This window comes from Salmo salar, unplaced genomic scaffold, assembly GCF_905237065.1.
Source record: "Salmo salar unplaced genomic scaffold, Ssal_v3.1, whole genome shotgun sequence".
Classification (NCBI taxonomy): Eukaryota; Metazoa; Chordata; class Actinopteri; order Salmoniformes; family Salmonidae; genus Salmo; species Salmo salar.
In genome coordinates, this window is record NW_025549352.1 from 913 (window position 1) to 72,525 (window position 71,613).

The 71,613-nt window shown below is 44.4% G+C and overlaps 4 protein-coding genes and 1 pseudogene across 5 annotated transcripts in view; 3 read left to right on the plus strand and 2 right to left on the minus strand.

Moving 5' to 3' along the window:
* The first annotated feature begins 4,241 nt into the window (after positions 1-4,241).
* Positions 4,242-4,861, plus strand: LOC123736403 (spectrin beta chain, non-erythrocytic 2-like). The gene is made up of 3 exons (XM_045713185.1): positions 4,242-4,316; positions 4,448-4,490; positions 4,581-4,861. The coding sequence occupies exons 1-3, from the start codon at positions 4,273-4,275 to the stop codon at positions 4,794-4,796; spliced, it is 303 nt and encodes a 100-aa protein (XP_045569141.1). The 5' UTR covers positions 4,242-4,272; the 3' UTR covers positions 4,797-4,861.
* An 8,829-nt stretch (positions 4,862-13,690) lies between these two features.
* LOC106563449 (cdc42 effector protein 2) lies at positions 13,691-32,349 on the plus strand. 2 transcript variants are annotated; one of them, XM_014129040.2, is made up of 2 exons: positions 13,691-13,844; positions 27,976-32,349. In XM_014129040.2, exon 2 carries the CDS (start codon positions 28,329-28,331, stop codon positions 29,073-29,075), a length of 747 nt encoding a protein of 248 aa, XP_013984515.1. In that variant the 5' UTR covers positions 13,691-13,844; positions 27,976-28,328; the 3' UTR covers positions 29,076-32,349. The 2 variants fall into 2 exon arrangements, with proteins under 2 accessions (XP_013984515.1, XP_013984514.1); XM_014129039.2 differs by lacking the exon at positions 13,691-13,844 and adding an exon at positions 19,450-20,014.
* A 7,397-nt stretch (positions 32,350-39,746) lies between these two features.
* On the plus strand, positions 39,747-51,382 carry LOC123736404 (zinc finger protein ubi-d4-like). Its single transcript, XM_045713187.1, has 12 exons — positions 39,747-39,825; positions 41,646-41,806; positions 42,699-42,806; positions 42,947-43,128; positions 43,244-43,336; positions 43,558-43,642; positions 46,305-46,346; positions 47,614-47,754; positions 47,832-47,963; positions 48,199-48,311; positions 48,434-48,515; positions 48,946-51,382. The coding sequence occupies exons 1-12, from the start codon at positions 39,794-39,796 to the stop codon at positions 49,026-49,028; spliced, it is 1,254 nt and encodes a 417-aa protein (XP_045569143.1). The 5' UTR covers positions 39,747-39,793; the 3' UTR covers positions 49,029-51,382.
* Positions 51,383-54,351: 2,969 nt separating this feature from the next.
* On the minus strand, positions 54,352-54,911 carry LOC123736405 (muscarinic acetylcholine receptor M3-like; annotated as a pseudogene).
* A 12,251-nt stretch (positions 54,912-67,162) lies between these two features.
* LOC106563450 (sodium/potassium/calcium exchanger 3) overlaps positions 67,163-71,613 on the minus strand; it is a 23,310-nt gene continuing 18,859 nt past the window's right edge. Inside the window, exons 15-17 of the mRNA XM_014129043.2 lie at positions 69,579-69,691; positions 69,432-69,497; positions 67,163-68,405 (exon numbers count right to left, since the gene is read on the minus strand). Of these exons, the coding sequence (XP_013984518.2) occupies positions 68,295-68,405; positions 69,432-69,497; positions 69,579-69,691 (290 nt within the window). The 3' untranslated portion in view covers positions 67,163-68,294. The remainder of the gene's footprint in view (positions 68,406-69,431; positions 69,498-69,578; positions 69,692-71,613) is intronic.

Consider the following 71,613-nt stretch of genomic DNA (forward strand, 5'->3'; position numbering starts at 1 on the left):
TTTTGCGAAGGAAAGATATGAATGGAAAGATGAACAGAGCAAAGTACAGAGAGATCCTTGATGGAAACCTGCTCCAGAGCGCACAGGCATCCGACTGGGGAGAAGGTTCATACCTTCCAACAGGACCCAATGACCGTAAAGCACTCCAGCCAAGACAGCTGCAGGAGTGGCTTCAGGACAAGGATTTCTGAATGTCCTTGAGTGACCCAGCCAGAACCTAGACTTGAGCCTGATCAAACATGTCTGGAGAGACCTGAAAATAGCTATGCAGCGGCGCTCCCCCATCCAACCTCACAGACGGGGATCTGCAGAAAAGAATGGAGAAATTCTCCAAATACAGTGTGCCAAGCTTGTGCGTCATACCCAAGAAGACTCGAGGCTGTAATCGCTGCCAAAGGTGCTTCAACAAAGTATTAAGAAAGGGTCTGAATACTTATGTATATGGGGTATTTCTGTTTTTTATTTTAATACATTTGCAAACATTTACAAAAACAGGTTTTGCTTTGTCATTATGGGGTATTTGTGTGTAGGTTGATGTGGGGGGGAAAACTATTTAATCCATTTTAGAATAAGGCTTTAGCATAATAAAATGTGGAAAGATTCAAGGGTTCTGAATACTTTCCGAATGCACTGTAAGTCCATAAAGTGTTGTTTTATGTCTTGTTCCTCTTCATATTGTCTGGTCCATATGTTTTGAAAAAAAAATTGAATGAAAGATTTTTTATGGTCTGTGTGTGAGAGAATGTATTTAGTATAACTCATGTGGATAACTGGATCCAAACCTTTAAGTATACAGTACCAGTCAAAAGTTTGCCCACACCTACTCAGTCAAGGTTTTTTAAAATTTTTATTACTATTTTCTACATTGTAGAATAATAGTGAAGACATCAAAACTATGAAATAACACATATGGAATCATGTGGCAACCAAAAAATATATTATATTTGAGATTTCTCAAAGTACCCGCCCTTTGCCTTGATGACAGCATTGCACACACTTGGCATTCTCTCAACCAGCTTCATGAGGTAGTCACTTGGAATGCATTTCAATTAACAGGTGTGCCTCTTTAAAAGTTAATTTGTGCAATTTCTTTCCTTACCTGTGAGGTGTCCGCATTTCTTAATGCGTTTGAGCCAATCAGTTGTGTTGTGACAAGGTAGGGGTGGTATACAGAAGATAGTCCTATTTGGTAAAAGACCAAGTCCATATTATGGCAAGAACAGCTCAAATAAGCAAAGAGAAACATGAAGGTCAGTCAATCTGGAAAATGTCAAGAACATTGAAAGTTTCTTCAAGTGCAGTTACAAAAACCATTGTTGGGGTTCGTTCCTTGTTCCTTGTCAATCATTTGCTTATTGGGGAAATTAGCATTCAGACAATATCTTTAAGTAAATGAATTATTCACTTATTAATGGAATTGCAGATAGAAGTTGACAACGGCAACATAGCACACATGTTTCCTAGTAAGTTCTGCAAAATAGTAAAGGGTCCAAGTTATTTTATTAAGCGGAAGTCCAGCCTTAGTGATATCACTGCCTACGTCATTACCTGGCTCTTTTGAGGACCGCCACATAAAAGGAAGACCCAGAGTTACCTCTGCTGCAGAGGATAAGTTCATTAGAGTTACCAGCCTCAGAAATTGCAGCCCAAATAAATGCGTCACAGAGTTCAAGTAACAGACACATCTCAACATCAACTGTTCAAAGGAGAATGCGTGAATCAGGCCTTCGTGGTTGAATTTCTGCAAAGAAACCACTACTTAAGGACACCAATAATTATGGACACCAATAAGAAGAAGAGAAATTGCTTGGGCCAAGAAACACGAGCAATGAACATTAGACCCCTGGAAATCTGTCTTTGGTCTGATGAGTCCAAATTAGATTTTTGGTTCGAACCGCAGTGTCTTTGTGAGACGCAGAGTAGGTGAACGGATGATCTCCGCAGGTGTGGTTCCCACCGTGAAGCATGGAGGAGGAGGTGTGATGTGTGGGGGTGCTTTGCTGGTGACACTGCTGCCAATTTTATTTACAATTCAAGGCACAACTTAACCAGCATGGCTACCACAGCATTCTGCAGCGATACACCATCCCATGTGGTTTGCGCTTAGTGGGACTATCATTTGTTTTTCAACAGGACAATGACCTAACGCACCTTCAGGCTGTGTGGGAACTCCTTCAAGGCTGTTGGAAAAGCATTCCAGGTGAAGCTGGTTTAGAGAATGCCAAGAGGGAGCAAAGCTGTCATCAAGGGAAAGGGTGGCTACTTTGAAGAATCGCAAATATAAAATATATTTTGATTTGTTTAACACGTTTTTGGGTTACTACATGACTCCATATGTGTTATTTCATAGTTTTGATGTTATTCTACAATGTAGAAAATTGTAAAAATCAAGCAAAACCTTTGAATGAGTAGACGTGAGTCACTGTTTGTCTATTTATCATATAAGTGTGCGTCACATTGTAATATCTATTTGTGTGTGTATGTGTGTGTGTCAGGGTCTCTTTCAAACACGTTAGCATAGTGTAGCATGCTATTTTCAAGCACAAGGACTTCTTAACAATGTCTTGTTGCATCTTTACCTGCAGTCTTTATCAGTATCATCAGTGTCAGTGGGAAAGAAAGAGAAATGTGAACCTGTCTCTAAACCGTGTCTAAGCCAAAGCATCCGCCGCGTGTGAGTACCTATCCTAGCCCTAGCCAAGCTTCCTCATCCCCCCCATCACTGCCTTCACTCAGCTCCTGGTCTACTGCAGTACCTCAGCATGGCCGAATAGAGGGCGCCATCAGTCTGTCACTGCTGTACCATTTTGCTTTATTTGATTGTGAACAAGCACACAGTCCCATTGCTGTTCAGGCCTCCATGCCTTACACAGATTATAATAATGATGTCATTATGTCTCAATGAAGGGAATCTTAGGCTCTCAAGCCTTTCTGGGTGCTGTTCCGTTTGTGCCCCATCTTCAAAGGACCAGGACATGAGTGTTTGTAAGAGCAGTTAGTTGCTGTAGTAGTTTCAGCACCAAGCTATTGTTAGTACGATGTGATGCGTGTTGTCCTAAATTGGAAACCATAGCTGTTTCCTACATAACAGGTCCTTGGGTGGTGTGGGCCTAGCTTGGTTGGGTGTTTTTGAAAGCGGTGTTAGTAGGAAAAGGTTTTTTGACGAGAGGAAATGTTGATTTCCTTTCAAAATGAATTTGATGTTGTGTGCCAGGAAATGAAGATAACAATGCCACACCCCTTTAAACATTTGAGCATATCATAGCAACACTATTGGAACACGTTGTGCTGCCTTTGTCATGTTCCAAGTCTGGATTGTAAAAATGTAAACATATATTTCAACATTTTTCTCAGTTGCCCTGTAAGGCAGGATATGACGTCCAGATGAAGGTTGACCTCCATCTGTGGGCTTGTAGCTGTTCTGTTCTCCATGTGTCTGTTGGTGTGTTTCTGTCAGTCTTTGTGTAGTCCTGTATGTTTTCTACACCATGTTCAAAGCTACCATATGAATATGGCCATTTTGCTGGTGTCCCTAAAGCATTGATAATTTTGTCAACTACAGACCGACAGTTAATGACTGGAATTACAGGCTTATAGTTTGGAATGGTTTTGTTCTGACTGCCATGTGTCTTCCATCTTGGACAACAGGGTTCTGACTCTGACTCTGTGAATGGTCGGGGAGAGACAGCGGGCTGGCGTCTTCACGCCTCCGACCCGTCTGCCACACTACCCAGCAGAGAGCTGACCCTGGCACAGATGCCATGGAGGGCATGCTCTACCCGCAAGCAGGAGATGGAGTCCCACGCCAAGAAGGCAGCTAGCAGGTAAGACATCAGGAGGGGAGTGGGGCCGGGGGCATAGAGGGCCGTCTTGGAGGGAGAGTGGGAGTTCCCTGAAGGGTAAATGGAGAGCCCTAGTTCATATAGACTTCTGTTGAAGGATGGGATTAATTTAAGCAAATGCAATATCAGTTTAAGATTAAGTTAAATGGAAATAGAATTTATGAAATGTACATGCTTTTGTTTCAGAAAATTACATTTTGTATGTGGTGTGTCGCCATGAACTCTTTGGTGATGTCCCTAACCTTTTCAGGCGCATGCCTGCATGCCTTCCGCCAACAGCTTCTCTCTCTCTTCCCATAGGTCCTGGCAGAATGTGTACTGTGTTCTGCGTAAGGGCAGCCTTGGCTTCTACAAGGACCAGAAGAGGGCGCCTCCAGCGGGATCCCCTACCACGGAGAAGTCCCCATCAGCCTGGGAGAGGCTGTGTGTGATGGCACACGACTACAAGAAGAGGAAACACGTCTTCAAGTTACGGTGAGAGGAGAGGGAGGGGGAACTGGACGGTTTGAATAGAGAATAGTCTTGTAAACTTAACTAAAAAGCAAGGGAGTGTGATGTGCATCTATACTGACCCAGGTTGTCTGTTCTACATTGTGTGTCTGCAGGCTAGGTGACGGTAAGGAGTTCCTGTTCCAAGCTAAAGATGAGGTGAGTGTCACATTTCAAACCAAACAAGATTCTGATGCTCCTCTGATGCATGTGGTCTACTGAGGACTAACCCTGCGTTGTCTGTCCCAGACGGAGATGGCCTCGTGGATCCACTCCATTCATAGCTCCATCCCAGCAGGGGGTCAGGAGACCTCTCCCCGGAGGCCCCAGGGCCCTGAGCCGAGCCATGACTATGCCCCCCATCTCCCCAGCTCAGCAGACGCTGCCGGAGTCACCATGCGCAACAAGGAGGGCAAGGAGAGGGACCGTGAGAAGAGGTTCAGCTTCTTTGGAAAGAAGAAATAAAACATTTGTAAAACAACAACATCAAGGAAAATTATATTCCTCAAAATTCCAACAAACTGAAACAGGCAGAAATGAAAGCACTCTTGTCGCATAACGCATCGCTGTTGGCCGGGGTCCTGAGTGGTTTGTCTAATTTCTGGCTCACACAGAGCTTGCTCTTTCTCGCTCTCTCCTCTCTTTTTTAATTTGTCATCTCTTTCTCTTTCGTATCTCTCTTGCCTTCTCCATCTCTCACGTTTGGCTTCATCCTACCAATGTAAGCCCTTGTCCATAGCTTTAGTTGCATTTTCAGCCGATACGCAGGGTTTGTTGATCAGAGTCACTAATAAGAACTCTCTTTGACCTCATCATCGGGGGAAACCAAGGGGTTTGTTGGGAGAGGAGAGGGCAGGGGTGGTTAGCATTAGCAGAACTGAGAGGCTAAGAGGACCCTCAAAGTCAATTCTCTTTCATTCACCCACACTGGATAATTTGTTGGTTTAAATTAGTCCTGGCTCAACCAATCTTTAGACAAGCAAAATATTTGAATGCTGTTTTACCAATAACAGAGAAACTGTTATAAAGAGTGCTGTCCCCAGGTCCCCTCTTCCAGTCTCTCCTTTTCTCTATCGTGCTCCTTGGGAAGCCCCATATCTTTTCCTTTTTTTTGGTATTGGTGTTATTATTATTTATCTTTTTGCTGTTGCAGGTTTTGAGGGGGGGGGATTAAAATAAATGATTTAAAGAGTATGTCAGTAGATTTCTTGAGTCATGTTGCAGAGCAAAACAAGAGTTTGATCTACGGGACCATGTTGCTGTTTCTTTTGTTGAGGAAAGACCATTATTGAGGTGTTTAAAAAAAGAAAGCTCAGTAAATTTGAGCAGTGTGCAGTAAGTGATTTTCACCAGTGGGAAATTATATATATTTAAAGTGGTTTTATTTTAACTTGGATCTTGCCTGTATTTGATTTCGTTCTTCTGAGGGATTATTTCTGATTTAGAATTTTGTTGTTTCTTTTCAAACCAGAGAGAGTTTGCTTTCTAGTAAGGGTGAGAGTGGGAGTTATGGTGATGTGGGTTTTGCATGTGTTTTTTTTTTTTATTCTAAATCCAGGCGTCCAGTTGGATGCTGCATTTCTGACTTAACTTACACGCACACACTCACCATATATACATACATACACACACACACACACACACACACACACACACACACACACACACACACACACACACACGCTCAAAGAAGTTGTTGGGATGGCTTTCTTTAAGGATTATTTTTTTTTTGTTTTTTGTTTTGAATATGTAGATGACAATGCTAATTAATGAATTAAACATTCCTCCTAGATGATCTTCAGACTTCACATACTTCCTCCTGGTCCTCTGTTGTTTTGTAATGGGAAGGCTGGGGCAGGTTAACACTGTTGGTTACCACTGCCATTGCCAAACACTAGTGAGGATTGTAAGCAGAAGCACATCCATGTGGCATGGGGTTGCAGAGGTTGGCTAGTAGGAAAGAGGAGGGTGGAGGGTTAATTTCAGATGGGGGGATGGTTGGACGCTGAGGGCTGGGATTCTATCTATTTGAATAGTGCTTAATCACAAAGGAGGCTTTATCACTCACAAAACAAATCTCAGAAGAATGTTTAATATGTGCCCCTTGGCAGTGACTCAGTGTATGTATATGGATTCTGTACCCAGGTTCCATTGAGCACATACGGACAGGCTCACCCGCATCAGCAGTTGAAGGAAGTGAAATGCTAGCATAGCTGTGTTGGATTGGAAGAGGCGTAACCATGGAGAGCTTTCCTCACTTGATAGTGACCGAGAGAATAGTCTTAAATTGTTTTTCTGGAGGGCTTTGAGCTCCTCCATATGTGGCATGACTTCATGTAGGATTGTACTTGTATGTGTCTCGTTGTTGTTGCCAATTCTCTTCTACTTTGATGTTCTTGGTACATGAGATTCACCCGTACGCGATGTACAGCATGGCATGATACCATGAAGCCCATGATACCATGAACCCATGATACCATGAAGCCCATGATACCATGAGGCCCATGCTGTGGAAGGTGGTGTATTACACCAGAATGCCCAGGTGTATCATTAGTACCCCTTTAGCAGTTTGGAAAGAATTCACATTGGGCAAAAAGAAAATGATAAAATTATATCAAATAATAGTAAAGTAAAGATGACATTGATACCGACGTTGGGTCCTGGCACAGTGAGTGATTTATTTTAGTGTCCGAGATGAGTGGAAGGTTTCTGTACAAGAAACTGCTCAAAACACAGAAAAATCCTAATTTCTTGTAGCCAATGGTATCTGTTACTCGGTGGTAGGCTTATCTGGGGCAAGGGTGTGGCATATCAAAGCCCAGTTAGGTTATTGTTTGACTGAGATGGCTCACCCTAAACCAGAGAGGGAAAGAACCACAGTGAATAAATGTCAGAAATGTGCAGCTTTTCAACAGGCAAGACTATTGGACTATTGCCCTTTCAGTTCAGTTCATATGATTTGGGGTAAATAAGCAGCAGTAAAGCCATACAAGAGGCTGTAGACTACTTTGTCTGCCGTGGTTTGTATCCCAGCTGTGAGCCTGATCTCAGCCTAATGTACTGAGCTGACCCTCGGCTCCCAAGTCACAGTTCGAACCCCACTGACCTGTTAAATGAGGCAACAAAGTCTGCGATGCTCAAGAGTAGAGCTGAGCGAGCCTCGCTCTGTGGTATTCACTGTGAAAAACTACTATCAGGGGCAGTTGGTGCCAGATCGGCCATAGCACTTCTAAAAGTAGCTTGTGTTGTCCTCTACTGGCTGAACTGCTCCCACAGTGACCCAGTTCAAGTCCTGGGCAGGTTATACACAGACATGAGCAGGATCCTCAGGCCCACTCCACTATGAATTCTTATTCATGTTAACGGCTCTTAAGATGGGTTGGACAAATTGGTCATGTGATGGACATACGTGTTACTTGGAGACAGTATTTCACATATTTCACCTGCACACTACCTCTCTCTTGCTTTCTCCTCTCTCTCTTTCACTCTCTCTCACTCTCACACACTCACACATATCCACACACAGATATACCAAGGTGGAATGACCCTGGCCTTCCAGTCAAGCAGAAAGATTTGGTGCCAGATTTGGGTTGATGTTGTTCAGTCTGTGTGCTACTGGTGAGCGTTGACCGTAAAAGGGTAGACTGTATTATTGATGGTGAGAGAGAGCCAAAGAGGGTTTTGAGCATTTTGGTTTAAAAAGTTAAAGTTGAACACCTAAAAAGGTTTCTTGGTCTCTTATGTGAAGAGGAAAAAGAAACACAGTATACATTATCCAGAGGACTGATGGCAAATTTGAGCTTCCATTTTCTAGAGTTAGACAGGAGATGTGCTGTCTCACGGGGGTTCTTGTATTTTCTCATCCAGTGGTCTGATCTGTTTTGCAGCATTTGATAAACCTTTCCACCGACTGCCATTTCCTTTTTTTTAATAATGTCACTTCCATCTTCTGTGACTTAACTAATTGCGAGTTGTGAATACCACTACTATGATTAATTATTATTATTGCTACTGTTACTACTACTACTGTTACTACTGCAACATACTTGTTACTACAACTATAACTGCTGTCCATTTTCAGGTATGTGTCTGTAATACCAGACCCTTCCACAAGATGTCAGTGTGCTGTGGAGCATTTTCATTACAGATCGAAAATGTTTGTTGACTTGTGTATCTACATCTAATATTAGGAATAATAAAACATGGTTTAAAGGAAAACAAGAACTGTGTTATCACTAAAGCATTTATCAGGGTGTGTATGTTCCTGGAGGTTAAGTCCTGACATCAGTGGCGAGCATGTCTAACAAGGATGAACTTGTCCAGGCGAGGATGAACTTTCATCACTGAAACACTAGTACTTTTTGATGTGTGCATTCTGTGCTTTATACTTTACTGTTGATGTCCGAAGGAGATTTTGTTTAACAAGTATTAATTATATTTGTCAGAAAGGTAGCGGTCAAAATGATTAACAACCCACTTTTCAATACCTTTCAATACCTCAACTTGCGAGGATACTGAGCCTTTTTCTAAAATGATTTATGAGTTGGAGAACACACTGCGAGGGATCTTAGACCATTCCTGCATACAGAATCCTTCCTGATTGAGCACTGGTAAAAGCAAAGTTGTCCATGTACTTTCAAGGTGCAGACTTGGGAAAATACAGTCATATCCTCAAGTTCACAGCATGCTGACGCAGAGAGCTGATGGAGGAAAGGGATTTTCGATATATCCTGTCTCACGTTGGCTGGCCTGGAACAAACACACTTCTTGTTCTTAATTTTTTTATTTTTTTACTTGGCTGTACTTGCCCTGCTCTCTGTACTCTTAAAGTGGTGTCTTAGGCACTCAGATCAATTTTAATGCATGTCAGAGGCCCAGGTTACCTTACAGGACTTTCATTATTAATCAAATCAAATTTGTCACATGCACCAAATACAACTGGTGTAGAGTTTATCTTGAAACGCTTGCTTTAAATTAAAATACAATAGTAACACGAGGAATAAAATGAACAAGAATGGAGCTATATACAGGGAGTACCAGTACCAGATCAATGTGGAGCTATATACAGGGAGTACCAGTACCAGATCAATGTGGAGCTATATACAGGGAGTACCAGTACCAGGTCAATGTGGAGCTATATACAGGGAGTACCAGTACCAGATCAATGTGGAGCTATATACAGGGAGTACCAGTACCAGATCAATGTGGAGCTATATACAGGGAGTACCAGTACCAGGTCAATGTGGAGCTATATACAGGGAGTACCAGTACCAGATTAATGTGGAGCTATATACAGGGAGTACCAGTACCAGATCAATGTGGAGCTATATACAGGAAGTACCAGCACCAGATCAATGTGGAGCTATATACAGGGAGTACCAGCACCAGATCAATGTGGAGCTATATACAGGGAGTACCAGTACCAGATTAATGTGGAGCTATATACAGGGAGTACCAGTACCAGATCAATGTGGAGCTATATACAGGGAGTACCAGTACCAGATCAATGTGGAGCTATATACAGGGAGTACCAGTACCAGATCAATGTGGAGCTATATACAGGGAGTACCAGTACCAGATCAATGTGGAGCTAAATACAGGGAGAACCAGTACCAGATCAATGTGGAGCTATATACAGGGAGTACCAGCACCAGATCAATGTGGAGCTATATACAGGGAGTACCAGTACCAGATCAATGTGGAGCTATATACAAGGAGTACCAGTACCAGATCAATGTGGAGCTATATACAGGGAGTACCAGTACCAGATCAATGTGGAGCTATATACAGGGAGTACCAGTACCAGATCAATGTGGAGCTATATACAGGGAGTACCAGTACCAGATCAATGTGGAGCTAAATACAGGGAGAACCAGTACCAGATCAATGTGGAGCTATATACAGGGAGTACCAGCACCAGATCAATGTGGAGCTATATACAGGGAGTACCAGTACCAGATCAATGTGGAGCTATATACAAGGAGTACCAGTACCAGATCAATGTGGAGCTATATACAGGGAGTACCAGTACCAGATCAATGTGGAGCTATATACAGGGAGAACCAGTACCAGATCAATGTGGAGTTATATACAGGGAGTACCAGTACCAGATCAATGTGGAGCTATATACAGGGAGTAACAGTACCAGGTCAATGTGCAGAGGAGGCTGGTGGCAGGACCTATAGGAGGACATGCTCATTGTAGTGGCTGGAATGGAATATATGGAACAATATCAAACACATCAAACATACAGTGCATTCAGAAAGTATTCAGACCCCTTCCCTTTTTCCACATTTTGTAACGTTATAGCATTATTCTAAAATTGATTAAATTAAACATTTTCCTCATCAATCTACAGATAGTACCCCATAATGACAAAGCGAGAACAGGTTTTTATAAATTCTTACACATTTATTCAAAATAAAAACACCTTATTTGCATAAGTATTCAGACCCTTTGCTATGACACTCAATTGAGCTCAGGTGCATCCTGTTTCCATTGATCATCCTTGTTGTTTCTACAATTTGATTGGAGTCCACCTGTGGTATATTACATTTATTGGACATGATTTGGAAAGCCACACACCTGTCTATATAAAGGTCCCACAGTTGACAGTGCATGTCAGAGCAAAAACCAAGCCATGAGGTCAAAGGAATTGCCGTGGAACTCCGAGAGAGGATTGTGTTGAGGCACAGATCTGGGGAAGGGTACCAAAAAAATTCTGCAGCATTGAAGGTCCCCAAGAACACAGTGACCTCCATCATTCTTAAATGGAAGAGGTTTGGAACCACCAAGACTCTTCCTAGAGCTGGCCGCCCGGCCAAACTGAGCAATCAGGGGAGAAGGGCATTGGTCAGGGAGGTAACCAAGAATCCGATGGTCACTCTGACAGAGCTCCAGAGTTCCTCTGTGGAGATGGGGGAACCTTCCAGAAAGACAACCATCTCTGCAGCACTCCACCAATCAGGCATTTATGGTAGAGTAGCCAGACAGAAGCAACACCTCAGTAAAAGCCACATGACAGCCCGCTTGGAGTTTGCCAAAAGGCACCTAAAGGACTCTCCGACCATGAGAAACAAGATTCCAAGCGTCACGTCTGGAGGAAACCTGGCACCATCCCTGGTGGTGTCAGCATCATGCTGTGTGAATGTTTTTCAGCGGCAGAGACTGGGAGACTAGTCAGGATTGAGGGAAAAATTAACGGAGCACAGTACAGAGGTATCCTTGATGAAAACCTGCTCCAGAGCACTCAGGACCTCAGACTCAGTGCAGCAACGCTCCCCATCCAACCTGACAGAGCTTGAAAGGATCTGCAGAGAAGAATGGGAGAAACTCCCCAAATACAGGTGTGCCAAGCTTGAAGCGTCATGCCCAAGAAGACTTGAGGCTGTAAATGCTGCCAAAGGTGTTTCAACAAAGTACTTAGTAAAGGGTCTGAAAACTTACATAAATGTAATATTTCCGTTTTTTATATATTAACTCCTGTTTTTGCTTTGTCATTATGTGGTATTGTTTGTGGATTGATGAGATTAAAAAAATCTATATATATTTAGAATAAGGCTGTAACGTAACAAAATGTGGAAAGGTCAAAGGGTCTGAATACTTTCCAAATGCACGGTATGGAAACCACGTTTGACTCTGTTCCATTGATTCCATTCCAGCCATTACAAATCAAATTTTATTTGTCACATGCACCGAATACAACAGGTGTAGACCTTACCGTGAAATGCTTACTTACAAGCCCTTAACCAACAATGCAGTTCATGAAAAAGTGAAGAAAATATTTACCAAATAAACTAAAGTAAATAATTATATAAAGTAACACAATAACAATGACGAGGCTATATACAGGGGTTACTGGTACAGAGTCAATGTGCAGGGGTACAGGTTAGGTGAGGTAATTTGTACATGTAGGTATGGGTAAAGTGACTATGTATAGATAATAGACAGCGGGTAGCAGCAGTGTAAAAACAAACGGGGAGTGTAAATGCAAATAGTCCGGGTGGCCATTTGATTAATTGTTCAGCAGTCTCATGGCTTGGGGGTAAAAGCTGTTATGGAGACTTTTAGTACTAGACTTGGCATTCCGGCACCTCTTGCCGTGTGGTAGCAGAGAGAACAGTCTATGACTTTGGTGACTGGAGTCTTTGACAATTTTTTGGGCCTTCCTCTGACAATGAGTGTGTCCTCCTACAATGAGCCCGTCCTCCTATAGCTCCTCCCACCAGCCTCCTCTGATGTGCAGGTATTTGTGGAGAAGACCGAGGGGTCTATATAAATAATATTTGCGTGTTCTCAATTGATAGCTTATTTAACTGTACCAGTAACTGGAGGACTGATTTTAAGTGTGGTGGTCATACATTGGATGATTTCTATTTTGAGTAAGCAAATGAAAACTCTTCATTCTCTTCTTCATAATTCTGATGCAAAGAGGAGGGTCAATGACATTTACATGGTGTTCTAAGAGCTTGTAGGCATGATATAAACTCTAATCTAAACTGTCACTTTTCAATCTTCATTCTTTCTGTTAATAAAGATATGTCAATGGCCATAACAAACTCAATCAAGTGTCTTGGATACCTTGGCAACTAGCTACAATATATTGAGGCAATTTTAAAAAGCGCCTGAGCCCCCCTTCTTTTAGGTCCCCACTTTCTGAACCTAACAATGGCCTGTTATCCTGCGACCGTTAAAGCTCCTAGAGAAAAGACAAGGAGTTCACGCTGCAGTGGAAGGATTCAGCTCTCCCAAGCAAATTGTACTGATCAACCGAATATCAACATTTAAAAACGTTGACATGATTAGAAAAGAAAACGAGATACATTTTGTATAATGGAGTTAAAAAAGGAGATGGTTCAGTAAGTTGTCTAACTCTTGTTTTTCATGCCTTCATGAAAGGATGAGGATGATGATATGAATGTGTCTTTGACTGGGTTTTGAACACTCAGGATCCTATTCAATCAAACTTCAATCAAACGAGTTCAGAGTATGATCAACATAATGTTATTTGTGTGCTTTGAGAAGCTTGTGTGAGTTATGCAATTAGCTTTTTTATCATCTCACACTGAAAAACATTGTTTTCTTGAGTGTAAATTGATTTATAAAATGTGTTTTAATTTTCCAGAAACCTAGTTAACTGTTTTGATTGAAATGGTTTCATAATCACTCATACTTTCTCTAGTAAGCAAAAATCTGTGGGTTTGTGTTTGCATGACTTTCAAATTAAATTGTATTTGTCACATGCGCCGAATACAACAGAAGTAGACTTTATCGTGAAATGCTTACTTACGAGCCCTTTCCCAACAATTGAAAGTACTTTTTTCTTGCTTAAGCTCTTATGCATTATGCATGACAGCAAGGCAAGCACTGGGAGGGGTGATGAACAGTCTGAACACTGGAGAGCTGAAAGTACACATGTCTTTTTTCGGTTTACCAATCCAAGGACCTGGTGGGAAAGAAACTAAAAGAACAGATCCTGAAAGGACTAAAGCTCAGGCTACAGCATGAACACAGGTTGGTGAAACAAACATTCCCTAACATCTGGGCTGTATTTTGGGCTGTATGGAAAGGAGGAAGGGGAAATACAATAGTTAGTCTGCCCTTATCCGGACCAGAACTGTTCCCTCTACAGCCTTGTTAGTAGCTCTCTACTCAAAATCGGCTTCAACCCAACCATGTGTAGGCTACACTCAGATTGTATGAACAGCTTTGTTTTTACAGGTTATGAAATCCTTTAAAAAATTGCCTGCACATGCTTTGGTTGGAGTTCAGATGTCATTAAAAACAGACGTTATGACATGTTCGTTGAATCAATGCCCAAATAGCTATCAGAGGAGGGTTGTTGCATTTTTTAAATGCTGCCATCATTGTACTATGCCTCTCTTATGTTCACCACGTGTTTGCTGCCGTTGCTAAAAGAGCACATAGTGGTAATCACTTATCGTAAATCATGGCTAATGTTTTGAGCTCTATCGAAACTATCATATCAACGGGACCTGAAGAACTGTAATATTCTGTTTCACAGAGTCGTGGCTGAACAAGGACATTGATCATATACGTCTCGCTGGGTTTTTCAATGTATTGTCAAGACCGGTCAGCAGCCTTGAGTAAGATGAGGGGGGAGGGGTGTGTCTTTGTTAAAACCGCTTAAGGATTAGCCCCTTTTTTTCCATTTTTGCCTAAATCTAACTGCCTGTATCTCAGGCCCTGGAGCAAGGATATGCATATTCTTGGTACAATTTCAAAGGAAACACTTTGAAATTTATGGAAATGTGAAAGGAATGTAGTAGAATAATACACAATAGATCTGGTAAAAGATAATACAAAGAAAAAACAACCGTTCTTTTGTTTGTTTTTGTACCATCATCTTTGAAATGCAAGAGAAAGGCCATAATGTATTATTCCAGCCCAGGTGCAATTTAGATTTTGCCCACTAGATGGCATCAGTGTATGTGGAAAGTTTTAGACTGATCCAATGAACCATTGCATTTCTGTTCAAAATTTAGTATCAAGACTCCCAAAATGTGCCTGATTTGTTTATTTATAACTTTTCATGTTCAAAATTGTGCACTCTCCTCAAACAATAGCTTGGTATTCTTTCACTGTAATAGCTACTGTAAATTGGACAGTGCAGTTAGATTAACAAGAATTTTAGCTTTATGCCAATATCAGATATGTCTATGTCCTGGGAAATGTTCTTGTTACATACAACCTCATGCTAATCGCATTAGCCTATGTTAGCTCAACCATCCCGTGAAAGGGACACAGATCCGGAAGAAGTTTTTTAACAACTGGTGCACGATCTCAAACGCTAAGAAAGTCTCTAGTTTTTGCTTGTCTGAGATAGAATACCTCATGATAAGCTGCAGACCATACTATTTACAAAGAGAGTTTTCATCTATATTTTTCATAGCTGTCTATACTGGCACTAAGACCGCACTCAATGAGCTGTATAGGGCCATAAGCAAACAAGAAAATGCACACCCCGAGGCGGCACTTGTCGTGGCCGGTGATTTTAATGCAGGGAAACTGAAATCCATTTTACCAGCATGTCACCTGTGCAACTAGAGGGAACAAAATTCTAGATCACCTAGATCACACACAGAAATGCATACTCCCTTGCCCTCCCTTTGGCAAATCTGATCATAACTCTATCCTCCTGATTCCTTCTTACAAGCAAAAACTCAAACAGGAAGTACCTGTGACACACTCAATACAGAAGTGGTTTGATGAAGCGAATGCTAAACTACAGGACTGTTTCACTAGCGCAGACTGGAATATGTTCCGGGATTCATCTGATAACATTGAGGAGTTTACCACATCAGTCACCGGCTTCAATAATAAGTGCATCGAAGACATTGTCCCTACAGTGACCACGTACATATTCCAACCAGAAGCTCTTACAAGCAACATCCTCCCTGAGCTAAAGGCTAAAGCTGCCTCTCCGTAGCTGATGTGAGTAAGACCTTTAAACAGGTTAACATGCACAAGAAAGATCCACAGATGACGCAACCTCTATTGCACTCCACACTTCCCTTTCCCACCTGGACAAGAGGAACATCTATGTGAGAATGCTGTTCATTGACTACAGCTCAGCGTTCAACACCATAGTACCCTCCAAGCTCATCACTAAGCTCAGGACCCTGGCACTGAACAACTCCCTGGCACTGAACAACTCCCTCTGCAACTGGATCCTGGACTCCCTGATGGGCTGCCCCCTGGTGACGAGGGTAGGGAACAACAAATCCTCCACACTGACCCTTAACACGGGGGCCCCTCAATGTTGTGTGCATAGTCCCCTTCTGTACTCTCTGTTCACCCATGACTGCTTGGCCACGCACGACTTAAACACAATCATTAAGTTTTCTGACGAGACAATGGTGGTAGGGCTGGTCAATGCTGACGATGAGACAGCCTATAGGGAGGAGGTCAGTGACCTGGTAGTGTGGTGCCAAGACAACAACCTCTCCCTCAACGTCACCAAGACAAAGGAGCTGATCGTGAACTACAGGAAATGGAGGGCCGAGAACGCCCCCATCCACATCGATGGGGCTGTAGTGGTCGAGAGATTCAAGTTCCTCTGCGTCCATATCACTAAGGAAATAACATGGCCCAAACACCCCAACAGAGTCGTGAAGAAGGTACGACAATGCCTCTTCCCCCTCAGGAGGCTGAAAAGATTTGGCACGGGCCCTTGGATCATCAAAAAGTCTACAGCTGCACCACTGAGAGCAGCTTGACTGGCTGCATCACAGCTTGGTATGGCAACTGCTAGGCATCTGACCACAAGGCGCTACAGAGGGTAGTACGTATGGCCCAGTATATCACTGGGGCAGAGCTCCCTGCCATCCAGGACCTCTAAACAAGGCACAGCGGAAGGCTCTAAAAATTGTCAGACTCTAACCACTCAAGTTATAGACTGTTCTCTCTGCTACCACATGCCAAGCAGTACCGATCCACCCACAGGCTGGAACCAACAGGACCCTGAACAGCTTCTACCCCCAAGCCATAAGACTGGTAATAGTTAACCAAACAGCTACCTGGGCTATTTGCATTGACCCTTTTTGCACTAACTCTTTTGACTCATCACATATGCTGTTTATTATCTATCCTGTTGCCTAGTTACTTTACCCCTACCTATACTGTATGTACAGAGCATTCAGAAAGTATTAAGACCCTTTGACTTTTTTCACATTTTGTTATGTTACAGCCTAATTCTAAAATATATGAAATAATTAATTTTCCTCATCAATCTACATACAATACCCCATAATGACAAAGCGAAAACAGGTTTTTAGAAATTGTTGCAAATTAAAATATATAAAAATAAACTGAAATACATTATTTACAGAAGTATTCAGACCCTTTGCTATGAGACTCGAAATTGAGCTCAGGTGCATCCTGTTTCCATTGATCATCCTTGAGATGTTTCTACAACTTGATTGGAGTCCACCTGTGGTAAATTCAATTGATTGGACATGATTTGGAAAGGCACACACCTGTCGATATAAATAAGGACCCACAGTTGACAGTGCATGTTATAGCAAAAACCAAGCCATGAGGTCGTAGGAATTGTCCTTTGAGCTCCGAGACAGGATTATGTCGAGGCACAGACCTGGGGAAGGGTACCAAAACATTTCTGCAGCATTGAAGGTCCCCAAGAACACAGTGGTCTCCATCATTCTTAAATGGAAGAAGTTTGGAACCACCAAGACTCTTCCTAGAACTGGCCACCCGGCCAAACTGAGCAATCAGGGTAGAAGGGCTTTGGTCAGGGAGGTGACCAAGAACCCAATGGTCACTCTGACAGAGCTCCAGAGTTCCTCTGTGGAGACCATCTATGGTAGAGTAGCCAGACGGAAGCCACTCCTCAGTAAAAGGCACATCACAGCCAGCTTGGAGTTTTCCAAAAGGCACCAAAAGACTATCAGACCATGAGAAACAAGATTCTCTGGTCTGATGAAACCAAGATTGAACTCTTTGGCCTGAATGCCAAGCGTCACGTCTGGAGGAAACCTGGCACCATCCCTACGGTGAAGCACGGTGGTGGCAGCATCATGCTGTGGGGATGTTTTTCAGCGGCAGGGACTTGGAGACTAGTCAGGATCGAGGGAAAGATGAACGGAGCAAAGTACACAGAGATCCTTGATGAAAACCTGCTCCAGAGCGTTCAGGACCTCAGACTGGGGGTGAAGGTTCTTCCAACAGGACAATGACCCTAAGCACACAACCAAGACAACACAGGAGTGGCTTTGGGACAAGTCTCTGAATGTCCTTGAGTGGGCCAGCCAGAGCCTGATCGAACATTGAACCCGATCGAACATCTCTGGAGAGACCTGAAAATAGCTGTGCAGCGATGCTCTCCATCCAACCTGACAGAGCTTGAGAGGATCTGCAGAAAAGAATGGATAAATTCCCCAAATACAGGTGTGCCAATCACTGCCAAAGGTGCTTCAGCAAAGTACTGAGTAAAGGGTCTGAACACTTATTTAATGTGATATTTAAGTTTTTTATTTATTATTATTATTATTATTATTATTATTATTATTATTATTATTTAAAACCTGTTCTTGCTTTGTAGTTATGGGGTATTGTGTATAGATTGATTAAAGAAAAAATATTGTTTTTTAAATCCATGTTGGAATAAGGCTGTAACATCACAAAATGTGAAAAAAGTTGAAGTGTCTGAATACTATCCGAATGCACTGTATATTTCTACCTCAATTTCCTCGTACCTCGCACATCGATTCGGTACTGCCGTGTGTATAGCCAAGTTACTATTACTCATTGTGTATTTATTCCTCGTGTTATAATTGCTCTATTTTTCTATCTGGATTGTCGGGAAGGGCAGTAAGTAAGCATTTCACTGTTATTCTACACCCCTTGTTTACAAAGCATGTGTCAAATACAATTATTTGGTTTGGTTTAACTGTCTCATGTAGGTGATAGCACATAGGCCTATCCCTGAGTGACAAGTGTAAAATGTGCTCTATTGATTGTAGACTAGCTCAAACTTTGGGTTGCATAGGTCTACATTGGATTCAGAGGAAGCAGGTTGCTTTCTTACACATACCTATGTTAACATAATTAGCTTCAAAATCAAATACATGTGAATATTATAGACCTGTGGGACTTAATATTACCTTTATAAGGTACGTTTAAGGAAATAGCAACTGACCACAGAAGATTTCAAAATGACACAGCATGGACTGATGCCCGTTGTGGAGGTTGCATTGTAGTCTTTCGTTGGTTTCAGGTTATCAGAATGGAACAGCTATAACGGTTTCCTTCCCGCCAAATGTGCCATGCACGTTTGGCACAGATTTGGGCACCAGGCACACAGTAGCATTAGTTAGCCCTTTTTGCTCTCCTTCCTTACAGGTCTATTCGTATGGTTCGACTCACTCCTCTCGATCTTATCTTCTATAATAGGCACATTAAAGAGTCCAAAATAAACATTTCACGTGAGATTATGACTGCACTATTTCAATTGTTCCAAATGATTGAATGGAGATTCCAAATAAACAAATATGTGCTAATGAATAGCTCTCCACAGCCAACTCCCCTGTGTCAAAAAGAGGTGTGTGATTCCACTGACAAACACCGGGTGTAACTGTGAGTCAGTGTGCGCGCACATCTGAACAGCGACGGAAGCGCATGATGTGTTGGAATTTGTAGGAACGAGGAAGACATATTGTCCACCGGAGCAGAAGCCCGCCCTGGATTACAGCTCTTTCATGGAATGTTCACTGAGGAGAACTGTCGTTTTATTTGTTTTACCATCGGGAGTTTGTTAAGGTGATATGCGCACTGTGGGACCCTGAGGAATAGGCCATCAAAAGGGTTCTGCGCGAAATCCAGTGACAGAGTTTCCAGCTATTCAGCATTATTTAAGCGCGCACTCAAAGCAAAGTGAGAAAGCGATAATTAGGGATAAGAGGTATAGCGCATCTCTGATTCTACGATATCAGCACATCGTTGCTTTAGCAGCCTATGGACCATGACATCATATGAAGAAGCGGTTATTTGTCCGGTGAAAGCACCTACGCTCGCCAAGCACAGGGACTTCTGACATTATTTACGCACACTCAAATATCCGACCCCCGCTCTATGCAGGGCGCAGAGGAGACCGGTCTTATTGGTAAAAGTCAGGGCTGTCATTTCGGACAACTGGCATCGGTGAGGTAAGCAGATCTAATCTATTCTACCTTCTTGAATGCTGCGTACAGCAGCTAAGATGCGTGTAACGAGTAGACATTATATAAAATATAACCTAGGTATCCTAGAAATAGATGAATAGGAGAGGTACTGAGGAAAACCGTCCTCCGACATTATCTGCCTCATCAAACGTCAGAGTTTTACAGACAATGTTTAATGTGACCAAATTGGACTCATCTTATTTTGAGGATTCCATATTTATGTTAGCCCATTAGTCAACCCTTTTGCAGCACACCTCTTAAATGATATTCTAGATACTAGGGAACATTTCTAACAATATAAAAAAATATTCATCATCATTGGGAATGACCTGTTCCCTTCTGCTCATCTGAATTTACTCTTCATTTGTCCTGTATTTGTTGACGAAGTATGTGTTGATAGAAACGTGTCCTCTTCTTGGGACAGAGGTGGATTTGGGGTAGTGCGCTACAATCCTCAAATTCATTAGTTGATATGTTTATGCAAATTATACTGTTCTATTATTGTTGACCAAACATCCCACATTCACAACCCTTTCCTACCCTAGCTGAGCATTCCCAAATGATCCTTAATAGGTAAGGATTTTTGAAAGAATTGTCTGTCTGGTTCTGTTTGTATCATGAGAAAGGAATCTAAAATACCATCCAAAAAACGTTCAGCTCCAGATCTCCTAATCACTTTCAGGTGTGGCTTGTGAGGGATGTTTTTTTTCTACCACCTGACTTCTTTCAAACAGACCATAATTCTCCAGCCCTGCAGCAGTGAAATTCTTTCAAACTCTGAATGACATGATCATCCCTTCAGCCGTTGAGGCCTGTTGTCTCTCACTGGCCTCCTGTGACAGAGTCATTTGAATGGTGACACTGCGAGCATTGTTCAAAAAAGCACTCGGTTGCAGTCAACAGTATGTTCTGGGTGAACAATGTCCTCCTTAGACCTCTGAGAGTTCTCTTTGTGTGATTTCTGTCAATGGCAGCCTGGGACAAACATGTTGTGACAGTATGTCCCATACAATATCTAACAAATGAACAAGCTTTTCAAGGGCTTCACCAAGCATTGTTCTATCTCAGCTGTGGCAGTTAAGAGCTGGCTTACAAAGCCTGGTCATTTCATGGATTCAGCTCTCGTCTTGCTTGTTGGAAACGTTGACACACAAGAAGCTGTACATTTTTGGAAGCTGTACAAATATAAAAAGGGCATGTCAAAACAGACCCTTCAGAATCCTATCTTTATTTTTCCAGTGTATTATATATTTTTTTTTACCTCCTTGAAATTGTGTTGAAAGTGCTTCAGTGAGGTTCTCAGTTCAATCTTATTCTGCCTGTGTTTTCCCCACTTTTTGTGAAAACTGGAACTGAATGACTAAAAATAGGAAAATACCATGCATGATAAAATGTCTGGAAACAAAGAGCTATGTGGCGGCTGGTGAGGAAGAGTTATAGGAGGACGCACTCATTGTAATGTCTGGAATGGAAACCCCGCGTTTGTCTGCATTGTATTTATTCCACTATGGCTCTTTGCTGTGGCTCTTTGCTGTGGCTTCTTGCTGTGGCTTCTTGCTGTGGTTCCTTGATGGTCAAGTTCTGGTTGCTTTTCGGAGAAAAGCAGGGCATGTCACAAGACTGTCTCCACAACATTGGCTCCTTCATCACCTTGGATAAGGGGAGCAGTGGTGTCACACACAACTCAGATGGCCAATGTGTCTGAAGTAACGGCTCAGGTAAGATGTCCCTCAGCTTTGGCTCTTGGCTGGGCTGTGCCAGTGGCTGTATCTGCGGCTGGGGTTTATAATTTCAACCCTGGTGGTCACCTTGGCCTCCGAGACGGTTGCACTTGAGTAGTCGTCTGTCTTTGTTCCTGAACCGGTGCAAAAAAAAAGCCATTATTAATATCATGTGACCACAACCAGTCTTTAATCCCACAGGTCTGCCAAGATCTTGGCTGCTTTATGTTGACAAAGCACTGAAGCATTCTTTCAAATGTGCCTGACAGGCCTTGGAAACTGCTTACTACAGTATGTGCAAGAGAAGTGCTCACTCTGAGTGTTTGAGTGAGTAGGCCTATGTGAAAGGGAGTGTGTTTTATTGTGTTAAACATACATGATATTTAAACACAGTATGTGTATAAGTCTTTTCAAACCCATTGTTACCAGGTTTGAATACTATTGACCTTTGATTAGAGTGATCATTAACTCTGACAAATACATTTTATGGAGGCAAAGGAATTTCATTAGTCTGGTCAGCAGATGTATAGCTTTTCCATACGAACAAGACAAGGGATCTGCGACAAGGCTAGAATCTCATTACAATGTTGTTTTGTCCAAACCTTTTCAGTGAAGTATCCTAATGTATTATTCAATTCTAATCATCCTGATGGGTCTTCTACCCTGCTCGTTTGAATGAAACAGATAGATTGTGTGCTTTAGACCATTGCAAAGTATTCACGTACACAGTCTGGGTCCCCAATGGCATGTCTGAGAGAGACTCCTTCACTGTGGCCAAACAGAATGCAGCTAGAGATGAGGCACTTCTCTCTCTGTCTGTCATTATCTCCACAGACCAGTGATTCAGTTAGCACTGCTACCTTCTGTCTATCGCAAAGTAATAAAGGCTTTTTAAATGTTATATTATTAGCTACAGTTGAAGTCGGAAGTTTACATACACCTTAGCCAAATACATTTAAACTCAGTTTTTCACAATTCCTGACATTTAATCCTAGTAAAAATTCCCTGTCTTAGGTCAGTTAGGATCACTACTTTATTTTAAGAATGTGAAATGTCAGAATAATAGTAGAGAGTGATTTATTTCAGCTTTTATTTCTTTCATCACATTCCCAGTGGGTCAGAAGTTTACATACACTCAATTAGTATTTGGTAGCATTGCCTTTAAATTGTTTAACTTGGGTCAAACGTTTCGGGTAGCCTTCTACAAGCTTCCCACAATAAATTGGGTGAATTTTGGCCCATTCCTCCTGACAGAGCTGGTGTAACTGGAGTCAGGTTTGTAGGCCTCCTTGATCGCACACGCTTTTTCAGTTCTGTCCACACATTTTCTATAGGATTGAGGTTAGGGATTTGTGATGGCCACTCCAATACCTTGACTTTGTTGTCCTTAAGCCATTTTGGCACAACTTTGGAAGTATGCTTGGGGTCATTGTCCATTTGAAAGACCCATTTGCGACCAAGCTTTAACTTCCTGACTGATGTCTTGAGATGTTGCTTCAATATGTCCACATAATTGTCCTTCCTCATGATGCCATCTACTTTGTGAAGTGCAACAGTCCCTCCTGCAGCAAAGCACCCCCACAACATGATGCTGCCACCCCCGTGCTTCACGGTTGGGATGGGGTTCTTCGGCTTGCAAGTCTCCCCCTTTTTCCTCCAAACATAACAATGGTCATTATGGTCAAACAGTTCTATTTTTGTTTCATCAGACCAGAGGACATTTCTCCAAAAAGTACAATCTTTGTCCCCATGTGCAGTTGCAAACCGTAGTCTGGCAGTTTTGGAGCAGTGGCTTCTTATTTGCAGAGCTGCCTTTCAGGTTATGTCGATATAGGACTCGTTTTACTGTGGATATTGTAACGGCTGTCTGAAGAGAGAGTGGACCAAAACGCAGCGGAGTTAGTGTTCGTCATATTTAATTGAGAAAGAACACTATACAAAACAAGAAACTGACAGCCAAACAGTCCTGCCAGGTGAAACACAATGACAGAAACAATTACCCACAAAACCCCAACGGAAAAACATGCACTTATGTGTGACTCCCAATCAACAACAACGAACTTCAGCTGTGCCTGATTGGGAGCCACACACGGCCCAAAACAAAGAAATACAAAAACATAGAAACAGAACATAGAACGCCCACCCAATGTAACACCCTGGCCTATCCAAAATAAAGAACAAAAACCCCCTCTATGGCCAGGGCGTTACAGTACCCCCCCCTTCCCCCCAAGGTGCGGACTCCGGCCGCAAAACCTGACACTGAAGGGGAGGGTCTGGGTGGGCCTTCTTATGGCGGCGGCTCAGGTGCGGGACGTGGCCTCTGCCCCACCCTTGGCGTCGCCCTCTTAGGTGGTGCACCTGGCCACGCCGAAGGTCTGGTGGGCGACCCTGACTTTGCCTGGCTGGCGGGCGACCCTTGTTGCGCCCGGCTGGCGGACGACCCTGGCTGCGCCCGGCTGGCGGGTGGGGATGGCTGTGCCCGGCTGGCGGGCGACCCTTGCTGCGCCCGACTGGCGGATGACCCTGGCTGCGCCCGGCTGGCGGGCGGCGATGGCAGATCCGGACTGGCGGGCGGCGATGGCAGATCCGGCACGGCGGGCCACTCTGGCAGATCCGGACAGGCGGGCCACTCTGGCAGATCCGGACAGGCGGGCCACTCTGGCAGATCGGGACAGGCGGGCCACTCTGGCAGATCGGGACAGGCGGGCCACTCTGGCAGATCGGGACAGGCGGGCCACTCTGGCAGATCCGGACAGGCGGGCCACTCTGGCAGATCCGGACAGGCGGGCCATTCTGGCAGATCCGGACAGGCGGGCCACTCTGGCAGATCCGGACAGGCGAGACCCACTGGAGGTCTAGTCCTGGGAGGTGGCACAGGACGCACCAGGATGGGGAGACACACTGGAGGCCTGGTCCGAGGAGGAGGCACAGGCTTAACCAGGATGGGGAGACCCAATGGAGGCCTGGTCCGTGGAGCAGGCACAGGACAGACCAGGATGGGGAGACCCACTGGTGGACTGGTCCTAGGAGGAGGCACAGGACTGACCAGGATGGGAAGACTTGCAGGAGGCCTGGTTCTGGGCGTAGGCACAGGACGTGCAGGGCTGGGAAGACATGCAGGAGGCCTGTTTCTGGGCGTAGGCACAGGACGTGCAGGGCTGGGAAGACATGCAGGAGGCCTGTTTCTGGGCGCAGGCACAGTCTTCAACAGACGGCCAGCACGCACCTCAGGACGAGTATGGAGAACTGACTCAGGTGACATCAATTCACTGACACGCTCCGTAGGGCGAATGCCGTGCCTTATGCACCAAACCAGCAGGTCTCTCATCTCTCTCTCCTCCAATCTCCCTATCAACTCCTTCACTGTCTCTGCTTTCCACCCTTCGCTCACCTCCAACGTCAACCCGACTGGCTCTGGTTCCGACCTCGGCACCGCCGACTGTCCCGTGTGCCCCCCCCAAAAAAAATCTTGGGGCTGCCTCTCGTGCCTGTTGCGCTCTCACTCCTCATACCATCGCCTCTCCGCTCTCGCCGCTCGATCTCCCACTGCGGGAGGCAATACTCCCCAGCCTGAGTCCATGGTCCCTCTCCGTCCAGTATCTGTTCCCATGTCCATGAGTCCATCATGCTGCTCTCCTGGTGCTGCTCCTTCCTCCGCTGCTTGGTCCTTTTGTGGTGGGTAATTCTGTAACGGCTGTCTGAAGAGAGAGTGGACCAAAACGCAGCGGAGTTAGTGTTCGTCATATTTAATTGAGAAAGAACATTATACAAAAACAAAACAAGAAACTGACAGTCAAACAGTCCTGCCAGGTGAAACACAATGACAGAAACAATTACGCACAAAACTCCAACGGAAAAACATGCACTTATGTGTGACTCCCAATCAACAACAACAAACTTCAGCTGTGCCTGATTGGGAGCCACACACGGCCCAAAACAAAGAAATACAAAAACATAGAAACAGAACATAGAACGCCCACCCAATGTAACACCCTGGCCTAACCAAAATAAAGAACAAAAAACCCCTATATGGCCAAGGCGTTACAGATATAGATACTTTTGTACCTGTTTCCTCCAGCATCTTCACAAGGTACTTTGCTGTTGTTCTGGGATTGATTTGCACTTTTCACATCAAAGTCCGTTCATCTCTAGGAGACAGAACGCGCCTCCTTCCTGAGTGGTATGACGGCTGCGTGGTCCCATGGTGTTTATACTTGCGTACTATTGTTTGTACAGATGAACGTGGTACCTTCAGGCGTTCGGAAATTGCTCCCATGTCACGGCTGTCGAAAGGAGTAGATCAAAGTGCAGCGTGGTTGTAGTTCCACATTTTATTTAATCCGTGCAATTTTGCAATACATAAATAACTGAATAGACAAAACAACAAACCGTGACGCAGAGAGAAACAAACACTACACAAAATATAATAACCCACAAAACCCAGGAAGAAAAGCCCCTACTTAAATATGATCTCCAATTAGAGACGAGGACCAGCTGCCTCCAATTGGAGATCAACCCCAAAAAACAACATAGAAATAGAAAAACTAGAACTTAAACATAGAAATACAAAACATAGAAAAACACAAAACACCCCCTGTCACGCCCTGACCTACTCTACCATTGAAAATAACCTCTTACTATGGTCAGGACCTGACATCCGAAGGATGAACCAGACTTTTGGAGGTCTATAATATTTCTTCTGAGGTCTTGGCTGATTTCTTTTGATTTTCCCATGATGTCAAGCAAAGAGGCACAGAGTTTGAAGGTAGGCCTTGAAATACATTCACAGGTACACCTCCAATTGACTCAAATTGTGTCAATTAGCCTATCAGAAGCTTCTAAAGCCATGACATAATTTTCTGGAATTTTCCAAACTGTTTAAAGGAACAGTCAACTTAGTGAATGTAAACTTCTGACCCACTGGAATTTTGATACAGTGAATTATAAGTGAAATAATCTGTCTGTAAACAATTGTTGGACAAATTACTTGTGTCATGCACAAAGTAGATGTCCTAACCGACTTACCCAAAACTATAGTTTGTTAATAATACATTTGTGGAGTGGTTGAAAAACTAGTGTTAATGACTCCAACATAAGTGTATGTAAACTTCCAACTTCAACTGTATGTACTGTGTTTTAACAATGTGCAAATAGTTTAAGTACAAAGGGAAAATAAACTCACTCTCATTCTCTCTGTTAGTTAACAATGTGTGTCTGTGCTATCTGTCACCACCCAGAATGCACTCTGTTCTGGTTCAGCAGAGCTTCGATCAAGTTGGTTCGACCAGTTTCTCTCGCTCTACAGCCGTGACATCATGTGACATCATATTGTTACTTCTGGTACCCTTTGGGGGCTTTTATTCAGTAGTACCATTGTTTACTTGACATACAAGTTGAGGTCAGGTATTGTGTTTCGTATGCTGGTAGAAGGGAGACGCTGTTTTGTTTTTTGTTATTGAGTGATCTATGTGCACAGTAGCTGATTAAAGTAAATATTCTGTGAGTGCCTGAGGCTCAAGCTCCTCCTGTGCACTCAGTGGTGCTACTGTAAAGCTATCCCTATCTCATAGCTGTAACCTAAGAAGCATGAGTTAATGTCAAGTCATGCTCTCTCTCTCATACCCAGGTTTTCCTGCTCTGCCTGGCCAAGGCCCTCACTGAGCAGCAGCAGCACTTTACTCTGCCTCCTTCAGAACTACTGTCTGCCAGCCTGACACACACCTGCCTCACTAAAGCTCCCTAAATAGGTTTAAACCAGGCTAACCTCTCTCTCGTCCACAAGGCATGCTACTGAAAGTGTCCTCTCTTATTTACACCTTCACACTCACATATCGCCTCTTCACTCCTCAGCAGTGGATCCTGATTCATTCAATCTGGCATTCACCATATAAGAACCTTTTCCCATGCTGCATTGCCAACAACAATAGACTGAGTGATTATTTCATGTCCTGTTGTTGATATGATACGATGGAAATATTTATTGAATTACTTTCTTTCATCTCAACTCTATCAAACTAGATCTAAGGGGTCTCTGGGTTCTTATGTGTCATGGTTGTTTTTCTACAATTGAGTGTTTATTTTCCTTACAAATTAAGTTTCTGAACATCAGACGTCATGTAATATCATGAGAGTATTGCTCCTCCATGTTTATATAGCATGCATTTTAGAGCAACAGTTCTATGATAGTTTTATATTCTAATGGCTTTCTTCTGCTTGTTTCCGCAGTGGGAGGTGATTGACACCGTGGACACAGTGAGCGGACCTCTCTAAAAAACCTCTCCAACAGTCGTCGTGCCAACCTCACTTCTTACTCACTGTGAAGCGCTGTTACAAGAGAGTGATGTGGACTTTATTTGGGACTATTCATCAGTAAAGCTGGCTGCAGAAGTAGCAGTCTTCCCTGAGCACCAGGCCTGACTGTTAATAGCTCAGCTCAGCTCAGCCAGCCAGCCTGGTTCCCTCTCCTTCTTCCTGTCTGATTCAGAGAGAAGCTCTTCCCAGCCTCCTCTCCTCTCCCCCCACCACCCCCCACGTTGTTGCAGGAGTTGAGTCTCTGCTGCCCAGGGAGGGCTCCAGACATGTCCACCAAGGCACCCATATACCTGAAGCGGCGGAGCAGGAAGGGTAAGAAAGAAAAGCTGCGGGACATCCTCTCCTCGGACATGATCAGTCCTCCACTTGGGGACTTCCGCCACACCATCCACATCGGCAGCGGCGGGGGGGAGGACGACCTATTTGGGGACCTGTCCTTCCTGGAGGGGAAGTTCCACCTGCTCCCTGGGCAGCAGGGCGACAGCCTATCCCAGCGCTCTTCCATGTACGCAGAGCCCTTCCAGTTCAGCCGTACTGCCAGCATCAGCGGACACACAGCCTCCTCAGAGAGCTCCCCCCTTCTGAAGAACGCCCTCTCTCTGCCCGTCATTGGAGGGTTGCAGGCCATCACTCTGCCTGTCACCTCTGCACCCCCCACTGTTCCCCACCCACCTCAGAACGCAGCCCCCCCACCCAAACCTCCCCGACTGCACCTGGATGACAAGATCCTGATGTCCCATCACCCAGGCCTGGACTCCCCCAGCAGGACTTCCCAGTTCTGCCCACCCTCTCCCAGGTTTTCATCAGACGAGGATGTGTGTATCCAGGACCCCTATCTGGATGACCGGGTTCAGGAGCGTCCCTACTTGTCCAACGCAGGCTCCCTGCTCTCCCTGCACCTGGACCTGGGCCCCTCCATCCTGGATGACGTGCTGCAGATCATGGACCGTCAGCGCCTCAACGGCCTCAACGGAACCTGTCTGCAGGGAGGACGGCAAGAGCTCTACACCTGACCATGAGAAGTCCTCCTCCCTCGGTCCTCTGTCCCTTTACTGTCTTTCGTAGTGTAACACAGGAGGTTCTGACCTCAACCAGGCCTTGCTTGATCACAAGGCTGGGTTTGTACAGTAGTTTGCTCATATTAAGTGCTTTTTTTCTGGAACATAACATCAATTTCTGTTAGTGTTTTAATTGATATTGAATATCTTTCTACACTTTTCCATATTTGAATTACTTAATGTAGGAAGTGTTGTCTAATGAGGTGACATGAGCCAAAAGCTGACTGTTAAATCTCCTCTGCCCTTCCTCCAAAGAGGACATGAAGAGACTGGGGAAAGAATACACTGCTGGTCAGGAACTGAGGTCAGCATATATCTATCTGTTTCGGCTAATATGTCAGTGGGAAGGGTATGGTAAAACCTGAAGGTCGGTGTTAGATCATTTTTCTACTGCACCTGAGCTGTAGACTACTGTATGTACTCCGAAGATCACAGTTTGCTGCGTGTGTCATACAGATTTATCCAGCTTATGAAGCTATTCTGGAACAGACATTCTATTCAGACTTTGGGGATATTGTTCTCAAAGACACACACTTACGGAAAGATGAACTGTACGACAGGGATGACGTAATCTCTGCAAGGACAGAGAGCCAGAGTGGGAGAGGAGGTCACCTCCCTGAGTCTCTGTCTCAGTTTTCAGATTGTGTTCATTTTTACTGCAAGATTGTGAAAGCTGTAACTTTGTATCAGGAGAGACACTGAGTGTTGGAGAGTGCAGTTCCATATCTGTCGTCCTTTCAGCAGATCTACAGAGCAAAGCTCTCTGTTTTTACTGGCTCTCAGGCTCTGGTCATTGAGATGTTGGACACGCTTGGAGTACTGTTACGTTTTGATTCACAACCTGAGACTGCTCATAAAGAGATTATCTCACCGCTGTAGCCATCCAAGTCCTTGTGTTGCTCCAACTATCTCTGTACCAACACAGAAAAGTTCACAATCAGACTATTACCAATGTTATTTGGAATTCTAGTTAAAAGATACTTCAGTGTTTGCAGTACAATACAGCGTAGAGTTGCTGGAACACCAATTGCTGCATGGGGTATATATTTTTCTATTTCAGTATTACATCAATAACAATGTAGCAATCAACTGGATAATGATAACGGTTAATGATTCTTCACAAACCCAATAAGAAATGCTTTATGATTTGCACCCAGAGGTGCACTGATTCACTTCAACATTGTACAAATGATTTCAAAAGTGAAATGATAGATAATACAATTTAGAACATACGTTGGTTCTTTGATAACAGTGGACCAATGATGTGCAGGTCTGCCTTAAGAATTCCACAAAACGCTGGATACCCGTTAACCCATTTATAATGTACCCAACAGGGGTTCTATACATTACATGTCCTACTGTAGGCTAACATACACTACATTTATGCATAACGCTAAACAATATCATTATAGTATTATATTTGATTAATCTCATATTAGATCAAATGTCTTGATACTTTCACACATACTAAAGCACTTAAACCTGTCGGCATTGTAACTGCATATAACTACATTAATTACAGCTTTTAAACTGCTCTATAATTTCTGTTTACTTTTGGATATCAACTCATCAGATCAAATCTATCAAAATAGAATATTCTCACTCCATACATATCCACCCTGTCACAGGCGGACTTGCGCCCCCTGCTGGTTGACTTGCGCCCCCTGCTGGTTGAGAAAGAATTACACCAGATAACATCAATCCCTTTCCAGACAGTTTAGGTGGGGACCTTAGGAAAACAAATACAAAACAGCTGAACTCAAGTGACTGCCTCACTGATAAGCTTCTAGTGGCACCTTAATTGAGGAGAATGGGCTCATTTAAAAAAACAAAGGTACAATTTTTTTTTTTTAACTAGGCAAGTCAGTTAAGAACAAATTGTTATTTACAATCATGGCCAAACCCTCCCCTAACCCAGACAATGCTGGGCCAATTGTGTGCCACCCTATGGGACTCCCGATCATGGCCTGTTGTGATACAGCCCGGGATCAAACCAGGGTCTGTAGTGACGCCTCTAGCACTGAGATGCAGTGCCTTAGACCGCTGCACCACTCAGGAGTAAATCATAGTAATGGCTGGAACGGAATAAATGGAATTGTATCGAACACATCAAATAAATGGTTTCCACGTGTTTGATACAATTCTATTCACTCCGTTCCAGCCATTATTATGAGCCATCCTCCACTCAGCAGCCTCCTGTGCACCCTGTGCATGCTCAAGTGATTACTAAATTAGATGGAAAAGAACTTGGGCTCAATAACTGACATGTTGAGAAGAGGACTGTATTAATAGACATGTTGCAGAGAGAGAGAGAGGGTGTGATTAGATGTACTGCTGTGCAGTCTGTTTGGACTCTGAGAGAGAGAGAGAGAGAGAGAGAAAGGATATGGTAAGATGTGCTGCAGTGCAGTCTGTCCGAACTCAGAGAGAGAGAGAGAGAGGATGTGCTGCAGTGCAGTCTGGTCTGCTGACCGTGGCCAGGCCAGAATGGTGTTACGTAAGCCTGTGTCTGTTTACTCTGGAGCTCTGCTGACAGTCAGATCTGCAGCCAGCCCCTCAGTGAGAGGGGAGCTGTACGGTGCAGTACAGTACGTCAGGCTCCCCTGCAGCGTTTGGGACAGCACCTGTTGACAGACTGACATCAACACTACTAACCTTCACTGGCTCCTCCAACTGCTATAAATTCCGATTTTTACAATCTAGCCAGTCATATGCTGCACCTAATGACCATGGTAACATACTTTGGTGTTACTTTTTAAGTTGTGATATGCATGGTATGCCTCCTACAACAACTGAACTCAAGTTATTTTGGCATGTTTCCTATTGTATCTAGCTACTAGTTTAGACCTCCAAGTAAGTGCTGGTTGTTTTAGAAAGTGGCTGCAGCATACGGAGCCAAAACCCTTTGTCGTCCTGACTCCGTTTATCATAGTCGCTATGGCACTGACTTCTGATAATACCTGAATCGCCAGATATGAGGCTCCACTCCCCTACATATTTATTTGGACAGTGAAGCTAAAACTTTTGGTTCTATACTCCACCATTTTGCATTTGAGATCAAATGTTTTATATGAGGCGATGGAACAAAATGCCACCTTTTTATTTCATATACATACTGTATGTTTTACCGTTTAAAAATGAAAGAACTTTATGTATGTAGTCCCCCCATTTTGAAGGTATCATAAGCATTTGGACAAATTCAGTTAGTGTATTAAAGTAGTCAAAAGTACAACTCTACTCTGTAACTTTCTCACTCATCATTATTCACGATTCATTCATGATTATCCGTAATCATGGTAGCTTCCAAATTAATGTACAAGTGCTCAGAAACATATTTTATTTACAATAAAAGTGACTCCAAAAATACATTATTTACAATTCATTTCTATTGGGCACAACATAATCTAAAACAAACTGCAAATGCATACAACAAGTTTGCAGAGTCACAAGCTTGATGTAGTCATTGCGTGCTAGAAATATGGGACCTAATACTAAAATTCCCACTGGGCACAGACGTCAGTTCAACATCTAGTTTTGATTTATATTTGGTTGAAAAGTCAACCAATGTGAAATCAACAAGACATTTCACCATGTCATTTGATTCAATGTTATCACATTGAATTTTTTGGGTTGAAATGACATGGAAACAAAATTGATTTAGCCAGCTTTTGCCCAGTGGGTTTTGACTAAGTTAATTTGTCAAAATATACTGAACAAAAATCTAAACGCAACATGCAACAATTTCAAAGATTTTACTGAGTTACAGTTTATATAAGGAAATTAGTCAATTTAAATTCATTAATTAGGCCCTAATCTATGGGTTTCACATAACTGGGCAGGGGGCAGCCATGGGTGGGCCTGGGAAGGCATAGAATGATTTTTTTCCCCTACAAAAGGAATTTATTACAGACAGAAATACTCCTCAGTTTCATCAGGTGTCCGGGTGCCTGGTCTCAGACGATCCCACAGATGAAGAAGGCGGATGTGGAGGTCCTGGGCTGGCGTGGTTACACGTGGTCTGCGGTTGTGAGGCCGGTTGGACGTACTGCCAAATCCTCTAAAATGACATTGGAGGCGGCTTATGGTAGAGAAATGAACATGAATTTCTCTGGCAACAGCTCTGGTGGATATTCCTGCAGTAATCTGTGGCATTGTTTTGTGTGAGAAAACTGCACATTTTAGAGTGGCCTTTTATTCAAATCAATTGTTATTTGTCACATGCGCCGAATACAACCTTACAGTGAAATGCTTACTTACAAGCCCTTAACCAACAATGCTCTTAAGAAAAAATAAGTGTTAAGAAATTATTTACAACAAAAAAAACTGAAGTAAACAATAAATAAATACAAAAATGAAAAAAAATAAGAAAATAGTAAATTAATTAAAGAGCAACAATAAAATAAAAGTAACAAGGCTATATACAGGGGTACCGGTACAGAGTCAATGTGCGGGGGCATAGGTTAGTCAAGGTAATTGAGTTGATATGTACATATATGTAGAGGTAAAGTGACTATGCATAGATAATAAACAGAGAGTAGCAGAAATGTAAAAATGTGTCTGGCCTTTTTAAGACCTTCCTCTGACACCGCCTGGTAAAGAGGTCCTGGATGGCAGGAAGCTTGGGCCCAGTGATGTGAACTGAGAGTTCTGGAGGGGACTGAGCACACACCCCTGAGGGGCCCCCTTGTTGAGGATCAGCGTGGCAGATGTGTTGTTACCTACCCTTACCACCTGTGGGTGGCCCGTCAGGAAGTCCAGGATTCAGTTTCAGAGGGAGGTCCCAGGGTCTTTAGCTTAGTGGTGAGCTTTGAGGGCACTATGGTGTTGAATGCTGAGCTGTAGTCAGTGAATAGCATTCTCACCTAGGTGTTCCTTTTGTCCAGGTGGGAAAGGACAGTGTGGAGTGCAATAGAGATTGTGTCATCTGTGGAGCTGTTGGGGTGGTATGCAGAATTGCAGTGGGTCCAGTGATAATGGACCCACTGCAATTTGTGATAATGGTGTTAATGTGACCTATGACCAGCCTTTCAAAGCACTTCATGACTACAGACGTGAGTGCTATGGGTCTGTAGTAATTTAGGCAGGTTACCTTGGTGTTTTTGGGCACTCGGACTATGGTGGTCTGCTTGAAACATATTGGTATTACAGACTCGGTCAGGGACAGGTTGAAAATGTCAGTGAAAACACTTGCCAGTTGGTCTGCGCAGGCTTGGCTTACACATCCTGGTAATCCATCTGGCCCTGTGGCCTTGTGAATGTTGACCTGTTTAAAGGTCTTCCTCACATCAGCTACGGAGAGGTTGATCACACAGCCGTCCGGAACACCTGGTGCTCTCATGCATGATTCAGCGTTGCTTGCCTCAAAGCGCGCATAGAAGTAATTTAGCTCGTCTTGTAGGCTCGTGTCACTGGGCAACTAACGGCTGTGCTTCCCTTTGTAGTCCGTAATAGATTGCAACCCCTGCCACATCCGACGAGTGTCGGAGAACTGTAGTATTTGTATTTATTATGGATCCCCATTAGCTGCTGCCAAAGCAGCAGCTACTCTTCCTGGGGTCCAGCAGAATTAAGGCAGTTTATACAATATTAAAACATTACAATACATTCACAGATTTCACAACACACTGTGTGCCCTCAGGCCCCTACTCCACCACTACCATAGATCTACAGTACTAAATCCATGTGTATGTATAGTGCGTATGTTATCGTGTGTGTGTGTGCATGTGCGTGTGAGTGTGTGTCTGTGCCAATGTTTGTGTTGCTTCACAGTCCCCGCTGTTCCATAAGGTGTTTATTAATCAGGTTTTTTTTAATCTAATTTTACTGCTTGCGTCAGTTACTTGATGTGGAATAGAGTTCCATGTAGTCATGGCTCTATGTAGTACTGTGTGCCTCCCATAGTCTGTTCTGGACTTGGGGACTGTGAAGAGAAGCTTGGGCCTCTTGTGGCATGTCTTGTGGGGTATGCATGGGTGTCTGAGCTGTGTGCCAGTAGTTTAGACAGACAGCTCGGTGCATTCAACATGTCAATGCCTCTCATAAATAAAGTAGTGATGCAGTCAATCTCTCCTCCACTTTCAGCCAGGAGAGATTGACATGCATATTATTAATATTAGCTCTCTGTGTACCGTCCTTTTTTGTGGCACCTGACCACACAACTGTAGGACCTGCTTTGTTGATAGTGTTGTTAAGAAGGCAGAGCATCGCTTTATTATAGACAGACTTCTCCCCATCTTAGCTACTACTGCATCAATATGTTTTGATCATGACAGTTTAGAATCTCATGTTACTCCAAGCAATTTAGTCATATCAACTTGCTCAATTTCCACATTATTTATTACAAGATTTAGTTGAGGTTTAGAGTTTAGTGAGTGTTCCAAATACAATGCTTTAAGTTTTAAGAAATATTTAGGGCTAACTTATTCCTTGCCACCCACTCTGAAACTAACTGCAGCTCTTTATTGAGAGTTGCAGTCATTTCAGTTGCTGTAGTAGCTGACGTGTATAGTGTTGAGTCATCCGCATACATAGAAACTCTGGCTTTACTCAAAGTCAGTGGCATGTCGTTAGTAAAAATTTTAAAAAGCAAGGGGCCTAAACAGCTACCCTGGGGAATTCTTGATTCTAACTGGATTATATTTGATAGGCTTCCATTAAAGAACACCCTCTGTGTTCTGTTAAACAAGTAACTCTTTATCCACATTATAGCAGGGGGTGTAATGCCATAACACATACGTTTTTCCAGCAGCATACTATGCTCAGTAATGTCAAAAGCTGCACTGAAGTCTAACAAGACAGCCCCCACAATAATTTAATCATCAATTTCTCTCAGCCAATCATCAGTCATTTCTGTAAGTGCTGTGCTTGTTGAGTGTCCTTCCCTATAAGCATGCTGAAATTCTGTTGTAAATTTGTTTACTGTAAAATAGCATTGTATCTGGTCAAACACAATTTTTTCCAGAAGTTTACTAAGGGTTGGTAACAGGCTGATTGGTCGGCTATTTGAACCAGTAAAGGGGGCTTTACTATTCTTGGGTAGCGGAATGACTTTAGCTTCCCTCCAGGCCTGAGGGCACACTCTCTAGTAGGCTTAAATTAAAGACGTGGCAAATAGGAGTGGCAATATCGTCTGCTATTATCCCACAGTAATTTTCCATCTAGATTGTTAGACCCTGGTGGCTTGTCATTGTTGATAGACAACTCATTTTTTCACCTCTTCCACACTGACTTTACAGAATTCAAAAGTACAATTCTTGTCTATCATAATTTGGTCCGATATACTTGGATGTGTAGTGTCAGCATTTGTTGCTGGAATGTCATCCCTAAGTTTGCATATCTTGCCAGTAGGATTCAATCTGTCCTGTATTGACGCTTTGCCTGTTTGATGGTTCTTCGGATGGCATAGCGGGATTTCTTATAAGGGTTAGAGTCCCACTCCTTGAAAGTGGCAGCTCTACCCTTTAGCTTAGTCCAAATGTTACCTGTAATCCATGGCTTCTGGTTGGGGTATGTATGTACGTTCACTGTGGGGACAACGTCATCGATGTACTTATTGATGAAGCCAGTGACTGATGTACTCCTCAATGCCATCGGAAGAATCCCGGAACATATTCCAGTCTGTGATACAGTAGCAAAACAGTCCTGTAGCTTAGCATCTGCATCATCTGACCACTTCCGTATTGAGAAAGTCATTGGTACTTCCTGCTTTAGTTTTTACTTGTAAGCAGGAATCAGGAGGATAAGCGTTATGGTCAGATTTGCCAAATGGAGAGCGAGGGAGAGCTTTGTACGCGTCTCTGTGTGTGGAGTAAAGGTGGTCTAGAGTTTTTTCCCCTCTGGTTGCACATGTAACATGCTGGTAGAAATGAGGTAAAACAGATTTAAGTTTTCCTGCATTAAAGTCTCCGGGCAAAAGGAGCGCTGCCTCTGGATGAGCATTTTCTTGTTTGCTTAATGCCTTATACAGCTCGTTGAGTGCGGTCTTAGTGCCAGCATCGGCTTGTGGTGATAAATAGACAGCTACGAAAAATATAAATGAAAACTCTCTTTGTAAATAGTGTGGTCTACAGCTTATCATGAGATACTCTACCTCAGGCGAGCAAAACCTCGAGACTTCCTTAATATTAGATTTCATGCACCAGGTGTTATTGACAAATAGACACAGACCGCCACCCCTTATCTTACAGGAGGCAGCTGTTCTATCTTGCCGATGCACGGAAAACCCAGCCAGCTGTATATTATCCATGTCTTCGTTCACCCACGACTCCGTGAAACATAAGATATTCGAGTTTTTAATGTCCCGTTGGTAAGATAGTCTTTATCGGAGCTCATTCAGTTTATTATCCAGTGATTGCATGTTGGCTAATAGGACTGATGGTAGAGGCGTGTTACTCACTCACCGTCGGATTCTCCAGACCTACAACCGCTATATCTCCGTCTCTTCTTTATGCGAATGACAAGGATTTGGGCCTTGTCCGGTGTCTGAAGTAAATCCTTCGCGTCCGACTCGTTAAAGAAAAAAAATCTTCATCCAGTACGAGGTGAGAATTCACTGTTCTGATATCCAGATGCTATTTTCTGTCGTACTATACAGTGCCAGAAACATTATTTACAAATAAGTTACAAATAATGCAAAAAAACACACACAATAGCACAATTGGTTAGGAGCCCGTAAAACGGAAGCCATCTCCCCCAGCTCCATTATTATCTTCCCAGCACAAGGTGCACTTATGTAATGATCATGCTGTTTAATCAGCTTCTTGAAATGCCACACCTGTCAGGTGGATGGATTATCTTGGTGAAGGAGAAATGTTCACTAACAGGGATGTAAACAAATTTGTGCACAAAATCTGAATGAAATAAGCTTTTTGTGCATATGGAACATTTCTGGGATCTTTTATTTCAGCTCATGAAACATGGGACCAACACTTTACATGTTGCGTTAATATTTTTGTTCAGTGTACTAATGACGCCTTCAAATGAGGGGACTAGATGCATAAAGTGCTTTCATTTCTAAACGGTAACACCGATATGTATGAAAATACCTTCAAATTAAAAGGTGCAATTCTGTTCCGTCGCCTCATTTGAAACATTTGCTCTCAAATCCAAAATGCTTGAGTATAGAGCCAAATTAAAGATTTGAGCTTCACTGTCCAAATAAATAGACAGTTTAATATTTACCAAACTTCAAGGTTTTCTAGATATCTCTATTACATCATAACCTTTGCTGATCTTTATGTATGATTATGACTCTTATCGTGCTGCTATCAATTGGCATATTTTACATGTTTGGACAAATTGTTTACTTGCATCACACAATTACAAGCTGTAAATGATTATGAATAAATGCAATGTTATGGATAGAAGAAGAAAGACATCCTTGTTTAGTTATTCTCTCTGTGTGTGTGTGCGCACGCTCGCATTCTCTTGTTTGCCATGGTCCCTCCAGTTTTTGAATAGCCCTGGGAATGGCTCCAACTTGCTTTGTTAACACAGGGCCCTCGACACACACAGCCAGTGACCCTGAGAGCAGGGGTGGTCTGGAAACACCACTGAGAGGGGCCCTGCAGGGGAAGGCTCTCAGAGGGGAGTTAGACAGGCAGGTGAAAAAGCCGGGCGGATGAGGAGAGGGAGAGACCAAATATATATTTTTTATCCTTTTTTCTCTTAATTATTGTATCTCTGATCAGAGCAAATAGTTGAAGCAAACAAGTTAAAAACATCACTTCTTTCGGTTTCAACTGTGTTTTCAATTTGATTTGCTGTTGAGATTTTGTTCTGCCTCTTTGAGCTTTAGAGTCTTCAAGGAACTTCAGAGATAGCAAGATCCCACTGGGCACACACTGGTTGAAGATTTCCTAGGTGACCTCCAGAATATATTTGTGTTGATTATGGGACCACCCAGTCTATTCCTCTCTTATTTAATCATACTCAAAACCTCACGCTGTAAGTGGAACGTGTCCCCGCTGGCCTGGATAAATTATGTAACTCCTAATCTAAAACACTAATGACATTCGAAGGAGACCCCTTGTGAGTTTCACAATCAAATAAGTGTGTTGTACTTCACTGTCTCCCTCATTGGCTGGGAACACCAGCTGTGTGTCTTGGTCTAAAAGCATGGCATGCACAGATGTAAGAGGGCATAGTCGGAATGGAAAGGCCTGCCTAGAGCAGAGTGACCAATGCCAGCCTCTTTCTCCCTGGTCTGAGTTTGGACCTCTGCTTGGGTGTAATAAGTAATATTGGGCCACTGACAGGCTGAAAGTGGATAGCATTCAGTGAGTTTGACAGTTTACATGTCAGAAAAGCTCCTTGAAATCCATGCCCAGAATGATTCCTTCCTTCCATGTGTTTACATCTCCATCTGCTGGACATTTTTGTATATCACTAAAAGTAGTACATTTAATCAGTTTTAATAGCAACACTGAAGTCTAAATGACATGTCATACATGTATCATATTTTCCAATAAAATAATGAAAACATGATTAATCATATTTACTGAAATTGCATCGCTGGCTAATGTACTCTGCCCTAAGCTATGAGTGATTGTTAGCTTTTTTGTGAACTCAATTTGATGCATGATTGCAACACTATAACATTGTGCTAAAAAATCCTCAGTGGTTTCCTCCTGATTTCTTGCGCAGGCGCAACTTTCACGGAAAAGCGAACCAAGATGGCGGCTGTTGTTGAAAATGTTGTAAAACTGTAAGTAGCTATGTTCTTTCCCCTAGCTACTTAAAGTATGCACATGTGTTTTACGTTTAAATGTAAAGGTCGGTGGTAACAAACATTTAAATGGTATAGCAAATTGTCTAAGATGTTTGGTAAAGGAACCGAATAACTAACTCAGTTTCAAACTGTGTCAGTACACATAGCTTAACTGACCTGATATGTCAAGTGTTTTTGTATGAAGACTAGTTACTGAACACTTTGAAAATAACCAAGTGTCATCATTATATAACCAAACGTTGGGCACTAGTTAGCAAATGTACACGAGGAACTGCATATCCGCAACTCCATCCATAATCCTAATTCCACGCGAGTTTGAAAACACCCACGGTGAGAGAGATGGGATGGTGACATGTTAGTTTACAATCATTAACGTTAGCTGGCAACTTGGTTATTAAGTTTAGTTAGCTGCAGTGCGTATAGCTACTGTTGTTTTACAATGTAGTCCTTCAAGCTAGATATTAGTTCAAGTCCTGGTGTTCAATCAGTATTATGAATATATCTGCTGACACTGTCTGTATTCGTGGTCCTGGGGTGCTTTCATGTGGAAATGGAATGCATGTTTTTCTTTTTTTTAGCTTTCCAACAGAAAACCCATGTCACCGCAATGCATTAGTCACTATGACGAACGTCCTTGAGGCATTGTTAAAACTAGCTTTTGCCAAAAGATGAGTAATATGAATCAGATGTTCTTCAAGACAAATTCTACCAAAAAATAAATAAATAAATGACTGTCATGCAATGCAACAAATGTTTCAAACTCGTGAACTGCGGTGTGTTAATCACGGAAACCATTTACCGTTTAAGAACCAAATGGAAGCAAACAGCGGGGAGGGACCTACCAGAATTTGTCCAATAGAAATCTCGTTTTCGTTGTAAAATATTTTAGTTCTGAGTAAACCGTTTCGCAACAACACCTGTGTAATTTTTTATTTAACCATTATTTAACTGGGCAAGTCAGTTAACAAATTCTTATTTACAATGACGGTCTAGTGGGTTAACTGCCTTGTTCAGGGGCAGAACAACAGATTTTTATCTTATCAGCTCTGGGATTTGATCAAGCAACCTTTCGGTTACTGGCCCAATGCTCTAACCACTAGGCTACCTGCTTCCCCAAATAATACAATTAATACACCCCTGTTGTCTCCATCATAGACCTCTTTCCATACCCACTTTCCTGAAATCTTTTGTATCCATTTGCCTAAAATGGATTTAAGATTGTCTTAGTGCTACGACGCTTTGAAGACAGATTTATGTAAGTAAAAAAATAGGTTTCACTCAAGCTGATTCGTGTTGAAAAGCTGAGCCAGCAGAGGCTGCTACTCCCAACCACGCAGACAGCGGTTGCCAAGCCAACAAAAGAGCAACTGCTGACATTCTCAGCAGTGACTGAGTTCAGGGACACGATGATGTAGTCTGCTTGCCTGCCTCTCCGAGGTGCCAGCTTAAACAGGACCAAAAGGTTTTTAGCTGTGGCTGTGATAGATAAAGGCTTTGAAGTTTGAACAATTTTAAGCCTCTTTTACAGCGCGCTAGAGCAGTAGAATTCAGACAACATGATTTGTCTTAGAGGTGGTAGGACACATACCATACCAACCTCTTATGGTAGAGATACATTCCAGGTACTGTCAGTTGTTGAACTGATGCATGAAGGTTTATTTATTTAGATCCTTTTGCAGAAGCAGCAGTTACTCTTCCTGGGGTCCACAAAAATGTATCATTCTTATAACAGTATACACAGGCAGTGTGTTTCCTGGTGCTAACATGTCCCTGTTCCTCTCGGTGTGTGGGTGAAGGCTGGGAGAGCAGTGCTACAGAGATGCCATGGAGCAGTGCCATAACTACAACGCCCGGCTATGTGCCGAGAGGAGTGTCCGAATGCCCTTCCTGGACTCTCAGACTGGAGTGGCGCAGAGCAACTGTTACATTTGGATGGAGAAGAGACACAGGGCACCAGGTAAATACATTACACATCTACACAAATTGAAGTCACATATAGTATTTCAACTACTGAGTTCACACCCTGGAGTAGTAGGCTATATGAGTGTTTCCCAACTCCAGTCCTCCAGTAACCCCAACAGTACACGTTTTCGTTGTGGCCCAGACAAGCACACCTGATTCTAGTAATCATCAAGCCCCTGACAGGTTGAATGAGGTGTGTCCAGGGCTATAACATAAATGTGTACTGTTGGGGGGTATTGGAGGATCGGAGTTGTTAAACACTTGGCAGTATCATTCATCATCTTCTCATGATCTGGAGATGAAAACAAGAGATCACTGTAGTTCAAGCACTCGGGAGAAATTGTGTTCACCTATTTAAGCTATTTAAGTCACTTTTTCTAATTTCTAATTTTCAATTTTTTTGTAACATTTTATATTTTTATTCAATTTCAAATTGGTAATTACAATCCCATTGCAGCAACTATCGTACGGACTCAGGTGAGGTAAAGGTTGAGAGCAATGCGTCCTCTGAAACACGACCCCGCCAAGCCACACTGGTCAAACTGTAAACCAACGGCACCAATGTGTAGGAGGAAACACCATACAGCTCCAGCCACAAGGAGTCGCTAGAGCACGATGGGACAAGAACATCCCAGCCAGCCAAACCCTCCCCTAACCCGGACGACGCTGGGCCAATTGTGCGCCGGCTCATGGGTCTCCCGGTCGCGGCCGGCTGCAACACAGCCCGAGATCGAACCCGGATCTGTAGTGACGCCTCAAACACTGAGATGCAGTGCCTTAGACCGCTGCGCCACTCGAGAGGCCATAAAGTGAAAGTTAATGTCTGTTTTATAGGTCCACATAAATGTCTAGGTACGTTAGTGTGCATCTCATCTGTCCTCTCTTAGGAGTGGCCCCAGGACAGCTGTACACCTACCCATCCCGCAGGTGGAGGAAGAAACGAAGAGCCCTCCCCCCAGAGGATCCCCGGCTGGTCTTCCCCCCTCTAAAGTCAGGTACGTCCTAATCATGGGATACTGGTCAACTCAATAACACTATAACTGTGTTGACATGTTTGTGTGCCCCTCTGTGCCAGAGTTTTCTGTTGGTTCTTCACTCCTTTGTAAAGGTTGTTTGTGGTTCTCCCTGTCTGTAGAACTGGACTTGGGTTTTAAGAAGGATGCCCTGTCATCATCTGATGGCAGCAGTCTGGAAGCCCTGCTGAAGGGGGAACCCCTGGACAAGCGGGGTCCTCCGGAGCTCCAAGGGCCAGAAGAGGAGTCCAGTCTGGCAGACTACACTTGTGGGGGAGTCACCCCTGCAGCACGCGTCAGAAAGGTACCTTAGCCTGCTGTGGTTGGAGGGATCGTGTGATACCTAGCATGGTTTACAGTTTATTACTCCTCCAATGACATTAGATACTACAGCAACATGGATTCTTCTGTCTATACAGAGAGTCCTGGAGCCAGATGACTTCCTGGATGACTTGGAGGATGAGGACTATGAGGAGGACACCCCCAAAAGAAGAGGCAAAGGAAAGGGAAAGGTGAGTGAAGCTATTCTAAACCAATAATTGTTGTTAATGGTACATTTTGCATTACATTTAGCATAGTCATTTAGCAGACGCTCTTATCCAGAGCCACTTACAGCAAAGAGAAACTCACTTTACTCAATGTTACGGGCATGTGATCTGAAATGGTGGATGTGTCCAGTGTGACACCATGTCTGTACCTATGATATTGAGTATGATGGTGTGTTTGTCCTTAGGGTCGTGGAGTGAGCAGTGCCAAGAAGAAGCTGGATGCTGCGGCGGCTGCAATGGAGGACAAGGACAAGCCTTACTCCTGTGACAGTGAGTCCCAGCAGGGCCTTGGAAGAGAACAGTGGGAGTGCAGATGGCTTTGGAGAACAGTGGGAGTGCAGATTAGAGGTCGACCAATTATGATTTTTCAACGCCCGATACCGATTATTGGAGGACCCAAAAAAAAGCCGCTACCGATTAATCGGCCAATTTTATTTTTATATATATATATATATATATATATATATATAGATATTTTTTTTTATCATGACAATTACAACATACTGAATGAACACTTATTTTAACTTAATATAATACATCAATAAAATCTATTTAGCCTCAAACAAAATGAAACATGTTCAATTTGGTTTAAATAATGCAAAAACAAAGTGTTGGAGAAAAAAGTAAAAGTGCAATATGTGCCATGTAAGAAAGCTAACGTTTAAGTTCCTTGCTCAGAACATGAGAACATATGAAAGCTGGTGGTTCCTTTTAACATGAGTCTTCAATATTCCCAGGTAAGAAGTTTTAGGTTGTAGTTATTATAGGAATTATAGCACTATTTTCTCTCTATACGATTTGTATTTCATATACCTTTGACTATTGGACGTTCTTATAGGCACTTTAGTATTACCAGTGTAACAGTATAGCTTCCATCCCTCTCCTCGCTCCTATCTGGACTCGAACCAGGAACACATCGACAACAGCCACCCTCGAAGCAGCGTTACCCATGCAGAGCGAGTGACGTTTGAAGCGCTATTAGCGCGCACCCCGCTAACTAGCTAGCCATTTCACATCGATTACACCAGCCTAATCTTGGGAGTTGATAGGCTTGAAGTCATAAACAGCACAATGCTTGAAGCAGAGCGAAGAGCTGCTGGCAAACACAGTAAAGGGCTGTTTGAATGAATGCTTACGAGCCTGCTGCAGCCTACCACCGCTCAGTCAGACTGCGCTATTAAATCATAGACTTAATTATAACATAATAACACACAGAAATACGAGCCTTTGGTCATTAATATGGTCAAATCCGGAAACTATCATCTCGAAAACAAAATGTTTTTCCTTTCAGTGAAATACGGAACCGTTATGTATTTTATCTAATGGGTGGCATCCCTAAGTCTAAATATTCCTGTTACATTGCACAACCTTCAATGTTATGTCATAATTACGTAAAATTCGGGCAAATTAGTTCGCAACGAGCCAGGCGGCCCAAACTGTTGCATATACCCTGACTCTGCGTGCAATGAACGCAAAATGACACAATTTGACCTGGTTAATATTGCCTGCTAACCTGGATTTCTTTTAGCTAAATATGCAGGTTTAAAATATATACTTCTGTGTATTGATTTTAAGAAAGGCATTGATGTTTATGTTTGGAGCAACGTATACCTAAGCGATTATATGCAACGCAGGACAGGCTAGATAAACTAGTAATATCAGCAACCATGTGTAGTTAACTAGTGATTTATGATTGATTGTTTTTTATAAGATAAGTTTAATGCTAGCTAGCAATTTACCTTGGCTTCTTACTGCATTCGCGTAACCTCGTGGATTGCAATGTAAAGCAGGTGGTTAGAGCGTTGGACTAGTTAACCGTAAGGTTGCAAGATTGAATCCCTGAGCTGACAAGGTAAAAATCTGTCGTTCTGCCCCTGAACAAGGCAGTTAACCCACCGTTCCTAGGCCGTCATTGAAAATAAGAATGTGTTATTAACTGACTTGCCTAGTTAAATAAAGGTTAAAAAAAAAAAAATACAAAAAGAATCGCCAAATCGGTGTCCAAAAATACCGATTTCCGATTGTTATGAAAACTTGAAATCGGCCCTAATTAATCGGCCATTCCGATTAATCGGTCAACCTCTAGTGCAGATGGCTTTGGAGGAGATCAGTGGGAGTGCAGATGGCTTTGGAGGAGATCAGTGGGAGTGCAGATGGCTTTGGAGGAGATCAGTGGGAGTGCAGATGGCTTTGGAGGAGATCAGTGGGAGTGCAGATGGCTTTGGAGGAGATCAGTGGGCTTTGGAGGAGATCAGTGGGAGTGCAGATGGCTTTGGAGGAGATCAGTGGGAGTGCAGGTGGGCTTTGGAGGAGATCAGTGGGAGTGGAGGTGGGCTTTGGAGGAGATCAGTGGGAGTGGAGGTGGGCTTTGGAGGAGATCAGTGGGAGTGCAGGTGGGCTTTGGAGGAGATCAGTGGGAGTGGAGATGGGCTTTGGATGAGATCAGTGGGAGTGGAGATGGGCTTTGGAGGAGATCAGTGGGAGTGGAGATGGGCTTTCGAGGAGATCAGTGGGAGTGGAGATGGGCTTTGGAGGAGGGCCTACTCTCTTTACTCCCTAGGAACTCTCTTGTTGGGAAGCGGACAGTCGGTTGTTTTTCACTCCTGAAATTGTCTTCCCTTGCAGATGAAACTCGGTGTTGTTGATGTCTTTCTGATTGTCAGTTTGTGAGCGTACTTCTCTGAGTCTCTCTATGCTGTCAGTCTTTGAGCGTACTTCTCTGAGTCTCTCTCTCTATGCTGTCAGTCTTTGAGCGTACTTCTCTGAGTCTCTCTCTCTATGCTGTCAGTCTTTGAGCGTACTTCTCTGAGTCTCTCTCTCTATGCTGTCAGTCTTTGAGCGTACTTCTCTGAGTCTCTCTCTCTATGCTGTCAGTCTTTGAGCGTACTTCTCTGAGTCTCTCTCTCCTTTTTCTCTCTTTTCTCTCTTTCAGACACTTTCAAACAAAAGCATATTTCACAACCTTCTGGACGAGGTATATTTCTCTCATTCTTTTCCTCTGCGTCCAGTCTGCTTACTGCCTGTTTGTCTTTCTCTCGGTGTGTGTTAGATAACATGTAGAATGCTTTGAGGTTAGTGTTGCTGCCTCCCCCTCGTCCACTGAATAAGGTCTCATTTTCAAGGTATAATTCAATTGACTCAGAGTATAAGTAACTTGATATGCTTGAGGGTGGATTGTGAATGTGTAGTGTGGAGATGCCTTCTCTGTGCATGAGTTCCACCTCACGGTTTAAGAAGCAGTGTACTTTTGTATTATTTTATCCTAAATGACATTTAGGCTACTCAAAGGTAGTTGTATTCAGGAACATCTTGGCTTAGTTGCTAGAGCATGTCACTTGCAACGCCAGGGTTGTGGGTTCGATTCCCGGGAACACCCATATGTAAAATGTATGAACGCATGACTGTGTTGGTTTGGTTAAAGCGTCTGCTAAATGGCATATATCACATATTGCACACACTACAGCCAATCAACTGTAGTCTGTGTTTTCTTTCATGTCATAATCTGTCTCTTAACTGAATGTCTCATTTGCATTTCTTTGCTCCATTTCTTTTTTTCTTAACTCGTCTTGTCCTCCTCACCTGCTTCTTTAGAGTGAAATAGTGCCTCTGCTTTTGTGTTGAACCAGCTTGATGTCTGGGCTGGCTGTGTGGATCCTGATGTGAGTGCTCATAGGGGGAGAGATTGTTGAGGAATGCCTAACCTGGGTTCTGCACCATGGACCATGCTGCACAATGGCCTGGAACTGGCGGTCTGACTCACATAGAGACAGGCGGCCTGAGGTTCAAATCAAATGTTATTTGTCACATGCTTTGTAAACAACCAGTGTAGACTGACAGTGAAATGCTTACTTACGGGTGCTTCCCAACAATGCAGAGGGGGGAAAAAGAGAACTGGGGTTGGAGATTGTGTTGCATCTGGGGCTAGGGTTGGAAATGGAGGGGGTGTAATGGGGGCTGGGAGCTGACCCAGTCAGTAATCTTGCCCCTCTAGGTATCAGATGAAGAAATAAGAGAGGGTGATTGAGTGGATGGATGGATGTCTGGGTGAGCATGTCATTGCTCTAGACCAGGCACGTGGACACTAATGCATCAATATGATTTTCCTCATCAGTAAATAAAGATCAGATCGAGGCGATATTTTTCAGTGGAGAAAAATGTACTCCGTTCTAGTATGAATGCTACTTAATGGTTTACGTATGTTTCGTTTTAACAAGTGTTGTGTTTGGGGGTTTCTCTGGCAGTCTGTGGGAAGCGTTACAAGAACCGTCCGGGCCTGAGCTACCACTACGCCCACTCCCACCTGGCTGAGGAGGAGGGCGGGGACAAGGAGGAGCCTGAGGTCCACACCCCACCCCGCCCCAGCCTGAGGAGCCCAAGAGTAAGTGGCCATTTGAATGCATTTGAAACCTTTGAATGCAGACCCATATTTATCATTTAATTCTGTGTTTCTCCCTTACAGCACCCAAGAAAGGTCCAGATGGTTTAGCGATACCCAATAACTACTGTGACTTCTGCCTGGGAGACTCAGCCCTCAACCAGAAGACGGGCCAGTCAGAGGAGCTGCAGTCCTGCTCAGACTGTGGACGTTCAGGTAAGCCTTCCAACCCTGGCCTTTACCCTGAGAGACATGGCTAACCTAGGCCTTTGAGACCATTTGTGTATATTTGTATGAGCATGCAAATTAATGCATGTGTGAGTGGTAGACTTTACTTTAGGATGGTGTTGAGTGTGTTCAGAGTCGGATGCATGATGGCGTAGTTACAAAGAACAGTAGTAGTATGATGTCGGCAGACAGTTTGTTCACCCATTCTCTGTGTCCAACCCAGGCCACCCGTCCTGCCTGCAGTTCACCCCTGTGATGATGGCTGCAGTGAAGACCTACCGTTGGCAGTGCATCGAGTGCAAGTGCTGCAACATCTGTGGCACCTCAGAGAACGACGTGAGTTCACCTGCAGGCTTCATACGTATTACTGTGGGACAAATGAAGTATACTGTATATTTAAAATGAAGTGGTGCGCTGAAAAATGGTGTTGTATAATGAGCCTGTTGTCTTTTGTCCAGGACCAGCTTCTCTTCTGTGATGACTGTGATAGAGGCTATCACATGTACTGTCTCAGCCCTGCTATGGCTGAACCTCCAGAAGGTGAGAGCAGGATAATGGATCTATCTGTTCATGATATACCACTGGGGACCATTTGCCTGTCTAATAGGGGATATTTGAGTCAAAGTTTTTGATGATGACTGTTGTGGTTTTATCTCCGTAGGGAGACAGATTTATCTGAGTACATTTGGCAGAGCAGAATGTCCAAGTCGAGCGCTCAGGCTGCGTAGCCAGACAACGATAGCATGGCCGGGTGTTTTACTGATGAAACACCGCTTTCAGCAGTTAACTAGCCTTGAAATCTTGAAATGCTTAGTCAATGCAAGGTATTAGAGCACAAAATAGCCTGTACCTTTAAACCCAGTGACTTCAACTGGGCTAATGACCAGATGTGGATCCATGGAAGACAGGATATTTATAGCAAGTCTGTGTGAGTCACTCACCACTCTGTTTCCTTGTGTCCTCTTAACAGGGAGCTGGAGCTGCCATCTGTGTCTGGACCTGTTGAAAGACAAGGCGTCAATATACCAGACACCTAATGCCCCTCCATCGTGATGGACCCCCACCCTCTCACAGGTTCTCCATCACTGGTCAGCAGAGAGGAGTGGGTGGGACAGATGAATTGTGAAAAGGGAAGCATACCGTACCAACCCTCCTTCTGAAACAGGCCCTCGGGGAAGCATACCGTACCAACCCCCCTTCTGAAACAGGCCCTCGGGGAAGCATACCGTACCAACCCTCCTTCTGAAACAGGCCCTCGGGGAAGCATACCGTACCAACCCCCCTTCTGAAACAGGCCCTCGGGGAAGCATACCTTACCAACCCCCCTTATGAAATAGGCCTCGGGGAAGCATACCTTACCAACCCCCCTTCTGAAACAGGCCCTCGGGGAAGCATACCTTACCAACCCCCTTCTGAAACAGGCCCTCGGGGAAGCATACCTTACCAACCCCCTTCTGAAACAGGCCCTCGGGGAAGCATACCTTACCAACCCCCTTATGAAATAGGCCTCGGGGAAGCATACCTTACCAACCCCCTTATGAAATAGGCCTCGGGGAAGCATACCTTACCAACCCCCTTCTGTAGTAGGCCTCGGGGAAGCATACCTTACCAACCCCCTTCTGTAGTAGGCCTCGGGGAAGCATACCTTACCAACCCCCTTCTGTAGTAGGCCTCGGGGAAGCATACCTTACCAACCCCCTTCTGTAGTAGGCCTCGGGGAAGCATACCTTACCAACCCCCTTCTGTAGTAGGCCTCGGGGAAGCATACCTTACCAACCCCCTTCTGTAGTAGGCCTCGGGGAAGCATACCTTACCAGCCCCTTGCTGAAAAAGGCCTTGGTTTGGAAGGGAAACACCTTACCAAGCCCGTGTTGAAACGGGTCTTGGTTTGGTTCTTATATGGCTGTTACACAGTTCCAAGCTCAAGTGACTCATAGGCTTTTGTTTTCAACTATTTGTCAATATATCAAACCCAATGTATCAATATCCTGAACTTGACAATACATGAAGTTTGTTTGAGTGGCTTAAACCACAAACAGATTTTGCCAGCCAAAATACCTGAACACACAGTCTCACATACAGTTCATGCACACGACTGCTCAGATCCTACTTTTATTCGGCAAAATATCAGTTTTGCATGTAAAGGAGACAAATAGTTTGAGTCAATTAGCATGCCAACGCTTGTTCATAATAAGAACATGTTCAAAGGTTTTGTATATTTATATATTTGTATAGAATATAAAGGTGGGAATTATTTAAAAGCTGCCCTCTGTTCAGCCATTACATTCCACTCCTTGACATTCATGTCATTTGCAAAAGACTGGAGTGACAAGGAGTGGAACGCTAGCTAAAAGACTGGAGTGACAAGGAGTGGAATGCTAGCTAAAAGACTGGAGTGACAAGGAGTGGAATGCTAGCTAAAAGACTGGAGTGACAAGGAGTGGAATGCTAGCCTAAAAGACTGGAGTGACAAGGAGTGGAATGCTAGCCTAAAAGACTGGAGTGACAAGGAGTGGAATGCTAGCCTAAAAGACTGGAGTGACAAGGAGTGGAATGCTAGCCTAAAAGACTGGAGTGACAAGGAGTGGAATGCTAGCCTAAAAGACTGGAGTGACAAGGAGTGGAATGCTAGCCTAAAAGACTGGAGTGACAAGGAGTGGAATGCTAGCCAAAAAGACTGGAGTGACAAGGAGTGGAATGCTAGCCTAAAAGACTGGAGTGACAAGGAGTGGAATGCTAGCCTAAAAGACTGGAGTGACAAGGAGTGGAATGCTAGCCAAAAAGACTGGAGTGACAAGGAGTGGAATGCTAGCCTAAAAGACTGGAGTGACAAGGAGTGGAATGCTAGCTAAAAGACTGGAGTGACAAGGAGTGGAATGCTAGCCTAAAAGACTGGAGTGACAAGGAGTGGAATGCTAGCCTAAAAGACTGGAGTGACAAGGAGTGGAATGCTAGCCTAAAAGACTGGAGTGACAAGGAGTGGAATGCTAGCCAAAAAGACTGGTAGTCAGACTACCTGATGTGGAGACAACATTGAGAGTTAGGAGGGCCTTATTATTACATCAATCTCTCTATATCTCGAAGCGAGAAAGAGGACTTTGGCGTAACTCTTTTGTTGTTGTTGAGGAATTCAAGATTGGGTGTTTGATGCTGTTGAGGAAAGGGAGTCAGAATGGATGCTGGTTGGTGTGGTGGGTGATTGAGTGAATTTTAGTGTATCCTATGTCCACAACCAGCCTTTTACCAAAAACAGTTACCTAATCCATTGGTAGACAACACTGGTCCTGGAGAGCAGTTTGACATTTTACTGCTAGTAACGTAAGCATTTCGCTGCACCTGCTATAACATCTGCCAAACTGTGTATGCGACCAATAAACGTTGATTTGCAGCAGTCCTAATCTGGACCTCTTTTTGACTCCTTGTTGTTATGTGTTGGGAGATCATTTAAAAACAGACAACTACCAAGCACAGGACTTTGTGTTTACCTGCCCATATCAGCTCTGAAGTCTCATCCCACCCTGCTCCACTGTCTCATGTCTCAGACTGTCATGGTCTATGATTCCCTTCATTTATAGCCAGAGGAGGGCAGTAAGGAGCCATTGAAGAGCTACAGGGACTGTGGGGAGAGGGGATGATGTGGAGCCATCAGAGGGTCTAGTCAGAAAGTGGTGTGTTACCACAAACTGCAGACTGGTGTATCTGCACTTCCTATACTGTAGTGTTGTCCTTGGAGGCAACATTATTTTACTTTTTCATGTATAGGTCTATACAGTGCATTCAGAAAGTATTCAGATACATTTGTCATTATGGGGTATTGTGTGTGTGTGTAGATTGATGAGGGGGGTAAAAACAATCCGTTTTAGAATAAGGCTGTAACGTAACAAAATGTGGGAAAAGTCGAGGTGTCTGAATACTTTGTGAATGCACTGTAAATACAGTGAGTGTACAAAACATTAAGAACGCCATCTTAATATTGAGTTCAACCCCCACCCCCTCTTTGCCCTCAGAACAGCCTCGATTCGTCAGGGTGTGGACTCTACAAGGTGTCGAAAGCATTCCACAGGGATGCTGGCCCATGTTGACTCCATTGCTTCCCACAGTTGTGTCAAGTTGGCTGGATATTTTTTGGGTGGAGGACTATTCTTGATACACGTGGGAAACTGTCGAGCGTGAAAAACACAGTAGCGTTGCAGTTGTTGACACACTCAAACCGTTGATCCTGGTACCTACTACCATACCCTGTTCAAAGGCACTTCAATCTTTTCTATAACTGATTTACCCTCTGAATGGCACACACACCATCCATGTCTCAAGGCTTAAAAATCCTTCTTTAACCTGTCCTCCCCTTCATCCAAATTATTCTCGTCGTCTCATGAAAAGGGAACACCTGTTTTTTTTCCTTGGATTTTCTCTGCTTTTCCCCCAAAGCCGGGTGCAATGCTCTCCACCGGTTTGGCTATGGTTACAATTAGCTACAATTACTTTACCTCAAACTAGTGAAAGTATTTTTTTTAAACCATTGGATTCATTCTCAGACATGGTCAAAAGGAGTAACAGTAGACATTGCGTTCTCTACAGACAGTTAACCAAGTGCATGATAATGTGTGCCCTAAACACGGGTGCTCGTGGTCTACTGAGATTTTGATTGATCAAGGTGTAAGGAAGTTGTGTAATATCATTTAGCTATACTATCATGTTATATTAATAGCAAACTAACAAATACTAAAGCATTAAACAAGTATTTCCCATTTCATTTGTTGATCTGTTTGTTTAGAGGCAGTTGCCATTTGGAATATTACGGTTTTGGTTCATTAAAAAAAAAAAAAAAGATTCATCAATGATATTTACTTAGTTGATGTAAAACAGTTTTGGGACTTTATTTGGATTGTAATTGAACGTTTCCTTTAGGGTACAAGGTTTTGTCTTTTTTCAGGAAAATAAAAGATTTGCCGCTGACTGTATTTGGAGCCATGTCCTATTTTCTCTATTACAGCAGTTGCCATTCAGGATTGCTGAAGCACTGTTGTATCAGTGATGGAGCTTTGTGTCTGTGAAACCAAAACATTGGAAATTAATTCTCTGCCTTATATTGGAAAGTACAAAGCCTGGTCTTGGTGATCATATGTAACATTAAGGCACATGGACCAATTCATAACCCTGCTGTTTCAATAAACACCATGTCATAAACACAAGCCATTTCCTCAGGCCGTGGATGGACCAATTTACCCATAGAGAGGAACTGCAGGGGAGGGATTGAAGATAGTCCAGGGAAAAAACAGACTACATGATTACCATATATGTAGGCAATGTAATGTTCTTAAGATAGGGTACTGCCTAAAAGTAGTATCTATGTTGGTTTTCTGCCATTGCCTGTTCTAGATGTCAATGCACATCACATTTACGAAGTCGGTTTATTTAGTTGTTTTTAACAGTCAAAAAAGCGATTCTACAAAAGCATCGCCTTGCTTGCATGGTGTCTTTTACTAGGGCAGATCTGACTCTTCCTAAGCCAGCAGGTAAAGTCTAGCTTTGAAAAAGTTCAGACAGTGCTGCTGATCTTGTGTGTCCCGAAGGAGGCATGATTGCTGTGATAAGCCCTTCCCCAGTTCTTCTGTTCGGGGCCGCACAGCAGCAGTGTCTTGAAGGTGACAGAAGTGCTCGTTGCAAAGGGTGTAGCAGACTGGGTTGATGGTGCTGTTGATGTAGCAGAACCAATAGCCCAGCTGCCACAGCTTCTCAGGCACACAGTAGGAGATGGACACCAGCACCATAGTGTTGTAGGGTGTCCAGGTCAGGATGAAGGCCAGAAGGACAGCACTCAGGGTCCTCACTGCCGCCTCCTTCCAGATGGTCATGTTCCTCTTGGCTTTGGTCTGCTTGCGGTGTCTGGAGTCTGAAGATATGGAGCCTCTCAGGGAGGACTGCCTGCCCTGTGGGCCAGCTGCACTGTCCCTTGCCCTAGACGTTAGGGGTTTGTGGGTCCCTCCAGTGTCCCTGCTCTGGACGTCTCTTAGAGGGATCATGGTTTTAGGGCTTGTATTAGCGCTTGCCCCCTGCTGCTTTTGAACTGGTTCTTCCTCTGAGGAAGAGACAGTAGGTTCTTCCTCATCTACATTACAGGTGCTGTCTCTGCAGCCCTCCCTCTAGCTACCCCTGGTGTTGCTATTCTCCTCTCCCTGCTCTGCTTAGGCTCCTCTCTCACAGGGAAGCAGCCCTGAGACCCCTCACTGCTCTGTTCCCTGCCAGCAGACACCTCTCTGGACCTGCTCGCACTGCTCTTGGTGCTGCTGGAGTAAACAGCCCCTCCATGGGAGGCCCCTCCAATGCTCCCAGACCCCAGCAGCCCCTCCAGACCCTGGGCTTGCTTCTCAATCTCCTAGTAGGTCTTCCAGTACAGGATGCCCATGATAGTGACAGGAAGCTAGAAGGCAGCGATGGCCATACCGAATGTGAGAGCAAGCTCGGTCAGGAACGGGATAGAGCAGTCACCCTTGTCCTGCGAGGACCTGCCCACCACTTGGGGCCAGAACAGGATGGCTGGCCCTCACAGGATGAAGGACGCTGCCCAGGCCGGCTGCCCGGCCATGTAGCTGAGAGGTCTGATGACGGAGTAGAAGCGGTCGAAGCTGATGACCAGCAGGTTCATGACAGAGCCACATAGTCCACAGCCAGCCAGATGTAACTGGCCCAGGCCCCAGTGTCCCATGATGATGTAAACAGCATAGAGTTTCATAGAAGCCATCCCCAGGATCAGCAGGAAATAGTTGCTGACGGTGCGTAGTTCACTGTTGACCTGGAAGGAGATCATAATAGTGACCAAAGAGAGAGGTCCTGTGATGAGTACAATCACCACCACCTCTCATATCTCATGGCCCCCGATAGATCTGCTGTCACATTGGTGATCTCACTAGTCTGGGAGACACAGGAGTGGTTCATCCTTCATAAAGCGATGCTGAGTGAAGTGGTGGAGCAAAAGTCATTTTTCTTCATGACAGGGAATCGCTGATGAGGACATCTGGCCTGAAGCTATCATCTCAGGGCCAACTGCAGAACAAGAGAATAGGTGTGAGCTGGAACACGTTTCCAACAACCATGACTTTTATACACGTTTTCTCATGAATTTAGATAATTTGTTTTAAACTGGTCAGTTGGTATAATTAGAGAAATGTCATTGTAGTAAATCCCATGATCATTTCTCCAGCAAGGACAGTTCTGTGAAACTCATTAAATATACTGCTCAAAAAATAAAGGGAACACTTAAACAACACAATGTAACTCCAAGTCAATCACACTTCTGTGAAATCAAACTGTCCACTTAGGAAGCAACACTGATTGACAATAAATTTCACATGCTGTTGTGCAAATGGAATAGACCACAGGTGGAAATTATAGGCAATAAGCAAGACACCCCCAATAAAGGAGTGGTTCTGCAGGTGGAGACCACAGACCACTTCTCAGTTCCTATGCTTCCTGGCTGATGTTTTGGTCACTTTTGAATGCTGGCGGTGCTTTCACTCTAGTGGTAGCATGAGACGGAGTCTACAACCCACACAAGTGGCTCAGGTAGTGCAGCTCATCCAGGATGGCACATCAATGCGAGCTGTGGCAAGAAGGTTTGCTGTGTCTGTCAGCGTAGTGTCCAGAGCATGGAGGCGCTACCAGGAGACAGGCCAGTACATCAGGAGACGTGGAGGAGGCCGTAGGAGGGCAACAACCCAGCAGCAGGACCGCTACCTCCGCCTTTGTGCAAGGAGGAGCAGGAGGAGCACTGCCAGAGCCCTGCAAAATGACCTCCAGCAGGCCACAAATGTGCATGTGTCTGCTCAAACGGTCAGAAACAGACTCCATGAGGGTGGTATGAGGGCCCGACGTCCACAGGTGGGGGTTGTGCTTACAGCCCAACACCGTGCAGGACGTTTGGCATTTGCCAGAGAACACCAAGATTGGCAAATTCACCACTGGCGTCCTGTGCTTTTCACAGATGAAAGCAGGTTCACACTGAGCATGTGACAGACGTGACAGAGTCTGGAGACGCCGTGGAGAACGTTCTGCTGCCTGCAACATCCTCCAGCATGACCAGTTGTAATGGTTTTCTTTTAGAGAAGTAGAGGAGTCAGGCGCAGGACACAGGGATCAATGTAAACAAACATGTTTACTTGAAAAATCAATAAATCTTCTCATCGGAAAATACATAGTGCGGAGAAACACCTCCAACCACACAAAACAGGAAACAATCACCGCCAAGACAAACAGGAAATGCAGAGGTTTAAATAATGAACATAATTAGGGAAAATCAAAAACAGGTGTACACAATAAAGACAAAACCAAACAAACAGTGAAACATCGATCGGTGGCAACTAGTAAGCCGGTGACGTCGACCGCCGAACGCCGCCCGAACAAGGAGAGGGGCCGACTTCGGCAGGAGTCGTGACAGTACCCCCTCCTGATGCGCGGCTCCAGCAGCGCGCCGACACCGGCCTCGGGGACGACCCGGAAGACGGGGAGCAGGGCGATCCGGACGGAAGCAGTGAAAATCCTGGATTAATGATGGGTCCAGGATGTCCTCCGCCAGTACCCAGCTTCGCTCCTCCGGGCCGTACCCCTCCCACTCCACGAGGTACTGAAGGCCCCTCGCCCGACGTCTAGAGTCCATAAGGGCTCGTACTGTATACGCCGGGGCCCCCTCGAACCTCCCGCACCTCCGACTGCTGGAGTGGACCAGCCACCACCGGCCTGAGGAGAGAAACATGGAACGAGGGGTTAATATGATAATCGGGGGAGTTGTAACCTATAACAAACCTCGTTCAATCTCCTCAGGACTTTAAATGGCCCCACAAACCGCGGACCCAGCTTCCGGCAGGGCAGGTGAAGGGGCAGGTTTCGGGTCGAGAGCCAGACTCGATCCCCCGGTGCATAAACCGGGGCCTCACTGCGGTGGCTGTTGGCACTCGCCTTTTGCCGCCTGATGGCTCGTTGAAGACGTACATGGGCAGCGTTCCACGTCTCCTCCGAGTGCCGAAACCATTCATCCACCGCAGGAGCCTCGATCTGGCTCTGATGCCATGGTGCCAGGACCGGCTGATACCCTAGCACATACTGAAAAGGGGTAAGGTTAGTGGAAGAGTGGCGCAGGGAATTTTGGGCCATCTCCGCCCAGGGGATAAATGATGCCCACTCTCCCGGCCGGTCCTGGCAATAGGACCGCAGAAACCTACCCACCTCTTGGTTGACTCTTTCCACCTGCCCGTTACTTTCGGGGTGGAACCCTGAGGTAAGACTGACCGAGACCCCCAGGCGTTCCATAAACGTCCTCCAGAATCTAGACGTAAATTGGGGACCCCGATCAGACACTATATCCTCAGGCACCCGTAGTGCCGGAATACATGGGTAAACAGGGCCTCCGCAGTCTGTAGAGCCGTAGGGAGACCGGGCAAAGGAAGGAGACGGCAGGACTTAGAAAACCGATCCACAACGACCAGGATCGTAGTGTTACCCGTGACGGGGGAAGATCCGTCACGAAATCCACCGATAGGTGTGACCACGGTCGTTGCGGAACGGGAAGGGGTTGTAATTTCCCTCTGGGTAGATGTCTAGGTGCCTTGCACTGTGCGCATACCGAACAGGAGGATACATAAACCCTCACGTCCTTGGCTAACGTGGGCCACCAGTACTTCCCCGTAAGGCAGCGCACCGTCCGACCGATACCAGGATGACCAGAGGAGGGTGATGTGTGGGCCCAACAGATCAAACGATCGCGAACATCAAACGGCACGTACACGCGCCCAACGGGGCACTGGGAGGGGTGGGTTCAGCACGTGACGCCTGTTCGATGTCCGCGTCCACCTCCCATACCACCGGTGCTACCAGGCATGAAGCTGGGATTATGGGAGTGGGCTCTGTGGACCGCTCCTCTGTATCATACAGCCAGGACAGTGCGTCTGCCTTGACGTTCTGGGAACCTGGTTTGTAAGAAAGAGTGAAATTAAAGCGTGTGAAAAACATAGCCCACGTAGCCTGGCGAGGGTTCAGTCTCCTCGCTGCCCGAATGTACTCCAGATTTCGGTGGTCAGTCCAAATGAGGAAAGGGTGTCTAGCCCCCTCGAGCCAATGTCTCCACGCTTTCAGAGCCCTGACAACAGCTAACAACTCCCTATCCCCCACATCATAGTTTTGTTCCGCCGGGCTGAGCTTCTTCGAGAAGAAAGCACAGGGGCAGAGTTTTGGTGGTTTACCCAAGCGCTGAGATAGCACAGCCCCTATTCCAGCCTCGGATGCGTCCACCTCAACTATGAACGCTAAGGAGGGATCAGGATGCGCTAGCACTGGAGCCGTGGTAAACGGAGCCTTCAGGTTACCAAAAGCTCTGTCCGCCTCAGCCGACCACCGCAATCGCACCGGTCCCCCCTTCATTAAGGAGGTAATGGGAGCCGCCAACTGACCAAAACCACGGATAAACCTCCGGTAGTAGTTGGCAAACCCTAAAAACCGCTGCACCTCCTTTACCGTGGTTGGAGTCAGCCAACTACGCACTGCTGAAATACGGTCAGTCTCCATCTCCACCCCTGACGCGGACAAACGGTACCCAAGGAAGGAGACGGACTGTTGAAAGAACAGACATTTCTCTGCCTTGACGTAAAGGTCATGCTCCAACAGTTGACCAAGCACCATTCGTACAAGAGACACATGCTCAGCGCGGGTAGTGGAGTATATTATCTGAAGATCTCATCCACAAATGATTGGAAGACAGATGGAGCATTCATTAACCCATACGGCATGACGAGGTACTCATAGTGCCCAGAAGTGGTGCTAAATGCCGTCTTCCACTCATCCCCTCCCCTTGATACGCACCAGGTTGTACGCGCTCCTGAGGTCCAATTTTGTGAAGAATCGCGCCCCGAGCAATGACTCTGTCATACTGGCGATCAGAGGCAGTGGGTAACTGTATTTAACAGTGATCTGGTTCAAACCTCGATAGTCAATGCACGGGCGTAAACCACCATCCTTTTTCTTCACAAAAAAGAAACTCGAGGAGACAGTTGAAATGGAGGGCCGAATGTATCCCTGTCCCAGAGATTCAGCGACATATGTTTCCATAGCCGCCGTCTCCTCCTGTGACAGAGGATACACGTGACTCCTGGGAAGTGCAGCGCCCTCCAGGAGATTTATCGCACAATCCCCGGTCGATGGGGTGGTAATTGAGTCGCCTTCCTTTTACAGAAGGCGATTACCAAATCGGCATATTCGGGAGGAATGTGCATGGTGGAAACCTGGTTTGGACTTTCCACCGTAGTGGCACCTAAGGAAACACCTAAACACCTCCCCGAACACTGACTGGACCATCCCTTGAGAACCCTCTGTTGCCACGAAATAATAGGATCATGAGAAGCCAACCAGGGAAGACCCAACACAACGGGAAACGCAGGAGCGTCAATCAGAAAGAGACTAATACTCTCTTCATAACTCCCCTGCATTACCATAGCAATGGGAGCTGTGACCTCCCTAATTAGCCACGACCCCAACGGACGACTATCTAGGGCATGTACAGGGAAGGGAACATCAACAGGAACAATAGGAATCCCTAATCTATGGGCTAAGGACCGATCAATAAAGTTCCCAGCTGCGCCTGAATCTACTAGCGCCTTATGCTGGGAATGCGGGGAAAACCCCGGAAATCCTATAGATAACCACATGTGAGCAACAGGGGGGTCTGGGTGAGTCGTGTGCCTACTCACCTGAGATGAACCACCAGTGTTCCGCCTACCACCTCGACTCCCTGGAAAACCTCCCCAGCACTGACCAGCAGTGTGCCCTCTGCGGTCACCTCTAGTGCCTGGAATGGTTTCCCCTCCGGTCTCCCTAGTACCAGCCCCTCCCAACTCCATAGGAGTTGGATCTAAGGGATTGGGGGATGGAACCAACGGACCCCGATCCGGACGTCCGCAGGAGGCCAGCCGATTATCCAGCTGGATCGATAAGTCCACCAGCTGGTCCAGGTGGATGGTGCTGTCCCTGCAGGCTAGCTCCCTACGAACGTCCTCTCACAAACTACACCTGTAGTGATCGATCAGGGCCCGTTCATTCCATCCTGCACCAGCCGCCAGAGTCCTAAAGTCCAGTGCAAACTCCTGAGCGCTCCTCATCTCCTGTCTTAAATGTAACAAGTGCTCTCCCGCCGCTCTCCCTTCTGGTGGATGATCAAATACTGCCCGAAAGCGGCGGGAGAAGTCCTCGTAGTCCTCCAGAGTCGGGCCTTTCTCTTCCCAGATGGCGGTGGCCCACTCCAGGGCTTTACCAGTCAGACAGGAGATGAGAGCGCTCACTCTCTCGCTTCCCGATGGTGCCGGCTGGACAGCCGCCAGGTAGAGCTCCAGCTGGAGTAGGAACCCCTGGCACCCGGCAGCTGTTCCATCATACGCTCCTGGGAGCGAGAGCCGAATCCCACTGGATACAGACGGAGGATGGGTAGAAATGTGTTTATCAGGAGGTGCAACTGGTGTTGGTGCGACTGGTGGTGGTGTTGCTGGGTTGACGGGACATCTTGTTCTCTCCACTCTCTCCATGGTCTGCAGCACGCAATCCATGGAAGTCATGAGACGCTGGATGCTGCTGAACGCGCTCCTCTATATGAATCGGAGGGCTGGCTGCTCCTGCTGACTCCATAGCTGGTCGGTGATTCTGTAATGGTTTTATTTTAGAGAAGTAGAGGAGTCAGGCGCAGGACACAGGGATCAATGTAAACAAACGTGTGTACTTGAAAAATCAATAAATCTTCTCATCGGAAAATACATAGTGCGCAGAAACACCTCCAACCACACAAAACAGGAAACAATCACCGACAAGACAAACAGGAAATGCAGAGGTTTAAATAATGAACATAATTAGGGAAAATCAAAAACAGGTGTACACAATAAAGACAAAACCAAACAAACAGTGAAACATCGATCGGTGGCAACTAGTAAGCTGGTGACGTCGACCGCCGAACGCCGCCCGAACAAGGAGAGGGGCCGACTTCGGCGGGAGTCGTGACACCGGTTTGGCGGTGGGTCAGTCATGGTGTGGGGTGGCATTTCTTTGGGGGGCCGCACCTCCATGTGCTCGCCAGCGGTAGCCTGACTGCCATTAGGTACCGAGATGAGATCCTCAGACCCCTTGTGAGACCATATGCTGGTGCGGTTGGCCCTGGGTTCCTCCTAATGCAAGACAATGCTAGACCTCATGTGGCTGGAGTGTGTCAGCAGTTCCTGCAAGAGGAAGGCATTGATGCTATGGACTGGCCCGCCCGTTCCCCAGACCTGAACCCAATTGAGCACATCTGGGACATCATGTCTCGCTCCATCCACCAACGCCACATTGCACCACAGACTGTCCAGGAGTTGGCGGATGCTTTAGTCCAGGTCTGGGAGGAGATCCCTCAGGAGACCATCTGCCACCTCATCAGGAGCATGCCCAGGCGTTGTAGGGAGGTCATACAGGCACGTGGAGGCCACACACACTACTGAGCCTCATTTTGACTTGTTTTAAGGACATTACATCAAAGTTGGATCAGCCTGTAGTGTGGTTTTCCACTTTAATTTTGAGTGTGACTCCAAATCCAGACCTCCATGGGTTGATAAATTGGATTTCCATTTATTATTTTTGTGTGATTTTGTTGTCAGCACATTCAACTATGTAAAGAAAAAAGTATTTAATAAGATTATTTCATTCATTCAGATCTAGGAAGTGTTGTTTAAGTGTTCCCTTTATTTTTTTGAGCAGTGTATATAAACCCTTCAGTTTACACACCATGTTTGAAGTCCTGCCTTTCTGTTGACTCTGACTAGGTAACATGTTGTTACTAAGATACATTTTATTTTTCATAACTGTTAGTGTTTGATGAGTTTACTGCTGTATGCTAACAAGAGCATATGATTTAAAGGGAGAGAAATGTGTCAGTCAATAATGTTCCTGATGGAGAATTAGTTTACATACAGAATTTAAATAAGCAGTACTGGTATATGGTGGTAAATGGCAATTGTGATAATTGTGAATACTTTGGGATATGAACTTAGTTGTAGTTCTTGTAGGACTACTGATACTGAACGGTAAACTCCATAGTGAGAAAACTACCGCTCAATTACACGCTCTAATAATGTATCCCTTTATGCAAAAATAAACCTTGAAAATAAACTATTTATGGTCACAATTACTGCCACAATAATTAATTAAATTTACGACTGCTTTAAACAAGTGTTTATATTATGCATCAACCAGTGGAGGCTGCTGAGGGGAGGACGGCTCATAATAATGGCTGGAACAGAGCAAATGGAATGGCATCAAACACATGGAAACCATGTGTTTAATGTATTTCATACCCTTCCACTTATTTCGCTCCAGGCATTACAATGAGTCCATCCTCCCCAATTAAGGTGCCACCAACCTCCTGTGGCATCAACACTTACACTTGTATTGGATGGTGTCCATATACCCATATTAAGACAAAAGGTTCATGCGATGGTCGATCCCTTGTGGTTGAAGTCGTAAAGGTACAGTATTAAAAAGGAGTTACTAGTCATGGGCCATCCATTGACAGAAACTTTACCGCGGTGTCTATTTTGGTCAACCTTGCTGTTTGTGTGTGTAGATTTTATTATGCATATGAATTATTGCTCCTCAAATGGCTTGGTCCTAAGGTGAGGCATGGTGTGTTCTTGGAAGATAAGGTGAAGCATGGTGTGTTCTTAGAAGATAAAGTGAGGCATGGCGTGTTCTTAGAAGATAAGGTGAAGCATGGTGTGTTCTTAGAAGATAAGGTGAGGTATGGTGTGTTCTTGGAAGATAAGGTGAGGCATGATGTGTTCTTAGAAGATAAAGTGAGGCATGGTGTGTTCTTAGAAGATAAGGTGAGGCATGGTGTGTTCTTGGAAGATAAGGTGAGGCATGATGTGTTCTTAGAAGATAAGGTGAGGCATGGTGTGTTCTTAGAAGATAAGGTGAAGCATGGTGTGTTCTTGGAAGATAAGGTGAGGCATGATGTGTTCTTACAAGTTAAGGTGAAGCATGGTGTGTTCTTAGAAGATAAGGTAAGGCATGGTGTGTTCTTAGAAGATAAGGTGAAGCATGGTGTGTTCTTGGAAGATAAGGTGAGGCATGATGTGTTCTTAGAAGATAAGGTGAAGCATGGTGTGTTCTTAGAAGATAAAGTGAGGCATGGTGTGTTCTTTGAAGATAAGGTGAAGCATGGTGTGTTCTTAGAAGATAAGGTGAGGCATGGTGTGTTCTTGGAAGATAAGGTGAGGCATGATGTGTTCTTAGAAGATAAAGTGAGGCATGGTGTGTTCTTAGAAGATAAGGTGAGGCATGGTGTGTTCTTGGAAGATAAGGTGAGGCATGGTGTGATCTTGGAAGATAAGGTGAGGCATGATGTGTTCTTACAAGTTAAGGTGAAACATGGTGTGTTCTTAGAAGATAAGGTAAGGCATGGTGTGTTCTTAGAAGATAAAGTGAGGCATGGTGTGTTCTTAGAAGATAAGGTGAGGCATGGTGTGTTCTTAGAAGATAAAGTGAGGCATGGTGTGTTCTTAGAAGATAAGGTGAGGCATGGTGTGTTAGAAGATAAGCTGAGGCATGGTGTGTTCTTAGAAGATAAGGTGAGGCATGGTGTGTTCTTAGAAGATAAGGTGAGGCATGGTGTGTTAGAAGATAAAACATGAAGAGTACAGAAGAAACAGATGTATCGAGAGGTTCCTGCCACAACATGTGTAGCCTACATAATGTGTTAGGCAGGCTACTATGCAAACTCAAGCAGCTGACATCCAGCTACTACCTCACAAATAATTTCCTTCAACTTACTTCCTGTACTCCAGTAAATGAGCACATTTAGATAAACACTTCTCAATGTTTACAGATGTCAATAAAGCGTTTATTAAAGTGCATGGCAAAGTAATCACCCTGGAAATCTTGATTGGGCTCATACACATGATGATAAATAAGAGCACGATATCTAGAATATATTATTATATTTAATATAGTTGGGTTAAACTGTAGGTCTACATAGTTCTGTTCTCACTAATTCACACGCATGCACACAACACACACACACACACACACACACACACACACACACACACACACACACACACACACACACACACACACACACACACACACACACACACACACACACACACACACACACACACACACACACACACACACACACAGTCTTTCCACCAGTTTGCATGTCTGTATTTCAGAATTTCAAATCTGAACCCTAGATCATCTTTCAATTAATATTTTTTCTGTACTTGTTTTCTGCCGTGTGATTTGCAACACAATATTCATACAGTTGTATATTGTTGTGAGCTCAGAGTGCTGGCAGTGGGAATGGATTGGCTGTTATATTTAACATCCCCAACTAGGGCTGGTCCAATGACAAGGATGAAATGACTTTTACAACCCTTTCATCTGCTGTGTTTGGTGCCTGACAGCACCAGGAACAATGTATCATATTGGATGATGCCATATCACACTGGATATGTTGTGAAAATGATCTGTTGTTATAACTGGGAAAACTTAATTACCTTGTTATTTTCAATTTACCAGCCTCTCATCTGTGGATCCAAATGATGATAAGGAAATGGGGGTTTCAGTCCCCAATATGTTTGTTCATCATTAGGACTGCAATGGGAAACATGTGTGTGCGTACGTACTTGCAGCATGTGTGCATGTACTGTATATGAGTGGATGGCAGTGTGTGCAGCATATGGTAAGCAGAGATGGGTTTCTGTCTGCATGGCTCCCTCTGGACTCTTATCAGAAGGATGTATTTGCTTTGAGAGACTAACAGGCTAGTAACAGCTTACTGCAGCTCCTCAGGGGTTAATGAGTAAACGACAGGTCTGGAATCAGTGAAAGGTAGAGCTAGACACTGGGACTGTTTCCCCTGTTGTCTTCCCACTGGGCACACCCTGGTTGAATCAACGTTCTTTCCACGTCATTTCAATGAAATTATGTCGAACCAACGTGGAATAGACATTGAATTGCAGTCTGTGCCCAGTGGGCCCCACCCATCACTTCTCAGAGCTTAACAGTTGTATGTACAGTAACTTAAGGACTTAAGGAGAGAGACATGGATTGTTATTGCACAGATTTTATTTATTGCACTCAACAACATACAAAAGTTCTCAATGATCAGAGATCATGTCTAAAGTAACGAATCTCAGTGCTGGAATATCTGGCGGCTCCAACCTAACAGAATAAAACACTGAGGAACAACACACTACAAACACAGATCTTCCATGTGAGAACTAAATCAGGGTTTTATTTGGTGCTCTGACCTGAACTGCTAACAGAGGCAGGATTTATGACTGGTTGGTTGGTAGTGGGGACTCCTTGGTGGTCTTCCTATCTCAGTAGGTACTTAATAAAGGACTACACTGGACATACGACAGGTGACTAAACCTGGGATACTTAGCAGCACCAGCAACCAGCCTGTACAACTCAACAGTCTCTACTCCTCTACTCCTTAATTTGAAATGTAAAAAATGTTGAGTGGCTGAAATCAAAGAGCAGAACTATACCGAACAAAAATATAAACGCAACATGTTAAGTGTTGGTCTCATGTTTCATGAGCTAAAATAAAAGATCTCAGAAATGTTCCATACACACAAAAAGCGTATTTCTCTCAAATTTTGTAAACAAATTTCATGACATCCCTATTAGTGAGCATTTCTGCTTTGCGAAGATAATCCATCCACCTAACAGGTGTGGCATATCAAGAAGCTGATTAAACAGCACGATCATTAGACATGTGCACCTTGTGCTGGCGACAATAAAAGGCCACTGTAAAATGTGCAGTTTTGTCACACAACACAATGCCACAGATGTCTCAAGTTTTGAGGGAGCGTGCAATTGGCATGCTGACTGCAGGAATGTCCACCAGAGCTGTTGCCAGAGAATTGAATGTTAATTTCTCTACCATAAGCCACCTCTATCGTCCCTTTAGAGAATTTGGCAGTACATCCAACCGGCCTCACAACCGCAGAGCACGTGTAACCCCGCCAGCCCAGGATCTCCACATCCGGCTTCTTCACCTGTAGGATCGTCTGAGACCAGCCACCAAGACAACTGATGAAACTGAGGAGTACTCCTGTCTGTAATAAATCCCTTTTGTGGGGAAAAGCATATACTGATTGGCTGGGCCTGGCTGCCCAGTCGGTGGGCCAGACTGCCAAGTGGTTGGGCCTATGCCCCCCAGGCCCACACATGGCTGTGCCCCTGCCCAGTCATGTGAAATCCATTGATTAGGGCCTAATGAATTTATTTCCATTTCCTTATATAAACTGTAACTCAGTACATTCTTTGAAATTGTTGCATGTTGCATTTATGTTTTCGTTCAGTGCAATAGTTCGATCACATAAAGAATGTATTCTGCAGTCCTTTCATTTGGCAAAAAGTTTGAGTCATTTGATCTGATCTGAAATCTAAATGATTTCAGGAAATCATATCTACCCTGTAAATAAATACCTATACGTTTTTGAGAATATACTATTTTGCAGAGCAAACCATTAAGTATTGTAATCACAAGCACTTGACAAAAGAAATATATAAAATCTCTTGGAAATAATAAATAAAGATTCTAAATCAAGGCGGTTCAGTGCTAAAAAGGATCTTAGCTGGCTTAAATAGAATAGTGGCTTAGAAAGTGATACAATTCAATATAACCTTATTCTCCTTTCATCAGATATAGGTGGACTGTGCTGATCTGAAGTGTCAGTCTTATTTAGTATCACTTTCCAAAGTGACAAAAATATACTTCATTTTTCAGTTACAGTATATGATATTCTCACAAATATCATGGGAAGAATATGTTATTTAGTGCTTATATCAAAAACACCACAAATCTAGTCTGTCTGACATAAATGTTTTGTAAAACTATGTAAAATATTTAGTAAACATTTAGAAACAGTAAAAAGTATGGTCTTGTAGACCTAATAATCATTGTACAGTAATACAAACAATGATCGTCCCTAAACGTAGTGAACTATTACCACAGACCCGTACGCATGATATCAAAGGTTGTGACACTCATAGAAACATGTCGTCAATAGTAATAACACTTCTAAAAATGCTAAAATCGTAGATTTCACGTTAGCCTATTATTTACTTAGTTTGTAACAGTACATGTTCAAAAGCAGTGAGGCAAAAATTATTAATGAATCCTCTTTGGAGGAACTCGGTCAGTCACTTTACAAATTCTAGTCACATAATCTGCATCTCTTACGAATACTTCTTCTATTATAAGTCTATGACACATTAACAGCGTTCATTTTTCTTATTGCTTCGTTCATAGTACCTTACTGACAGTTCTATGCTCCACTGTACCCCAGCACTGCTACACATTTGCACAAATGTACACACTGTATCACCACACAACAAGGTAATGTCAGCTAGGGCATACATTGAAAACAAACACTGGGCGTTCCAAACGTAAGGTCAAGAAACGAGGATTAGTCTACTGTATTATTTTTCCATTGGTCACTGCTGAACATTAGGTGTTGCTAAGTATGAAAACAACAAACTTCGGAAGAAAAAGGTTTGTGCTATAGAAAAGACTGCTGTGTGTGTGTGTGTGTGCGTGTGTGTGCGCGTGTGTGTGTATGTGAGTAGGTTCTTCTATCCTTGAGGGGACCTTAAAATCCCCAAGAGTCACCACAAGTGAAACAAGGAAAGTTGTCCCTCGTGGGGACATTTCCCACGTCCCCACGAGGACAAAGGTTATTTTAAGTTTAGGATTTAGGTTTAGGGTTACCATTAAGGTTAGAATTAGGGTAAGGGGTTAGTGGTTTATGGTTAGGAGTTAGGGAAAGTAGTGTTTTGAATGGAAATGCATTTTAGGTCCCCACAAGGATAGAAGAACACAACGTGTGTGTGTGTGTGTGTGTGTGTGTGTGTGTGTGTGTGTGTGTGTGTGTGTGTGTGTGTGTGTGTGTGTGTGTGTGTGTGTGTGTGTGTGTGTGTGTGTGTGTGTGTGTGTGTGAGACTATCCGGAAGTCCTCACAAGGATAGTAAAACAAGGAAAATTCTCCCTTGTGGACAAAGGCTATTTAGGGTTAGGGCAAGGGTTTTAGGTCCCCACAAGGATAGTAAAACGTGTATTTGTGTACAATGTCACCCAAGGATATCCTGTTTGTGGTACATCACATGTTAACTGTAGCACGATGTAGCTGAGGCTGTTTTTTTTGGCTTTAGGACAGAGTATCTCAGGGAGACAGAGGACTTCAAGACGTGGCAGCTGACAGGAAGGCAAATCAGGGTTGACCTTCGACCCCAGCGTCAGCCTCACATCTGCCCAAAGAAGATGGAGCAGAGCAGGAAGACGGCATAGAGTAATATCAGCCCCAGGCCCAGACGGCGGTCCAGCTTCCAGTGGTTCAGATGGACACTCATGACCTGGGAGGTAAGAAGGGAAGAGGGGGATTTGAAGAGAGAACAGGGGATGGGCAGATGGAGAGGGGTTTAATGGAAATGGGAAAGAAAAGTTGCATGAGGTAAAGAAAGGAATAGCTTGGCTATGACTGGGTGATTGCGTAATAGATGGAGCCACACAATGAACTTGTCTAGCACCGGTATGGTGATACTGATGGTTTGTTTAAATGGCAGGTTAGGAGAACAAACGTGGCAGGTTAGGATAACTAATGTGACAGGTTAGGAGAACTAACTTGGGAGGTTAGGAGAACAAACGTGGCAGGTTAGGATAACTAACATGGCAGGTTAGAACTAACGTGGCAGGTTAGGAGAACAAACGTGGCAGGTTAGGATAACTAATGTGACAGGTTAGGAGAACTAACTTGGGAGGTTAGGAGAACAAACGTGGCAGGTTAGGAGAACTAATGTGGCAGGTTAGGATAACTAATGTGACAGGTTAGGAGAACTAACTTGGGAGGTTAGGAGAACAAACGTGGCAGGTTAGGAGAACTAATGTGGCAGGTTAGGAGAACTAATGTGGCAGGTTAGGAGAACTAATGTGGCAGGTTAGGAGAACTAATGTGGCAGGTTAGGAGATGGAGGTATAGGTAAGGAAAAGGGTTATAGTTAGATTAGCTAAAATGCTACAGTTGTCAACAACTTTAATCCCCGACAACTAGTTGGAGCTGTGGTAGCCACAATGGTACAAACCATCAGTATCATAAGACCGGAACCACAACTGGCTCCAGAAAGACTGTACTATACTCTGTCTTGTCTGCCGCCATCCTGCTTGTGGTCCATAACAAATATCTTGTAAAAACCTTAAATACCAGTAAAACTATGATCGTACTGTGTTTGTGGTGTGTAAGAAAAGACTTGTAAAAAGTGAAACACCAATAGAAGTGTGATACGTGTGTGGCATGGCCTGGTATGTGGTTAAATGATGCTCAGAACCAGATGTCTAGTGAAACAGTAACTGATGGTGGCACAAACGCATGCACACACACTTACTGTGAGGAAGACAGAGGCCAGCAGCAGGACGACAGAATACACCAGGCCCTTGTTATTGATGTAGACCTGTGAGGAAGAGGAGGATGAGAGGGGTCTGATGTCGATGATTGTTAAATGTCCATAGAGAGAGAGTTTTAATGAACCCACCAATGATCCGTTGTCCACCACCAGAGTGCGCAGAGCCCAGGGGAAACCCAGCCCCAACAGGATGTCAAAGATATTACTGCCAATGGAGTTAGACACCGCCATGTCCCCCATGCCTGAGGAGAAAAGGAGTAAAGTCAAACTAAAGGAGTTAGACACCGCCATGTCCCCCATACCTGAGGAGAGAGGGAGTAAAGTCAAACTAAAGGAGTTAGACACCGCCATGTCCCCCATACCTGAGGAGAGAGGGAGAGTAAAGTCAAACTAAAGGAGTTAGACACCGCCATATCCCCCATACCTGAGGAGAGAGGGAGTAAAGTCAAACTAAAGGAGTTAGACACCGCCATATCCCCCATACCTGAGGAGAGAGGGAGTAAAGTCAAACTAAAGGAGTTAGACATCGCCATATCCCCCATACCTGAGGAGAGAGGGAGAGTAAAGTCAAACTAAAGGAGTTAGACACCGCCATATCCCCCATACCTGAGGAGAGAGGGAGTAAAGTCAAACTAATGGAGTTAGACACCGCCATATCCCCCATACCTGAGGAGAGAGGGAGTAAAGTCAAACTAAAGGAGTTAGACACCGCCATGTCCCCCATACCTGAGGAGAGAGGGAGTAAAGTCAAACTAAAGGAGTTAGACACCGCCATGTCCCCCATACCTGAGGAGAGAGGGAGAGTAAAGTCAAACTAAAGGAGTTAGACACCGCCGTGTTCCCCATACCTGAGGAGAGAGGGAGAGTAAAGTCAAACTAAAGGAGTTAGACACCGCCATGTCCCCCATACCTGAGGAGAGAGGGAGTAAAGTCAAACTAAAGGAGTTAGACACCGCCATATCCCCCATACCTGAGGAGAGAGGGAGAGTAAAGTCAAACTAAAGGAGTTAGACACCGCCATGTCCCCCATACCTGAGGAGAGAGGGGAGTAAAGTCAAACTAAAGGAGTTAGACACCGCCATGTCCCCCATACCTGAGGAGAGAGGGAGTAAAGTCAAATTAAAGGAGTTAGACACAGCCATATCCCCCATACCCATACCTGAGGAGAGAGGGAGAGTAAAGTCAAACTAAAGGAGTTAGACACCGCCATGTCCCCCATACCTGAGGAGAGAGGGAGTAAAGTCAAACTAAAGGAGTTAGACACCGCCATGTCCCCCATACCTGAGGAGAGAGGGAGTAAAGTCAAACTAAAGGAGTTAGACACCGCCATATCCCCCATACCTGAGGAGAGAGGGAGAGTAAAGTCAAACTAAAGGAGTTAGACACCGCCATGTCCCCCATACCTGAGGAGAGAGGGAGTAAAGTCAAACTAAAGGAGTTAGACACCGCCATATCCCCCATACCTGAGGAGAGAGGGAGTAAAGTCAAACTAAAGGAGTTAGACACCGCCGTGTTCCCCATACCTGAGGAGAGAGGGAGTAAAGTCAAACTAATGGAGTTAGACACCGCCATATCCCCCATACCTGAGAAGAGAGGGAGTAAAGTCAAACTAAAGGAGTTAGACACCGCCGTGTTCCCCATACCTGAGGAGAGAGGGAGTAAAGTCAAACTAAAGGAGTTAGACACCGCCATGTCCCCCATACCTGAGGAGAGAGGGAGAACAGTCAAACTAAAGGAGTTAGACACCGCCATGTCCCCCATACCTGAGGAGAGAGGGAGTAAAGTCAAACTAAAGGAGTTAGACACCGCCATATCCCCCATACCTGAGGAGAGAGGGAGTAAAGTCAAACTAATGGAGTTAGACACCGCCATATCCCCCATACCTGAGGAGAGAGGGAGTAAAGTCAAACTAAAGGAGTTAGACACCGCCATGTCCCCCATACCTGAGGAGAGAGGGAGTAAAGTCAAACTAAAGGAGTTAGACACCGCCATGTCCCCCATACCTGAGGAGAGAGGGAGAGTAAAGTCAAACTAAAGGAGTTAGACACCGCCGTGTTCCCCATACCTGAGGAGAGAGGGAGAGTAAAGTCAAACTAAAGGAGTTAGACACCGCCATATCCCCCATACCTGAGGAGAGAGGGAGAGTAAAGTCAAACTAAAGGAG

Coding starts and splice junctions, on each gene's coding strand:
- LOC106563449 (XM_014129040.2), top strand. CDS start 28,329: ATGTCCACCAAGGCACCCATATACCTGAAGCGGCGGAGCAGGAAGGGT.
- LOC123736403 (XM_045713185.1), top strand. CDS start 4,273: ATGGCACACGACTACAAGAAGAGGAAACACGTCTTCAAGTTACG. Junction 4,317..4,447: donor AAACACGTCTTCAAGTTACG/GTGAGAGGAGAG, acceptor GTGTGTCTGCAG/GCTAGGTGACGGTAAGGAGT. Junction 4,491..4,580: donor TGTTCCAAGCTAAAGATGAG/GTGAGTGTCACA, acceptor TGTCTGTCCCAG/ACGGAGATGGCCTCGTGGAT.
- LOC123736404 (XM_045713187.1), top strand. CDS start 39,794: ATGGCGGCTGTTGTTGAAAATGTTGTAAAACT. Junction 43,129..43,243: donor CTGCAGCACGCGTCAGAAAG/GTACCTTAGCCT, acceptor CTGTCTATACAG/AGAGTCCTGGAGCCAGATGA. Junction 48,312..48,433: donor GTGGCACCTCAGAGAACGAC/GTGAGTTCACCT, acceptor TCTTTTGTCCAG/GACCAGCTTCTCTTCTGTGA.